We start from the raw sequence: 72,089 nt of genomic DNA, 5'->3' as shown, positions 1-72,089 counted from the left end.
TGGTCCATTTCCTTCGAGAATTTGCGGGTTCTTCCTTGAAGGGATACCTGTCCTTCACACTTGACGGGAGTCGCCGCCAGAGACTGAGGACTCCTGCCTTTTTTCCAATCCCTTTGTCAATGGCCTTATCCTTAGCAAGGGATCCCAGCTGCCGGGCTTCCTTACTCTCTAATTCCTGACTACTGGCCCCAATATCCCAGCATCGAAGCAACCAGCTGAGAATTAGCTCACCTGGTTGACGACTAAAATCTTTTCGCATGCCTCACAGCTCACTTAGGGATAGGGAGCGGGTGGTTTCTGTCTCACTGATTATCTCAGTCTCTTCCTCCTCCTGTTCTTGTGACTGCTCTGCCACAGAACAGGCTGCCTCTTCTGATTCTTTCTTCTGCTCCCTCTTAGGAGAAGCTTCTACATCCCTTACTAAATGAGCTGACTTCTGCTTCCACTGTTTTTTTTTCATTATAGGGGCGACTGATACAGTGCCTGGTTGGTTTCCCCTCTCTTCTTCCTGGGGGTGCTGCATAGTATTGAGCAGTGCTTGGTAGATACCGGCCAGGGCCCAGCACAGCGCGGTAAGTTGTGCCTCTCTGGAGTAGCCATGGCATTTTTTTTTCAAACATTCTACCACTTCATCAGGATCCTATAGTTGTTCAGGAGTGAAGTTCCAGACCATTGGAGGTGAGAAGTTCTCTAGATACCTGCCCATATTATCCCACATGTCATGCCACCCATGACCATACTCTCACAGAGCCTGGGTCATATTCCTAAATTGCTTGTTAAGCTTAGACAAAACTGAAGCAATATTTCTAAGAAATACCAATAGAAGTATTTTAACTACCCAAGGATGTTCAAGATACTGAGAAGTCATTGTAACTAGGGAGACAACATCACAAAAGAAGGTAGCAAGGGTGCTGTTCTGTATTTCCTCCACAAAAAACTCTCAGAGGAAGGAGTATAATTGTTAAATATCTCCATGAGATGGAGATGGTACCCAAAGTACAGTAATGGCTTCAGTGCAGAGACCAAACACCAGATTACCCAGCTCAGGGTCAGTGTTTTAAAAACAAATCTCCCAGGCAAAACATCACTAATCACTGCAGAGCACAGCAAACCAAAAAAGTGCACACCAATCTTTAACAAGTACAGCAAAAAAAAGAGCATGGTGCAGATCAAATAAACTAATGTTGACCTGTAACTTTTAACAGATAGAAATCCAAAGCACAGCCCCATACTAGCTGCTATGAAGAAAGTTAACTTTATCCCAGCCAAAACCAGCACACCCCTAAAGATAACCCTTCATGGTTTTGTTTTTTTACAAGGTCTCTTTTTGTTATAGGAGTGTATGAAATATACTGCTATGATTACAGTGTTTTATATCTAGAGACCCCAATCCAATTTATTTAATTTATTAATAAAGTCTCTTGACATTCTAGTGTGATAGGGAGGCACTGGTTTTGCCTAAAGGAGTCAGAAGCAAAATGAAAGAGAGTAAAAGCATGTTAACTCACTCGGGAACACCAAAAATTTGTCGATACAAGGCAGTGAATCTGTCTGGAAAAGATCTAAAAAATTGGGTAAGATAGAATGGAGAATTGGAAAGAAAGGGAGATGGGCAAATTCAGATATCATATGCAAAGAAATTTATATTGCTTTCAGAAATTCATCTGTCGAATATTAAACACAAAGATTTCTAGTTTCAGGTAGGGTCTTAAGAATTTTCTCTCAATATGTCAATTGAAGTATGATGAGTTCTATGATATTGTTTCTTATTGTAATCTCAATTTTTCAGTTTTAAATGAATCTGATTGCCATCTTTTTGTACGAAGCTCACCCTCATGATATTAAGAGGCCCTGTAAATGGGGAGAAATATAGCAGTGTAGTATTTATTTTTTTGATTTTGGATATGGTACAAATAAACTTATGTCAATAAGGTCTTTCCTTGGACTTCTATGAGCTTTTGTGAACTCCCATACTACTCAAACTCATTAATTGCCTTGTTGTATTTGCTGAAAGATTTTATCTTATAATATGGATTATTGGTAGCAATAGGCAGAGTACTGGAGGAAATGTAGAAGTCATGAAGAATTTCAGACAAAGAACTTTTCAAACTGTTCTTCATCAGAATTTATGTATCTGATTGTCTCTCTGGATGTCTCAGACAGCATCCAGGTTAACAGCGTATTAGGAAATAATCGCACATCTAATGACACCTGTACATGGTATGCTGGCTTATACTAAAAATTGAGGCTTTTCCATATGTATCTTGCTCAGTCTTGTTACTTGGTGTATAGAGCAATATTTCAATTGATTTGAACTAGTTTATAATGGAACATGTTCAGAAGACAACTGCTCTCTCATGTACCTCAGATCTTATTTGCAGGCTAATTTATATTGCAGCCTATTATAATAACTTTCTAAGTGCTGATAGATGTGTTGGGGTTTTTTTGTAAAACAAACTAGCAGACACACAAACAAAACACCCAAAATTTGAGGCATTTGAGTAACTATTTCCTGTTTGGCTTTCCAACTTCGAATAGTGCATCTAAACCCCATATAAGGCTTTTACTTTCATAAACAGAAGTGCCACTTAAAATACTTAGGAGGATTCTAGACATCTGTGTGTTCTCTGTGAAATATGACAGTCCCACATCCTTTGAGACCAGCAGCTGGAAGACAAATGATTCCATAGGATGCCTCAAAAGACCCTAGATTTTCATGCATGTGCAGCTGAATTGCTTCCAGAGTTTTCAAGTGTTGCTGTTAAGTGCTAAAACACATGATCCAGCGACCCAGCCTAAAAACTTATGATTATGGGCTTATGATTCTTAGGACTTTTTTATGATTTTATGATTTTTCTAGGTTTCAAAAGTTTGTTCTTTCTGTATCAAGTTAGGAGATTCTGAATATATATATTTTTCTTTTTGTTCAGAGCTGCAGTGTAGAGTCAGAAATATGTTTCCTCTTCACTCTTTCAAAAACCAATAACGTACTTCTGTGGGAGGTACATAAGTCTCAGTTCTCTTGCTCTTACAGGCCTTCATGTGAATTTTTACAGTCCAACTGGAACATTGACTAGAATATTAGAAGAGGCATGGCATGATGGAAAATTATTTTTCATAGCTTCTTATATTGTTAGACTTTGAAAGACTGAATGACTAAGTGATTTGGAAGGGGTAACTTCTGAAAAATCAACAAAGGCAAATAGGGTAAGCTTCAGCTAGAAGGGTTGTTTTTGTCAATTTCTATTCAGAAAATACAAAAAGAAAAAGGAATAAAAATTATTTCGAATCAGGGCCTGCGTGCACTTGTAGAAGTCAGCCTACTTTTCAGCCTAGTTTGAATATTAGTGTGAAATTAGACCAAAATCAGTACATCCGATTGAAGGTCAGAATTTACTAGCGTAAGACCAATTAGGAACTAAATTTCTAGGAAAAGAGCAGCTTGTTTTTCTCTGTGAACAGAGGCACAGATACAGGCAATGTAATTAATATAATTAATGTACTTGTTGTAAAGTGGCCCCACTGACCATAGAGATGCTCTGCTAGGATTTGTCTCATTTTGCCTTCAGTGCATTTGCTGTAAATTTTACTGTTGATTGCAGTGAGAGTACTACTGGGATAAACTGCATGAGTCTCTAGACATCATTTACAAACAAGAACAATGATGAATGTTAAGAAAAGATAAATGCTTCCTCCATTAAAAAGTTTATATACATTTCGTTATTGCTGTGATACAGCAATACTGCTATCACTATTGCCAGCAACAGATGATTACATTAAAAAAAGTCCCGTAGACTACTTGAAGCAGAAACAGTTACACTAAACTAGTAAGCTTTTAATTCTAATCATGTTTTTTCTTCTTAGGTGGATTGAAACTCCATGAGATGTCACTCCTACAAAACCAGTACAGATCTCAGTATATTTTCAGCACTTGTCATACTTACCTTACTGTTTTGTGATTTTCAAAGTTGTTCTTTATTGGCCTTTCTTCTCAGCAAAATGGCTATCAGTTTAACTTATACAGTTAAATTTGTACTTAAGTTTTTGACTTCAGAATTCAAAACCATGTCCAAGAAACTTTTTAGAAACTTTTGAAATTAGAGTTAACATCTAAAAACCTTCAAAATATTTTGACAAAAATAAAATATTTCCTGAATAATCTTCCATTCAGAAAATAGAAAAATATCCAGAAAGCAGAAAGATGCAGAACAGGAAAGGAGTTGTTAACTTTTTTTCTTTTAGTAAAAATGGAATGGGAAGATATAGAGGACTTTTATGATTCCATAATGGCCAAGATCTGCTACATTTTTGCTCATAAATCAAAGGGTTGAAAGTTGCAAAAGCTTCAATACTGAAGCTGCTGAGGGCCAGGAAAATGTCAAGCTTTCTTTAAAGGTTCAACAATATCCTTCTGCTTCTCATCTCTCATGCAGGCATTATACTAGTCATTCAAATCCCTGGGATGTCTAGGATACTGACTCTTGTACAGAATCAAAAATACTGGGTCAGCTGTGAAGAAATGTAACAAAAAAAGAAGGAAAAAAGGTCTAGGGAAAAAAATGGGTAAAAACTATAGTTGGATGAGTATCATGCAGGTTTCTTTGATGTCACAAGAATACCCCACACACAATATCAACACATGTTCACTTTAAGGATAATGGCCCAGCTTAGCAAAAGTGTGGGGTCAAAGATCAATATAGCATTCACATATAACATCAGCCAAATATTAAAAAAAAAAATTTCTTTCTGTGGAATGAAACCTTGCCATTTTTATTACTGAATGAAGAGAAACTTATACATGAAGAAGAAAACAACAATTCAGCTAAAATATCTCATTAATTAAAATAAACCTTACCTTATCTTAATATTCAGGACTGTATCCAATTTTGCTAGACTCCTATTGTCTTAGGATGGAACTTTTCTTAGCATAGTAACTTTTCTTAAATGTAAAGTTTGGCTGCAAACTGAAAATAGGGTCAGAATACATTTTCTTCAATGGACCCTGAGAATGCTGCTTCTTGTGTTTAAAATGAAATAGTTCTGCCATTTGCTTTAGATCAAATCCAGGACAAATTTTGCAGAGCTAGTTTAAAGGAGACATTGGACAAAAATATATTGTTACATCTAAATTTCTTTTCATTTGAGATTTCCTTCAGAAAAAATCCTTTTGATTTTGCTGTACTGATTTCATAGACTTTTATCCATGTTTCCCTACAATCTGTGTTCTCCACTGACTTCCAGGGCAACATGGGTAGCTTATACTCAAGCTCCAAGGATCCTTTAGGCAACCTTCAGGGATGTTCAGAAGAATAATCTTAAAAACAATTATAAACATTCAAATGGATTTTAAAGGGATGTACAAAGACATATGTCCTCTCACAGTTATGTCCTTTGTGGAAAATTTTTAGGAAACACATTTGTTACTGTTTAATAAGCATGCTTCACTGTTCTTTGCTCAAACTTGACACATAGCAGAAGTCATGCAGGAAAAAGCGGGTTTATTCCAAGTTCTCCATGCTTTGAAGTTACCATATGCAGGAAAAGCAAAATGACAACGTACATTTTAATCCAATTCTTTTTCATATATAACCTATGGATCACTGGAGTAAACTGTTTTGAATTAACAGTGAAAGTGTACATCACTAATAGTTGTCTGTAACTAGGCCCTCAGCAAATGCCTCGTTAAACTCATTTTTCCAATTCTTTCCAGTTAACACACAGAAAACATCCTGATGAAAGTTTATTTTCTTAGGAGTTTCAGTTACCTTCATGATGAAAGAAATATCAATAAACCTGCCACAAAATTATTTAAATGTTTTCCCTGCATTTCTCTTCGAGAATTAAAAATAAGTCTAAGTCTTCTTAAAAAAGTTATCAGGTAGATGTTTTTTGCCTTCTTGATCAATATTTAATCTTCTGAAACTTTCTTTTCCTGAGCTACAGATATATTTTAATGTTTTGCATCTAGTCCTAAGGAAAATGATGATTTTTTTGCAAACCTTTTTGCTTGTGGTCACCTACAGTTTTACTTTATGTCAAAGCAAGTTATATCACAGATAACAAAGGAAGCAAGGCACTTAAAATCGCTTCTGTCTCTGAGGCTTACAGTTTTCTTATGTAGAAAAAATATCCTGAATAGTTCCAGAACAATAATAAAAAAATCTCTGGTTTATATTTCAGTTGAAGGTCACTGAGAATGTTTCTTGGTTTGTAAGCAACAGCCCAGTCTTCCGTTGGCCTTCTGACTGAGAATGTCATCCAGTGTCTGAATTGCCATTGAATACCAACTGAATCTTAGATTTTCTCTTGTTCCCAGAATTTGTCTTGGACAAGTGTTTGTGAATACTTCTGGAAAGAAGAACTGATTAACAGCAGAAAAGGAACCCTAAAGTAAGATCTGCTTGCTTCTTAAAAGCAAGAGAGAATTTAAGTGTACCAAATACTGCTGCCTGATTTTTTTGGTTTTGATTTACAGCCAGTTTAAGTTTGTGTAAACAAGTTGAGTGGCAAAGCTGACTGTGTTGATACAACTGTTATTGCTTAACTACATTTCTTCGCACTTCACTCTTCTTTGGAGGAGTGTACTAGGTCATGACACACTGAGATTGTTGTATAATAACAGATCTCACACATTTCTTGTTCAAACTATTATATAAACTGTCAAATAATAAAGATTATAAAAGAATGGCTAGATTACTATTAGGTGAGATTTCCATCACGGAATATAAAGTATTACTGTTTGTGGATATAGGCATGTATATATCCATATGTGTTTGTGTGTACTGAGATACATATATATAGAATATGTATGTTTATGTATGCATTTACTACGTATATTGATTCTGCATTTGTCAGTGGAATACCAGCTGGAATAATATGTACCTCAGTGTACTGGTTTGCTCTGTTAAACTGGAAATTGAAGATGATTATACAGATATTAAGTGCATATTATGCTACTAGCTAGAGCTGGTGAGCATTTTTCTGAATAGTGCATATAACGCTACATGCATATATTTTCGATATGCCTGTACTCTATGTGGGAACTTGAGATCCGATACTGATGTGAAGGCTGAAAAAATATGTCAAAAGGGATTTCTTATGCTCTCCAACTCTAATTGAATGAGTGTACTATTTCCTAGACAGAGAGCATTTTGGCCAGTCCCTTATAATGCAAATTAACTATTTGTACAGTGAATTATGTAAGTAACATGAGAAATAATAACATAGCATAAATTCTTTTGTGGAATAAAATAAACAGTTTTTTTTCAAGATTGCTTTTATTTTAATGAAAAATAATATTACTTCATTAGGTGGTAACCAAAATTCAGTATGTTTGATTTGTTGTAGCTGGAAGGCTAAAGTCTGAAGTTTATGTCACTATGGGTGCTGAAAGGGATCATGTATCCTTGATGCATGTGTGGCACATTAAAGGCACTGTTTACAACTTATATTGCTGCTAGCAAAATCCTTCAGAAAATAGAACTATCCCTTGAAAAGAATTCATTTTTATTATCTCAGTTAATTGCAGAAGAATAAAAGCTACAAAACTGCAGTTCCTAAACAGACAGTTTATAACAAGATCTAGAAAGCAAGGAGATAATATGTTCCAGTACTTTTTGATTTTCATTCATGGATTCAAAAATAATTTGCACAGTGGCTTAGTAGCTGACGTGTACTCCAAGCAGAGCTCACAGAAGTTCAAAGCTTGCTTAATCCAGAAAAGAAACAGCTTTGCCTGACTTCAAACTAGGTATAGAAATGGCAATAAGGATCTTGTACAACTCAAATGAGGCTTCAATGACAGAATGTAACTCAGCAGAGTACCTGAAAACTTTCTCAGCTTCTTGCACTGAACTCACATGTCAGTATACGTACAGGTTAAATTTTTCTCATTTGGTTCATAAGAATTAGCATGCTGAATCTATTTCCTGCCACTTACACTCTTGTATAGATTCCATGTATTAAATACTCCTTTTACTAGTTAAAAATACACACTATGATGGGTCTGAATAGGGAGCCTGTGATGCTTTGTCTTTGGCTGTGTAGAGATCATAAAATCATAGAAACATTTAGGTTGGAAAAGATGTCTTTTAAAAACCTCCAGGGACGGTGACTCAACAGTCTCCCTGGGCAGCCCGTTCCAATGTCTGACAACCCTTTCAGTGAAGAAATTTTTCCTAATATCCCATCTAAACTGTGCCTAAGCCTGTACATTGCCTGTATCCTGTAGCATAGGGGTTGTGGTGACCCAAGTATAGGCACTTGGCCTTGTTGAACCTCATACAATTGGCCTCAGCCCATCAATCCGGCCTGTCCAGGTCCCTCTGAAGAGCCTTCATACCATCAAGCAGATCAACACACCTGCCCAAATCAAAAGTTGTATCACTGTAATGGCTAACAAGCTACCTGCAGAGCTGCAGAAGACTAGCACATGAGTGGGATGCTCACTCAACTGCTTTTCTTATTCTGGTGGCTGCAAGAGAGGGCAACATGAGATTCCAGCTCCCCCAGCTGGGCAGTGCAGTGGCTCAGGAAGGGAGCTCCTGCCAGAATTCCCATTCTCAATTGCCTTGAAACTCTACCTACATTGTAGCTTAGAGCACTGACTCCTAAAAGAGTGCTTTATGCCAGGGGACCTCCACTCAGCAGCCAGCTATGCATGTTCCAGGGCTGCATCCCTCTGCTCAGGTGACAGACACTGAACTAGTGAATGTGGCGATGATCTTTCATTTGTGCCATTACAGCAGAAGACCTTCTGGTCATGAAATGTCATTGCAGAAGCAGCTCTACAGAGCTCTCCCCTTTACAGGTCATTGCTAAAACTGACCTGAAGGTCCAAATATTTCCCAGTGTCTGAAATGTTGATTTGTGCCATTTCACTGTCAACTATTTTTCCTGAAGGAGGTTTTTCTGCACTTTAGTATTTGGAAAGACAAGTGTGTCAGATCCTCCAGTCCTATACAGGAGCATAATTTGATCTGTCATGCTGTATAAACTTCATTAGTTAAACATTCAGTCTGTACACACTCACAGTGCACACAGTGCTAACAGATGTAGATGGGAGTAAAAAGACTTTCAGGAAACTGTTAGGATGGTTACTGCTTTGTGATCTCTAGTGTGACAATAACATCTTGCACTTTTCATAGTAAAAAATGCATGCTTGCATTTGGAGGAGATATTTGGCAATTATTTTGGACTAGCTGTTGTTACAGAATATGTTAGATCACAATAAACAGAAAGACCTCTGTTGACAAAACAGACTTAATCTAGGTTAAAAAATATTTAGAAAATCAGATTCTCTACAGCATCAGACTTTCTATCCCACTTCATGGGAATTCAATACCCTCATACAAACAGAAGATCGTTCCAGCCCCAGATAATCAGCATCGTTTTTTGGACTGCTACGTTAACCTTTCTGACGAGCACTTTTATCAGTTTTCCATTCATGTGATTTTTGGGGTTTTTTTTGCATGGGATGAAACAAGACTGCTGGTTCCATCCTTTATTAAGTGAACTTAAAAGCATACTTTAATATCTGATCATTAGCTTTGCAAAAAATGCATCGTAAACAGCTTAATCAGAACAGCTTAATAAAGACATCAGATGACTGTAGCTGCATTCCATGTGAGTGTTCAGTGCTTCATCTCTGCTTTCATCCCTCGTCATCTCTGCTTTCTGTTTGGCTCACCTACTGTAAGGTCACATTTTGCTAATGAAAAGAATCTTCCCCAGAGCAGTGTCCTTCTGTGCTGTGGAATGCACACACGTACGAGAGAGCATGCTCACAGTTGGACAAAAGAACAAGGAGAAACTATGCCTTACTTCAGCTGCAATGAAATTGTAGCTGAAATAATTGTCCCTAAAACTGAAAACCTGCTAGGCAGCTTGTCAAAAGAGACTGTGATTGTGAGCTGGAGAAAAACATCTGACCATGAGAATTAAAGATGAAAAAACTTAACAAATATGTAAAGCAATTTGTTTTAGCTGCTGAAATGTGTTTTCATCTGAATATTTTCACTCTGATGTTTTGCAAATCTTGTTGGCAAAGTTATCAGGGACTTGGAATTGAAGTGTTGATTATTTCTTCATTTTCCATTACCAATTGATACTGTTTTATTTTAAGGCTGAGTGAGTAGAAATAAGAAAAGTATACATTAAAGTTCTCTTTCCACATAAAAGGACACACTGAAAGCACATGAAAGAGGGGAATAGTGTATTAGAACAGCAGTTATTTCAAATGTCGTTACTGTCCCATCACAGATAAGGCAAAAATACGCACGTGCTGTACATCAGCTTGCTTACAAATTGAGGATTCTTCACAAAAGGAAAGAAAAAACCAAACCCCAAACCAAAACCAAACCCACACTGTATAAACCTGCCAAAAGCTTTATAATGCTATTAAGTGTTACAGTAAAGACACATTGCATACTATTTTTTCCCTTCACATTTCCATCTTCACCCCCTTGTTGTCCACAGCAACATGAAAACTGTGTTGACAGAATTTTTACATTGCTGTAAAGCATTCAGAAGTTCGGAAATTCCAAAACGAATGTTTCCAGGAACATTTGGGGCTCCTGATGTTTATGTTTTATTCAATATAATTTTAAATTATATGATTACATGCTACTTCCGTAGGGGCCGTCTTTCGTCTGGCTCAGGTTTATTCCTCAAAGGAACAAGTATCTTTTTACTATTCTAACAGGTGTGTATCACCTGGTACTGTCTCCAAAGAGCAATGAGGGTGACAGGTGTCTGCTTTTCTTCTCTCCAAAGGAACCACAGCAGAGGCAAGTCTGTATGGCCCTTGAGTAGGTCTACATGTATAGGTTTAATCATGATTTTTCCTAGGGGATGAAACTGCTCTGATGAGGAAATCTCAGAGTCAGATCATTTGGATGTCCAGGAAAAGCTTGACTAGCTTGAATGAATCCAGCCTAAGCTTCATATCTTTTGAGCTCTTCCTGATACAAATAACAATAACACAGGCAGCTTTGCTCTTAATATAATCCTGCTATGCTGATGAAGCAGAAAACCAGACCCAGACTGTTTGCCCTTCATCCAAAGTACATCAAACACTGTATTTTCAACATATACTGGAAACATTTCTTTCTCCTTCAAGGTGCCAGAGAAAGCATAATTTTTATATATATATATGGTAAGCAATTCATCTTAACAGACAAACTGGATTTTTCAGAGTAGCAAATGCATCTAAGAACAAAAATATTCTTGTTCTTTTCATAGAATCATAGAATTGTTTAGGTTGGAAAAGACCTTTAAGATCATCAAGTCCAACTGTTTCTCATAGTTTAGATGCTAAAATAATCATAAGAGATATACCATAGTTGTTAAAAAGAAAAAAGAAGTACAGAGAAAAAATGCATGTCTGTAACTGGGGTTCATTTACTTGGTTTTTTATGCCATTTTTTTTTTAAGGAACAAATACCAGCTTGACCAGAGGTATATTTACTAAAATGTGGAAGTCTGTAGTTGATATCAGGTTAATTAGATTTAATGTTAAAGTTTTTTTAAGATTATATTTTTGTTGTGAACCATTGAATCGTCAGAAATTTGTAACTGTAAAAGTTGCATTTCTATAGAAAGACACCTTAGAGCTCTACCAGATGTAAATGGTGACCATAGAGGGAATTGTTAGAGCCATTACAGTCTCAGATGAGCACAGAAACTGTTATCATTAATGTAAATCTAAACACTCTAAATTCTATTTTGTCTTGTAGCTGTCTTTAAAAATGAAACCCTAAACTGACAGCAGTTAGACCGCACTGTTAAGCACATTTAGAAACTGAATTTAATATAGAATATGACAGTCTGTTTGCCCAGAGAACAAACATTCACCTCCACACCCTCTGAGTTGATTTTCTTTGAAACTGGTCTACATCATGAAATCCTTTTTTTCCTGGGTTTGTTGGTAGATGGAATGCCATGCAAACTGGAACATCTATAAGACAGCATTTTTATGTTGGCTTTTGTTTTAATTGCTATCTTATTTTTTTGAAAGTGTTAAGAGGTTATTGATTTCAGGTATCCTTCCACAGTTTTTAGAAATCTAGTCTCTCATGTTTTGAATAAATTTACATGTATTCCTATTATGATTGTGAATCAGTCATTAAAATGAGATCCCTTTCTAGGAAATTGGATTAACGCAGGCTTTAATTTTCTGGGTTTCTCTTGATCCTAATTTACGTTTGCTGCATAATTCTATGGTACTCAATGATTTTATCATCACACAATCTACTCACAGGAAATAAAATACGTGAGACTGTGAAGAAAACTGTTTTTTAATTCTCTCTATTCTGAAGGAATGGATCTCCTTGATTGTTATCCAAGCCTCCTCTTCCATGGATAATTATATTTTGAAAAAGTATGTTCTGGATTTAGATCTAGAAGTCATACAGTCTTAGACATACTCTCATCTTTTTCGCAAAGTCATTCAAGCTCTTTACAGCCCCAGAGTTCTGGTGAAGCGTTGCTTGTTCACAGGGTTGTAGGAGGAAACACAGTATCTGAAATAGGTAGGCGCTAGGTCAACAAAAAGCCTGCAACATTTGCAGAGCACAGTGTTTTATTGCATTAATTTTTGCTGTGTGAAGAAGTCTTGGGGTGAATGACTGATTCTGCCCATACAGTCCATGAGGGTCCCAGGGTCATAGAATATACAACACTGATCAGACCATAGCCAATGGGAAGCCCTGAAGAAAACAGAAATATGCTCAGCTCTGTTCCTCTCAAAAACTTAGGTAACCAGCTGTAAGATTCAGAATGGCATTTTCCTTTATATCATATTAATTAATACCTATGGTCCTCCGTACCTACTCTATTCCTTTTTCACAGAAACCAACAGTAAAAAAGGCAACAGTAGAAGTTCACTTTGTAACAAAGAGTTAATTACAAAAGAGAGTGATTATTGTTTATTAGTCTAGTCACTCCCTTGAGGAAGACAAAGTTCTGACTCAGTAAGTATTTAATATATAGTATAAAAATGGTCGCCCTAAAAGGGACTGGAGATATTCAGCATACACAGGATATCCTAGAAATTGTAGAAGTCATTGTTCCAGTGAAAGTGAACTTTTTTTTGGAAAACAGTCAGTGAAAAATTACTAAATTTTAAAATTTCTTTTAAAATACAATTCTAGTACCTAATTCCTTCTAGCACTGACTGGTGACCTGTACTAAGTTATTATACAGCCTAGCAATTCTAATGTGTCTCCTACTGGCTCAGAAGAAACACATGAGTTGATCAACCCCATTTGTAATTACTTTTGGGAAAAGGGATTATGGAGACAAATATACTCAGCTGTTTTGTTCCCATGTGTCTAACATGAAATTAATCACTGAACCAATCTTTCCTATGCTCTTACAGTATTGATCAATTCTAATCCTTTTCTAAGTCTGCAAAACCTAGTTCCGACATCAGGGTCCTTTAGAATACAAAATGAAAGCATTAACTTCATGAAACAATTTGTTCTCATACCCTTGAGGTACAGAGTCAGCATACTACTGGATATATACGAGTGTCATAATTAGGTATGTAAATTGATTTTTCATGTTTCTCATTCATTTTTCTAGCTTACGTTTTATTTAACATGGAGCACTGGAGAATTTCTTTTAAATACTAAAATAAGTCAATTGTCAGTTCTTCTGTCCCAGATACTATATTCTATCCTACTGTTCTTATAACCTTAATATGCTCTTTTCAAGGAGAAAAGAAGTGGATCCTTTTCTTTAAAAGGACATCTTCAACTGTCCCATAACATCAAATAAATTGACATAAAGTTGACAAAAAAGCTAGGTTTATATCCATCTATAATAAATTGTATATACAACAGAACAAAGGCTTCCATTACTGCAGGGTTGACTCATATTACACCTTTACTTCTGTTCTTATTTTTCATCCATTCACACCCCTCTTTCATTCAACTAATGGGACTTTAACACCTACTTTTTTGGCTTGGTAAGAGGCACATGAGCATCACTTCCCAGATCTCATGTTGTTTATAGAAATTGTACCATTTAAACCCTAAAAAAAGAATTAAAGAAATCAGCGTGCAAACAAGTATAAAAAAAGGTCTAGTCCATTCTCCTTCAAGACCTTAGACCACAGGTGAACAGATTAGTGCCTTCCTCATGATAGCAGCCCTGAACATACTTGAAGATTCATATGTGTACTTTAACTATTTTTTTCTTTCCACAGAGTAACGTCAAACTGTTTGAGCTTTCCTTATAGTTCATATTTTCTCACTCCTAAAATTATTTAATTTGATCCTGGAGGAGAGACAACTTCAGCTACACACAGCAGACAAGTTCTAGAAAATAAAATTGCCATATTGTGGCTCATCTTCTCTTATGCAACACTAAGAGTCATGGGGTAAGTTCCAAAGAGGTAGTATATGGAAACTGATGGAAAGACCATACATACAGTGCATTTATCAATGGACTTTTGGAGGGATAGATTTAATAAGATTACAAAGCAATTTGACTTGCATGTGGTGCAATGAAGGATTTTCACTAACCTTTTGATGGGTGGAGGACGGTACATATATAAATAGATTTTCAAGCAAACCATACTCAAATGTATTTTCAGCTTTTTCCAGAACTGGGCAGACTGTCAAAGTAACCATACAGATTAGAGAAATAGTGTAAAACCAGAATTAATTTCAATAGGGATAAATACAATATTCAATGTTTTTAAAATAAAATTAATCAGCTCCACAAATACAGGTTAGAGAACAACTGGCTAAACAGAAATTTTACTAGAAAATCTGAGGTTATTGAGTCACAAACATAAAACAATTTTATAATATTGTGAAAAAATACAGAAATAGTTTGAAGATTTATCAAGAATTAGATTCTAAGACTGATGGGGCAAGCCCAGAATTTCCATACTAGTCCTTTTTTACAGAAACCAACGGTAACAAAGGCAACAGTAAAATTGTTCACAAGAAAAAATTAAAAAAGAGAGTGATTATTGTCTACTAGTCTGATCACTCCCTTGGGGACATGCGAGACAAGGCTCTGACTCGATATGTATTTAATATATAGTATAAAAAAGAACTGGGGTATCTTCCCTAATAGAAGTTAAAGCTTCAGCCAAAATAGGGAGTCCCATTTCAAGCATCATGCTTCAAGAAAAATGTCCATGAAGACTCTAGAGAAGGACAGGGAAGTATTAAAATTTGAGGCTGTTAAAAATATGATTTATGAGAAACTGTTGTAAGAACTATTTAGCTTTAAGAAGGAAAAAAGCTGAAGAAGATGAATACATACACGTACAGGGAAGAAGAAAATATTTTTTGCGATGACCATAGTGAGGATAATGAGCTTACAGGGCATCAAGAGATACATGTTTTTAATTGGAAAAAACTTCTTTATGGTAAGGGTACCGAATGACTGGGACAAACTGGAAAATGAGGTTGTGGAGTGTCAAATTTTTTAAGGTTGGGTTAGACAAACTTTTACTGGAAATGACAGCTACTGCTGGTTGTCGTTTAGAACAGAAATTAGGCAAGATGATTCCATAAGGTTCCTTCAGGCCTTGTCCCTTCAGCCTTCTAGAAATCTCTAAGAAAGATGCACCATATTCAGCATTATTTCACCAGGTGGCCAGAAGCCAACCAGGAGTATCACACATGAATAATATTAAAATAATTGACAAAGGTTTTAATGAATAAGTCACGAATAACTCATGAAACACTGAAATAATTCATGAACTGAAGTAATACTTGTGAGAAAAGCTGCAGGCACAGTTTGAACAGATCAGACTTGTTATTTATTATTCCACAGGGCTTGCAAGGCTCAGCTGAACACTAAGTGTGTCCTGTCAATAAATGGTAGATTTCTAATACTGCTCGTAAGTGCAAGATAATTTGCGTACTTCCTGCAAACTCTTGTACACACTTTTAAGTACGGCTTTCATGATTTTATGAATGTTACTTCATTATTTAGGAAAAAAGCCAGAGGAAAATTTCAGACAAACGTCTTAAAGTCTAAGTTTCAGTATGATTCTTGCAAGAAGAGAAAAAAATTTCAAATTACCTTTCTTCCCCTGCTTCTTTGTTCATAGATTTAGATATAATTGTCCTATTAATCATGTTTGTAGTCTTCCATATTGTGCTGGTTTTGGCTGGGATAGAGTTAATTTTCTTGATAGTAGCTAGTATGGGGCCATGTTTTGGATTTGTGTTGAAAACAGTGTTGATACACAGGGATGCTTTAGTTACTGCTGAGCAGTGCTTACACAAAGTCAAGGCCTTTTCTGCTTCTCACACCACCCCACCAGCGAGTGGGCTGGGGGTGCACAAGAAGTTGGGAGGGGACACAGCCGGGACAGCTGACCCCAACTGACCAAAGGGATATTCCATACCATATGATGTCATGCTCAGTATATAAACTAGGGGGAAAGCTGGCCGGGGGACTGCTGCTTGGGGACAGGCTAGGCATCGGTCGGAGGGTGGTGAGCAATTGTTTTCATTTGCATCACTTGCCTTTCTTGTTTGTTGTTGTTGTTGCTATTTTCCTTTTCATTACAATTTTTATTATTATTACCATTATTATTATTATTTAATTTCATTTCACTTACTAAACTGTTCTTATCTCAACCCACGAGCTTTCTTGCTTTTACTTTTCCGATTCTCTCCCCCATTCCACTGGGGCAGGGGGGTAGTGAGAGAGTGGCTGTGTGGTGCTTAGTTGCCAGCTGGGCTTAAACCACAACACATTTCTTGAAATACAAAAATTTATATCATCTTCATCTGTGAAAAATTTACAACAGGGAAAAGTTACCTTTTCGTATTTGTTTGTTATTTTGTAAAATTTCTGAACATGAAGAGCCCTTGAAAGGTTTAGAATGGGAAAACAAAGCAGAGAAAAATGAAATAAGAGTCCTTGCACACTGCTGTAGTTATTAGAGGAAGTGAGGAAAAAAGTAAAATACTTAAAAATGAAAGTTGAAAAAAACATTAATTGTTTTTTGAAAACTGAGAAAAATTATTAAATATATTCTAAGCTAAATAAATCTTCTGAATTTATTTTGAAATGCAGTGTTTTACTGAAAGACATTTTCTTATTGGAAAGGTAGTTAATGAAAGGCTGGGTAAGTCCTGCTGAAAATTTTGCAGATTTTCCTCTTTGCCTACTTAACAATATATATTCTGTAAATATATGTTAGTCTCCTCTTCTTTAAGCTGAACAAACTTACTATCCTCAGCTGCTGACTTCATAAGTCACACCCTCTAGTTCATTCACCATCTTTGCTGCCCTCCTTTGGACACATTTTAATATTTTTTATCCTTCTTACATCGTGGAACACAGAACTGCACACAGTATTCAAGGCGAGGCCACACTAATGCTGAGTGTAGTGGGACAATCACTTCTTTCCACCAGTTAGCTATATTGTGCTTAATGCAGTCCAGGGTACCGTTGGCCCTTTTTGCTGTGAGGGCACATTGTTTATTCATATTGAGCTTACCATCAACCAGGAATACGTACATCTAGGAATACACCATACCAGGTACAGATTCTGACATTTGCCCTTGTTCATTTCATATGGTTGGTGACTGCCTAGTGCAGTCTATCAAGGTCTCTCTGATCTACCAAGGTCTCTCTGTAAGGCCTCTTTACCCTCAAGGGAATCAACAGCTTCTCCTAATTTAGTATCATTGGCAAACTTAGTGTGCACTCAACTCTGATGTCCAGGTCATTGATGAAAATATTGAAGAGAATTGGGCCTAAAGTTGAACGCTGGGGAACACCACTGGTGACTGGCCACCAACCAGATGTTATCCCGTTTATATGACTCTTTAAGCCCGACTCTTCGAGCCCAACTCTTCAGCCAATTGTTCACCCATTTTATAGTGTACATGCCTAGCTGTATGCTGGACATTTTATGCAGAAAGATACCGTGAGAGACAGTATCAAAAGTTTTGCTAAAATAAAAAAATTTCCACATGCACTGCCTTCACTTTGTCCATTAGGTAGGTAACCACCTTGTGATAATAGGATATGAAATTAGCAACACCTATTGGCTGCTCAAGGTGGTGGTGTTCTACACCCACCTATGTCCCTGCCATATAAAAATCACTTGCTTTCTACCCAAAACGAAGCCTCTCTTTTCGAGAGATGTCATAGACAGATGGACCCCTGCCAGGAATGCCTGGCTGACTCCAAACTCTGTGGCACAATCATCTTCAAAGTGAGACTTTGTTCATCTTTGATTGGCCCCACTTCTGGGTGCAGTTTGATGAACATTATACGGATAATACTTTATGTAATATATATATGTAGGCAAACATACAAGTCATTAATTATGTTTGATACTTTACTAATGGTTATTTTGTAGTAACCTTTAATATTGAAATATATGCTTGCTGCTACTATTGAAATATATATACACTTGCTTTTCTGCTAGTAATTTTGTAGTAACTTGGTATATACCCACTTTATTTATCATAAGTGTACTTGATTTTTTAATAGTAATTTGTATTAATACGTAATAAAGAAATTTAGGAAAGAAAACCTCTGTGTCCTTGTGCATTACAGAATCATACAAACCCACCTTTGTGATCTTTACGTACCCACAGGCTCAGTAAGCCCTTAGGTCATGACATCTTCAATACTTTAATATTACTGAATAGGGTTTAATATTTTTTTTCCAAATCAGTAGGTTATGTTTTTTTATTTCTCCAATAAAACTTATTGGAGAAATTTTATTGGTGAAATTTTATTTTCACCAGTACATGCACCCACTCTTTGAATTTACCAATTTTTAGCACACCTCCACCCCTGAACTAATTTTGTTGGATGGAAGGTTCTAAGAGACTAAAATGAAATCAGTAAGTAATTCCAAGGGATAAGACAAAAACGTCAGAAGGAAAAACAAAAACTTCACTTCAATATTTCAAATTTAAATATTTATTAGTTCAAGTTTCATAAGGTATTTCATGTTGGAATTTGCCAAAAATAAGAACAGTAAGTATAATATATTGAAAAAAATAGTTACAGTGTCAGCCACTACAGTGACATTTCAGGCTGTATATGACAAACTTAGAAGCAAATCTTTAACAGAGCTAAAGAAAATATTTTTGTTGACCTAAAAATAATTTTTCAGGAGTTGAAGACCTTTGAATCATACGAGAACAACCTACATTAATCCATATTCGTTCTTTCCCATTGTTTGTCTAGCCCAGGTCCTAAAGGATGTTCCTCAGATGATTTTTCCTCAATGCCTATGCATGTGCTCTAGTTTATCCCCACAGTATTTGCATAATGGTGTGTAATTAGTGATAAGTATAGAATATGAAAGCTGTAGAAGAAAACCCTCTCACTTATCTTAGGGAAAAGAAAATATATCTTTAGTTTGTTTATTTTAGATTCAGTGTACAGAGAAATATCAAAAAAATTCAAGAATACTGTGCTCATGAAAAAACATCCTCACAAATCTGAAAGAATAATTAATACTTTTTCCAAATATCCCTGTGGGAGAAGAGGCATTTATATAAAAGACAGTAAACTCATCTTCTCTTTAAAAGTAGTTTAAAATTTTTTATTTTAGTGTGGATAATGTAAGACACTGTGTTGGATTATATCAACATGGTCTTTATTAGGACTGGAAATGCATAATCCTACTTTTACAGAGAAAGTTTCAGTTTCATTAAAAACCAAAGATTTATACATTCTGTACATCAAAGGTGTTTGACGTTTGATTAGATATCCAGTGTTTTTCTGTAAACTGCATACCACAATTTCTGTTGTAACAAAATGCACATCATTGATTTTTCAAGTGATAGTGAGTTACTTCCAAGTGCAGAAGAAAAGTAACTTTTTTGTTCTGTTACTTAAGAGAAAATAGCCTAAGCACTGATTTCCGTTTGAAGTCTCCATTCTCTTCTGTCCATAAAAGGTTGATATTATTCCCTTTCCTTCTGAATGGTGGTTTAGAGAATTTGGAATTGTGAGGACAGTTTTACTACATTTCTTCTAGTTGACTGAGTGGCTTCAGAAGCTGTATGCATGTTGTTACAAATAGAAATATTTTTTTCTAAAGCAAGCCCTTTATGGATTTACACTACCTAGAAAGATCTACCCTCTTTTTCAGAATTACTTTCACCAGCAGGCTCAGTGGCTTAAACTGCTGTCCTATAATTTTACCCATGAGTGGTGGAAACCACTGGTTGTGTTTGCTTTTCATATTGACAGGCTGCTTTCCAAAGAAGAAACATTATTTTTGAAAGAAAGGCTGAAAACACTGAGTCTATTTATGCTCTCCTGTTAGAAGCTTGTTTCTTCCCTTCCTCATGCACTATTTTTACTTGCACATAATAAATTTTCTTCCTTTCTAATTTTGGCCTTTCTGAAGACTACAACTATGCCACCTTCACCAAGAAAGAAAGAGGTACCTTTCCTGTATAAAGCCAAAAGCCACCTTTTCTTCCTAGAAAGGAAAAAAACCCTTTGAGAAATATCTGGAATTAGTAATTCTTACACCTGGGAGATTCACTGAAGTTCAAAAGTAATTTATGCTCAGGAAGAACAAGTTATATTATTTCATAGGAAAATATTCTGTGGAGTCAGTAAAACCAACCACCAATTACTAACTGAAGTACTTAAGTAGGACTTGGCCTTGTGCTTGTCTAAGGGTCTGTGCCTAAACATTTATTCATTGTATGTGATTAAAAGAGATGATGCATAGAAATATCACACGCTAAACATTTTGCCTGAGTTATTTGGGGGTTGTATTATGCAGAAACACCTAAATCTTGAGAGGAGTAAGTATGCTGATGCTCTCACGTAATGGCTTCTCTTAGTTCTCAGAAGATGCCTAATAAACTTTGACAGGGGTTAGTACCAAAAATGTAGCATCAGTTACATACCTTTGAAAGATAACATCAAGATTCTCTCCACACAATATCCTTGTGTTTAGAGAATTTTCTGAAATAGCAAGGAAGTTAATTTTTCTCTCTCCTGCAGCTTGAAATTCTGACTGTGTACGGAAGGGTTAAAAGACGGAATGTCCATGGAGGGACACTGGGTGAGAAGTAGATAGCTGAGAAAACCACAGTCAGCACAGGAAAACAGATGGTTTATTGTCTATTGTTTGAAATGCTGACCACAGAGGTAAGGAGGTTGAGCAATACAGGGGGCGGACGGGGAGGACATGCAGTGGTGGACGAATACAAAGCACAGTTCATAATTTCGCTTGCCTTATAACATCCTGCTATCGGCTTGAGCATGGTTGATACGTGACTGCTGGATTATGGTAATATGCTGCATGTACAAAACCTACGAACCAATAGACAGGATGGCTATGGCGCGTGCAGCGTGCCTGACCAGTGGGCACATGCGCCATAGGCTCTCTATGTTGAGAGTCAGCAACTGAGGCGTGTTTCGGCACCCACTGGTCACGTGTGTCGAAATCTGTTCCTCTGCAAATGTATAAATACCGGGATTCCCCGAAGAGTAGGGGGCCGGTGTACGGTGAGGTCACCATTGCCTCCGTGGGGATGCCCACGTAAAGCTGGCACCTACCGACTGCTGGGCTGAGCGCATGGCGCAAGATGGCACAAGAATGTACAGACAGTCCATTTTCCTCATGGTCCTCGGGTCAGTAAAACAATTGCTTTGCAAGATACCCTTAGTGTAGTGCATGTCTGTAGTTAATAAACCCTTGGGTTTTTGTGGTTTTTTTTCCCTTGTAGTCTGTGTATATGTGTTTACCTTTCTCGGGAATCCTCGAAACTCTGAAACAGTGTCCTAACCCACACGCTGTGGTCTCTATTGCCAAGATGAGATACATGAATTCCTGCCCTGTGAGAAGTCCAAGCTGGCAAACAGATAGCGGGGTCCATAGTACAAAAATCTGACACTTAATGTCAGGATGTTTTCATTAGTGCGTTTCTGCTCCATCATATCCAGTTACAATATTCAAAGGTCTTTCAGCAATAATGTTTAATACCTATTGTAAACAAAAAGAACTGACTTTTGGCCTGTACTGGGGAGAAGGGAAGAGAAGACTGGGGTCTGTGGCATGAATGAATAATCTTCTGTCCTCCCCTCATTTGCCATTCTTCCCGCCTTACTCTCTCCATCCGCCCACCATACCAGCACACAAGCAATGCACTTGTTATGTCCCTTTGGTTTTTGTGATTAAGCATGTAGATTAGATAAGTCTTAGGAGATCTCTGGTTTTTTTTTCCTTTTAGCAAAGTTGTTCTGAAAGGTACTGTTTGGCTTTTGAACAGTAGTTCTATTCCTTCAGATTCACAAAATGTTTGTCACATGAAATGGCTATTCCATTATATTATGTATTAAAACAATGTTCTTTCAGCTTTTGAAAAAACAGCAAAAACAAGCAAAGTGAATTATTGTGAGGCTATAAAATAAAAACAATAATTATACACACATCTCAAATGAGAGCAACACAAATGAGTTTAATTACAGGGTAACAGATTAGAAACATCGGTTCTTTGAAAAGTTAGTTCTTACGATGCTCATTTTTCAATTTCTGTGTTTTGCAGTATGCCAATGTGCAATCAAAGATAGTAGCAAAGAGGTATTATGATATTCTGAACCACAGTCACAGGCATTCTTGAAACCTAATAGTAGTTGAAGGACACATTTTATCTAAATCCTTAACGAACAGCTGTGGAATGGAGTCCCACAAGACACCATTCATGGTCAAATGTGTTTTCTCTCCCTGTAGTAAATATTACAGAGACAAAGCTGATGTGGGTTGGCATAAGTTCTTGGCAGACATTTACTGATGCTTCAAAATCCATTTTCATTTTGGATTGTATTTTAATTGAGTGTGTAGAGATACATTAATGTTTGGCATCCTTTCCTTCTCTAGACTCTGTCAAATGACAATGGCTACCATTTGATGGCATGCTTACTCAGGATTCACTCTGATTGGAAGAAGCTTAAGAAAAATATGATCAATACAGTGGCATCTGAGAACTGCTCTGTGAAAGCTATCCTTTACAAAGTCATTTTGTCTCGTATAAGTTCTTGCAGAAAACTTTGATGTCACCCCACACACGCTGCTGCAATGTGTTTTACTTACCTGTTACTTGCTTTGTATGTCATGTACCAGTGTTTACATTACCACCATTGCAAAGATATATGCAAAATAAATACTTAAAAACTACTAGGGAATTAGTAAATGCTTGATCATGTACAGGATAGCCTTTCCTTTACTCCTGTGACAGTACTAATAGACACTGTAACAAAATATATGCATGTACTTTACCACATAATATGTATTTTATAGTTCAAATCAAAGCTTGCATATGTCAATTTATAACAACATTTATATTAACAGACTTTATGAGATCAAATCCATGGGACATGTCAATTAGCTGCTCTTTATAAACTAGTTCTTCTATTTCTTGCATTTTGTATAGGGAATCTTCATTCCTTTGAAGAAATAATCATAATGGGTGAAATTCATTTCAGTGCAGAGTGGAAAGATGTACTTACCTCTCTGCAGGGAGCTGAAAAGGGCATGATTATTTTGTTGGTTTCCTTTTTATCTTCTGTACAGGGCTACAGTCTAATTCTTCTGAGCAAAAAAATGCCTTAAAAATGGCTACATATGTAGTGCTTCTTTAGACAAATGAAATATTTGCCTACTGAAGTAATTAGTAGTTTTGCCGACACATTGCTGAGCCAGGTCTCATATCATATTCCTTCCTTTCCTTGGTGAAGAAAGTTGATCCAGGTCCTTACTTTCACCTTACTCAACCAAGAATTCTATTGGTTTGTTGTGAGCACTTCTACACGTATAAACCTGACACACGAATAAAACTGGCTGTAGTTGAGGAATATCATCTAATGAAAAAGGCACCCATTTCCTAACATGGCTATTACCTTAGACGCTTACTGAGATATCCAAGAAAACCTACACAGATAGCGAAAGCATTCCTTCCTTGCAAGTGTGCATAAATTACCTAATACCAGGGTATGATAGATAGATGAAGACAGTTATAAAAAGAAAGGAATCTTAATGGCGTGAATATTATTTGGAGACAGAAGCAACTGGATGACCTGTGATAGTACACTACCGGGGCTATTAATTGTCAAGGAAGTGTTTGGAAGGTGAAGGAGAAAAAGGTACGATGTGTTATGAATTGTGCCTGGGAGTTACACTTTTAGGTATGAAGAGGATGGAGAAAGATTTGCATGTGATATATTTTCACAGAAGAACATTAGCAATGCCATCATTAAGATTCTAGAAGATTTCATTTTGACAGGAATATGAAGGATTTTTTATAGGTAATGCAAACATGAGAAAAAACAACCATCAGCTATACCCATTAAACTTGACCTAGTATTACACATCTTCTTCTTGTATTGGCATACATTTGATTGCCACAAACAAGTCTTCAAACTGATCACATATTTGGAACTGCTAAGTTTCTCCCGATCTTTTCAACAGTCTGTGGGGAAGCTATGTCTGTGTTACTGTGTTATGCATTACTTTACATATTCCAAGATATTATCCATTAGGAATATTTTCCTCTTCCCCTTCTCATGTAAAGCTCCCATTTCTAAATATGCCAATGTGAAGATGATGTATTTATCAGTGTTGACACTACTCACTCACACAGAAGTTAAGATGGCATTCCTGTGTGCTTAGGCTTTCTGACAACTTATCAAAATCATTGAGATAGCTTATGGAATGGGATGCTCTCCAACACAAGCGAAAGGTAGCTGATTCTAGTCAGAAATATGCAAAACCTGAAATGATGATATTATTCTGTCTGCAATAATTTCAGGAACATACTGTTCTAAAAATATATATGCACTTGGATTTTTCTTGTGTTCTTCTGTTTGCTCATATGTAGCATACAAGAAATCACTTGGAAAATAATCACCACAATGTCTTTCTAATTTGCCACAATGTTCCTGGATAACTGTTATAAAGACATCAGTTGGATTTTTTTTTTCTTTATTGTGTGAAGTCTGCAGACAAAGAAGATATTTCTTTTTGCAATTATTAACAGTATTTTTGTGTCAGGGTCTGAGAGACTGACAGGAAAATCCCAGATGTCATGAACTACATTATGCTCAAATTATGTGTAGAGAAGCAGCTATGTTTTTCTGGGTCTTTCCATTTGCTTTAGTCTGTCTGGAGTCTATAAAACCGGTCAGCCACATAACACTGCACCAAAAAATAATTACAGGTCTTCTCTTTATGGAATTTTTATAAAATGGTTGTGTAGGAAGACATTTTTAGCAGTCTCTAGCCACAAGAACAAGGCAAGCTATTAATATTTCTCCTTCCCTCAAAAACACCAATTTAAAAATCAGCAGCACAGACATATATTTCAAGTCAAGATTTCATCAAGCGGCTGACACAAAGACTGCTGCAGTCACTGGAACAATTCCCACTGACCCCAGTGGTTTTCAGATTAGGGCCCAGATGTCTTCAATCCTATTTTCCTTAGCGAAACCCATTCACTCAAACAGCAAATTATTCATCTGGATTGTGTGTTCCCTGTGGAAGACTGAAGCCTTACCAGGAAAACTCACAGTTTGAAGAGCACAGCAGTAAATCATGCCACCAAGAGTAAGACATTAGATGGTTATTGAACACTGTGATTTTTTTACACTGTCTGAACAGAAAAAAAGTGCTTTCAATGGCTTTTGAACTCCACTGTAACACAACTTAGCATGACGCACCATCCTTCTTGCAAGCATCACTAAACATTTTACCACCAGAGTTAATCATAAATTCACACTTGTATAGCATTGTGTGCTTGTGTTAATACGTGAGGGTGTCTGAGGAAGCACCTAGGCTACCGACTTGTAAAAGTCAGCTCATCTGCCTACTGGAGTCCATATAAGACTGCTGCAGTGGTAGATGAGGATTTGTATTTTACTTGGAAACATACTTTCAAAAGGGGCAAAAGATTGCCGGAAGTGTATATCATCAGCCTGCCATTTGGCAGACTCGTTCTTCTCCCCTAGCATCAGTAAGTAAAAGGCAGCTTCCTGCTGCATTTCTAAAGTGGCTTGAAAAAAAAATGTTGGGCAAAGATCCCTTCCCTTCTCTCCCCAGAAGAGTTTAAAGCCAAAGTCATTCGCTGCATCCACACAGTGATTTGTGTTACCAAAGAGTGACTGATGACCTTGGGTTTGTGGTGAAATGCAAATATTTTCTGGCTTTTAGCACAGCTGAACGTTCACTGAAGAATGCTTCAGTCAGGACTTCTCCACCACTAATCACCTGATTATACAGTCAGGGAACAGAAACTCTGGCACAGGACTTCAGCAGAGGAAAACATGTTCTAAATTTCAAATAAGAAGGTACTGAAGTCAGGGGCTCGTCAGGAATTCCTTAGCTCAGTACTGTTACCATTGGGTGTTTGCTGTTGGTTTAACAATTTGACAGATATTGATGACTAATTAACAAGCCTGTTTATAGCACCCATGGGGAGAGAAGGCTGTATTGCAGTGGTTAACAGAGATAAACTTTTGATGCAAGAATTAGAGTGAGGGTTTAGCCATATCCCCTTCCCAGCTGTGGCAGCACCAGAGTCTGACCGTGGCTGCCTAAGAAGCCCCCTACGCTAAGGACTTAAACTGGAGTTACATGCTAAGAGGCAAATGGGAATATGTGGAAATTCAGTTTGCAGAAATGAGTAAAACTTGAATCTTTCTACCACTTTTCACCTCTGCTTTTATTTAAAGCTAGGAAAATCCAGGGAACTGTATGATGTGGTTGGAAACCAGAAAGAATTCACACAATTAACTCTATTAAGCAATGGGAATTACCAAAATACTGCTTCTTCTTTTCTAGAGAAAATTCTATGTTCCTTTCTACCCGCGCATGAACCAAAACAGTTCAGCTGCACAGAAAGAGGCAGAAGTCCAAAGATTTAGAGAAGCTGCTTTCTCTCACCAGGACTTTTCATTTGTTTGTTTGCTATGACACATCTGCTCATTTTTTGCTTTCCGATTCTTTTAGGATGTGCAAGGTGAAGATTGAATAAGCTTGAGATTATACTAGGAAAAAGGAAATTATTTTAGGATCTTCCTTGCTTGGTAGATCCTAAGCATCAAAAAGTTCAGGTTATTATCTTTGAGATAGAAAAGTAAACTCTGGATATCAATGTTCCTGCAGTGATAAAATATCTATCAGTTAGATTAGGGCAGAACTGCTTTTGGCAGACTTTGCTGGCCTCAAATTATGTGTAAATATGAATTTTTTTAAGTTAACATAAAGAAGCTAACCAGTCAATGAGATCAAGGCAAAAAACCTATTTTGCAAATTTTGAACAGCTTTATTTCCTATTTCAGGAATTTATCACTGAAAACACATTTCATTCCTTTCTTCATGTAAATAGTTACTACTATTATAAAGTAATTTTTTTCTCATTTCACACATTTGAAGCCGTATTTTTAAACAATTTAAATACAGAGTTCTTTTTTTTTCCTAGAATAAATAAGATATTCTTTAAACTACCTGTTTCTATAAACAATTTTAATAAAAATTTAAACAAACAAGAGTTTTAGGATATTCTTATCTAACACTAGTAGTTTCATTTTCTATCCTTTATCCTCATTGGCTGCTGCAGCAAGAAAAAGAAGTTTAAGCTCTTACTAGCATATACAGACAACACTTTTAGTAGCTGTCCACATTTTCTTTAGCAAAAATTAAGTAAATTTTGGTCTTTAGTGGTGTATCTATAGCACCTGTCCAAATACAGCACAAACTGCATTCAATGAGACAGACTATCTTCCAATTTTGGTAGATGGCAAAATGTAAAATTGCAGGCTATATTACTTGGAATGTGAAAATAATGTTACAATTTTAGTTCAGCTACCATCTTAAAATGAAAATCTTGAGATCATACCAGTGAAAGGACCAAATTTAAATGTGTGTAATGTGGCATTTTCAGATGAGTGTACTGAATAACTTTATTGCACTATGTCAGCGTAATTACTGTAGACTGAAGACAAAAATTAACCCATGCATTGTGATAAAGGTTGCTTTGAATGGAATTGACACTATGTGTGCAACTGAGTAAGCTCATAATAGTATTAAACATAGTAAAGGTGATAGCATGCCATTAAATCAACCTCAAAATCCCCTGGGCAATATCCTGTTTTATTTAATTTTGTTCTTCTCTTTTAGCTTTCACATCTGAGACACTATAATCTTATCTTTAGCAAGCTAGTTTGCTCTTTCTCACTTTAACAGTCAGGGATCCTTGATGGTTTACTTTAGACCTCATCTCAGGGGAGCACAGCAATGCCTGTGCAAAACCTTATCTGGAAATGGCAGAGCATTTAGTTTGCCTCTATCCCATCTGATCTCAGAATTTTGCTTTTAAAGACTGTCACTGAACAGTGGAGAACTAGCTGAAACTGAGCTTTGTTTCATCAGTGCAACAAGAAAAAATAATAATGAGAAAGTGTTTTACTAGAAATCAGGCTAGCAAATATCAAACTATTCATTGTTCTAAAGTAAACACTGGCTATATCCCTTTCTTCCACGGCTCCAAAATAAAATATAACCTGTTGTTTGCCATTTTTCCAAGAGAACCATCCTAAGAACCCTGAAGCATGGAGGCTGGCAGGGGACAGTGCTTATTTATCCTGCCACAAGGGAGTAAGTACACAATGACCTAATAACATGACATAGTATGGCTCCAAATAGATGAAATAAAACCATCAGCAAGGCAAGCTCACACACCAGGCTAGCAGGAAGTTTGTCACTGCCTTCTGCTACCTCTACCTGCAACAGCCTGAAGAGATAGCATTGATAGTGCAGAAATTAACAATAGAAAAAAAAAATGCCCCCTATTTCCCATGAAAATATATTTACAGTATGCTAGTGGGCAACACTAGATAAAACAAAAAAGTCAGAATTAAACTAGTGGTGGAGCATATGCAGAAAAAGTTAGTAAATATAATTTGTAATCTTTAAAAATTGTGGTGGATGGTGATATGTTCAGAGGAAAGGAAAAAAAGTTAACAAAGATGTAGTAAAAGGCTTCTAAACTACTTATGGAAGTATTAGTATGAGTAGCATATCTAGCAAATGAGTAGAATATTACTGGAAAAAAAGAGAAGATGGAAAGAAAAAATACCCATACTCCTTTGTTGGTAACCATTAAAATTTTAGCATCAGAAAACAGGTTGTTATGGAAAGCAGAGAGATATGAGGTAGTATTTGACTGAAAATAATCCTTACTTCTTACTTTCCTTGGATTCCTTTTTTCATTTATCTACACTGAGCCACAGATGTCACATGGGGCTTATAAAATCAGTGATGTTTTGGTATATTGAAATCTTTGAAAAATTAAATAGGATGTTTAAATGCTGACATCAGGCTAGTCTATTCCACAGGCTCAGTTCAGTATTGGCTTTTATATCTTGCATGACTTTGAAACTGAACAAAGTTCCACAGTGGTCAATGAGAACACTGAATGCCTAATTTGCACATTTGTTTTGCTGTTTTCCTGCTCAGAATCTGCATACAAATGCACAGAAATGGAATCACAAGAGGAACTCAGATGGAATAGTCCAGTATTTAGGAATTAAGTACCAAAGGAAAATAAAATATTCTGAGAGGATTTTAGCCCCATTCTTCAGCCCTGAATGAGAGACAGAAAAATAGTTTTTTTAAGTCTACATATTAGCACATTCACCTGGATGAGAGATACCTATACTTCAGTCTCCGATCCAGTTAATATTTAAGCATTTTAAGTTAAATTATTAAAAATATTAGGAAAATTTGTTGTTTAAGATCAGCTTCTTACCCACTAGCAATTATCCCACAAATTTAAGCTTTTAGTTTCTGTCTCTTGCCCAGCTAGTATTAAATGTACCAAAAATATTGCAAGACTTTAAGTAGACATGAGTTCAAAAGTCTCAGGGCAGAATGTGCTATATTATGGTGTTCACCTGGTCTGTGGATAAAAGGAAAAAGTAACTCACTTCTCCTCACACAGAATGAGGGGTTGAATCTAGACTCTAGGCAAATCCTATAGTTACTGGCCATCAGAATGAAAGAAGCTTCCATGTCCTAATCAACAATTTTTTTTTTAAAAGATTGCCCTCCTTGTCTTCTTTTTTTTTTTTAAATACAAGTCTGAATTTTTTTTTAACTTCAAACTACTGAAAAGAACTCCACTGTAGCTCAGTTTTATATGTTTAATTCCCAAACATGCATCAAGGATAAGACACCACCTTGCACTGCTTTCCTGATGCTGTCTCTTGCTCAGCATGTTGACTTTTGTTGTTCCTGATTACAGGTGAACTTATGCATGGCAATAATGCCCAAATTAGAGTCCATATATTAAATTCTTTAGCTATTACCTAAAAATTTGTTATGCTGACTAGCTGCTAACTATTTTTATGACTATAACCCACAGAATAACTTGTGCAATGAAAAGGTTCATTTAAGAATGTCCAGGACAATCTGCAAACTGCATCATCGCCCCTTAATGAGTCTCAAACCTGATTCAGATGTACCATTCTTTCTTCCTGAAAGCTTTCAAATATTGTTATTTTTTAGGTAGAAATTTTGTGCTGGAGCATCAGCATTCCCCAAATAGTAATTGGAAAAAAATTTTAGATTTTAGGAATCATGTAAACTAACAAAGTTAATTTGATAATAACCTTACAGATATTTATGTGTTGTTTTATTGTGCTGATATGAATAACATAGTAGAAATCCTGACTGTGACGCCAAAACCACGGGAAATGATCTGATATACAAGTTAAAATAAATGGAATTTATTCCTCTCACAGAAGTTATGATTGTTAATGAAATATAGATTAATGTTACTAAAAGAGGTTTATATCCTGGGCACTAGTTGGACTTCAATGATAATTTATGATGCAATTGCTGGAGCAATGAAAAGAAATAGAACTTGATGTCATAAAATGTTGCAGATAATAAACCCATATGAATGAATAGGATAAAATTAAATATAAGCAGTCAAGATGTTGACAAATTAAAAATTCATTGCACACACTTTCAATAAAATTAAACTTTTAAACTCAGTCACATAGAACTTGTCAAAACAGAAACGTAGCAGTGGCTTTGAAAAGTAAAAATCCATTCAGCACCCCATTGAAGGAAACGATCAATAATGCAGGCTATGCAAAGAATATTCTCTCATTCTCTCTCACATTATGCATAGCAATATTGATAGAAAAAATGTGTTCAAGTTGCAGCTGCATTATTTTTCTTCCAATCCTTTTTTTTTCTTTTAAATCCAGCCACAATGAAATGTATAATTCAGAAGTATCTCTATTTCTACTTTTTTTAGATTTCTTCAAACAGACAAACAAATCTATTTCCCCCACTGACCCCTGCAAAAGTCAATCACCAACGAGTCATCCAAAAATGACAGAGATTAAGGAACATCAATGGCTCAGTACCTGTAGAGTATTTGTTCTCTAAGACACTAATTAAGCCAAATTTCTCTTTTTAAAATGATTTCAATAAGGCGATGCTCCCAGCCCACTTAATTCCACTTGAAAATGTCAATCACATGGGCCGTGGGGGTAGTACATGTCAAAGGGACAAAGCAGCTCAAGAAAGAAAGAAGTTGACAATTTGTGGAACCCAGAGCCAGACAGAATCTTTGCAAGAGCATGTGGAAACCAGTCGTTGTCAGTGCCATCTTTGCTCAAACAAAATGGTCTATTATGTGCACTTCACAAAATATAATTTTCTATTTATTTCACATATCCTTTTTGCTCTATTGCAATTTTCCATTTTTCATTCAGATACTTCTTGACTGTCTTTTTGAATGAATAAAGAAAGTATTTAAAATTATTTGGAACTCCTTTTATGTATGCAAATATATGAAAATAAAATTATCACAGCAAGTTTGGATTTTGTGCTTGGGTGAAAAATATAGCCAGCAAACAAAATACAAACTAATAATAAACCAACAATAGCAGGCCACCATTTTTTTCTTACTAGTTCATGGTAGCTAGTAAGTAGTGATAAATCAGGAATATGCAATATCTATGTCCAGTCCCACAGTGGCACACTTTCTTCAGCCCCTTTACTTTTTATACTAGCTGTTTGTCAGTCTGCCATTCCTTGCCCTCTTTCTTGTCATCTCCATGAATACCCCTGCATCTTTTCCTCTTCCCTAAGTTTAGCCTTCATTTTTGCATTGTCCTGTCACTACTTCTCCTATATGCTGAGAGCTGGATGGAAAAATGAGAATAGATGGAATTTAGACTTTTTATTCTTTCAGCTGCCAACACAGCAATGTCTGTGGGAATAATTCTTGCAGGAAAGAGTAAGTGTGCCATGCTATAGTCATAATCCTGTATCATATTAGTTACTCTCCATCTACAAAGTGTGTAGGTGGTGGGCATGACAGAATGAAGCAGGCTTAGGAGATGCAATCTTGAGAGAGTTTGGTCTCTAAAAAGGAATCAGCTTCTATGCCGGCATATATTTATGGGTTAAATTTGCTTAGTATCTCAAGGAAAGGGGTAGAAGTTTATCTATCATATCTCAGTGGCACTTCCTGCCCACCACATTAATTCGTGGATGATGACTCCATCAGAATAAACCTTTTCAGTGCAAAGACAGCAGCTTCTCTTGATGAAATAAGCATAGAATATTTCAATGATGTGAGCAAAACCGTGTACCTTTTAACTTCCTTATTGGATATGGATGAAACATTTTATTTAAACTGCTATGAAAACCCAAGAACAGAAGCAACTGCTGTGAAAAAAATCCAGCTAAATAGTTTAAAACTAAGAAAGTAAATAAAGCCTTCTAAAAGAAAACATTGGGGAACCCTAAATTATAACGTACACCATCTGAAGACATGAGGGTATAGTATGCACAAATGTTCTCTGTGTAGAATGTGAATCTCCTCTTTTTCTCACTATCATAAGCAGTGTCTGGTTTTGTTTCAGAGTAAAAGCTCCTTTTTGAGACTCCCTACAGTGTACAATCAAATGACTGGCTAAAACAAGTATAGAGTGCAAGTATACAGTTTTCTGGCTCTATGGGGCATTTTTTCAAACCGCCACTAAAGCTGCTTTCATATCCTCAGCTGCTTCTTATCATTACAGAGGTGATAATGTTGTCAGCTTTTCTGACTCTTTGCAGCAAGCTGAAGCCTCTGTACTCTAACATGAATATGTTCTGCCTTGATAAACTTCTAAGTGGTCTTCAGTTCTTTGCTGACCCAGAAAACCAGCTGTATGCAAGCTCTCACACTCCTTCACTGTTCTGATGAAACAGATATATAAAGTAGTGCTGTTACGTAAACCATTTCAAATGAAATCTGAAGAAGTTTTTTGGTTTTTTTTCCCCTAGACCAAGCCTTTCTGTTATAAAACACTGAGACACTCACACACACACATGCACACACACTTGCATGGAAAAGAAGAAAGGACTTAAAAGTTATCAGCATTGAAAGGTTTTGCTTTACAATCCTTGATGTTCCAGTCCTTTCAGCAAAATATATAATTTACTTCTCATTCCCCACCTCTCTTTTCCCTCCCTTCACTGCCAGTGACAGCAATTAAAGCTCTGGATTTGTCTTCAGAAAGCTCCTCAGAGTCCAGCAGCAAACAAAAACATGGTTTTTTTGCAAATAAAAAAGTTCCCTCATTTCCGTTCAAGCTTGGATCTAGGTCAGGGCCAGATCCACATGCTGAGCTCTAATAGCTAAACTCTGACCATTATAGAATCATAGAACCATTTAGGTCGGAAAAGACTTTTAAGATCATCAAGTCCAACCATAAACCTAACACTGCTAAGTCCACCACTAAACCATATCCCTAAGCACCTCATCCACATGTCTTATAAATACCTCCAGGGGTAGTGACTCAACAGTCTCCCTGGGCAGCCCATTTCAATGCCTGACAACCCTTTCGGTGAGAAAGTTTTTCCTAATACCCAATCTAAACCTCCCCTGAAGCAACGTGAGGCCATTTCCTCTTGTCCTATCTCTTGTCACTTGGGAGAAGAGACCAACACCCACCTCTCTGCAACCCCCTTTCAGGTAGTTGTAGAGAGCAGAAAGGTCTCCCCTCAGCCTCCTCTTCTCCAGGCTGAACAAGCCCAGTTCCCTCAGCCGCTCCTCATGAGACTTTTGCTCCAGACCCCTCATCAGCTTCGTCGCCCTTCTCTGGACACGCTCCAGCACCTCAATGTCCTTCTTGTAGTGAGGGGCCCAAAACTGAACACAGTATTTGAGGTGCGGCCTCACCAGCGCCGAGTACAGGGGCACGATCACCTCCCTGCTCCTGCTGGCCACACCATTTCTGATACAGGCCAGGATGCCGTTGGCCTTCTTGGCCACCTGGGCACACTGCTGGCTCATCTTCAGCCAGCTGTCGATCAACACCCCAGGTCCTTTTCTACCAGCCAGCTTTCCAGCCATTCGTCCCCAACTATAGCTTAGATGACAGCTAATACCCTTAAAGTTATGATCGACAGGATGTGGAAGGTATGGCTTGCCATGCATGCATGGATTTGCCAAAATAAAAAGCAAAGCATAATAAGTGCAAGAGTAGAAAATAAAGCAAGAAATCTGTTTATGTTGGAGCAATGAATTACAGAAGAACTAGGAAGCATCTCTTGCTAATTCTCTAGGCAGTTCTTCAACAATTAATTCATTATGTTTGCTTGTATAGGCAAAAAAAAAAGATAAAGTTCTCATCCCTAGGTGACCATAACTTAATACATTTAACTAATTAAAAAAATCAAAAAGGTACAAGGCAAAACAAGAAAAGCTCTTTCAAAGGAACTGCTTTTAGGTCTTCCCAGAAAGCATGACTTCAACATCAATTTCAAACACTTAATTTCCTTCTGAGTATTGTTATTTCTCTGTGTGCTTAAACAGAAACAATTCAACCTTGATTCTCTGAAAATTAAGCAAAGTGCTAGCTGAGGTCAGTAGGAGGTCAAAGTGGTTGTGGCCATTGTGGTAATAATCAGACAAATCTGAATAGAATTAATAGTCAAGTAAGAAGTAATAAGAAGAACTTAGGGTCTCTTCAGCTGCCGATGCATACGTAACATACAGGGAAAAAGCTATAAATTTCCTGTACTGATAATAGACCCCATAGAACCTGTCTTCCACAAGTCAAGCTCTACAGAAGCCTGATCATCTCTTTCGTTCACCAAGTTAATCTTGCATGCTCATAGAGAAACAATCTTGATATTCAGTAGCATTTTTATTACTGTTTCTCTGCAAGTCTCATTCTCTGTGAGGCATAGATCTTGAGAAATTCAAGGCGTAAAGGACAAGGTGAGAGCCAGTGGTTGGTCTTCATATGCATAAAAAATTTCTGATGCAGAAACTGTCGATCTTGAGAAAAACTCCTTGTTTCTATTTTTATTTTCTTATTGTCACACAGGATTTTGATCTGGGAACCACTTGCTTCAATGCCAGTATATCTGGAAGAAATTAGACAGTCCTAATGAGACATTTTATATATGCTCAAGGACAGCATTTATTTTATATTCTTTGCAACCAGTTGCCTATCTTGAAGAGTTTTTCCAAATGATGTAAGATTAAGCATAATAACTGACATATTTACATGTGTAAAACTATTCATATGACACAACTCAGAATGATAAAGAATTATGAGCAAGCTTTTTGTTTTTGTTATTATTCCAACATTTTTGCTTTCCAGGTTACTGGACAATGTCAGAATCTCTGGAATGGGAAGCTTAAGCTAATGCCAGTCTGAACTGGTATATCTACAATTTACAGGGCATTTACTTTTGTATACAAATGCACACACATCTGGAAAGAAATGGAGAGCATCTAACTCTGATTCAGATCTCTGCAGTCATGGCTACACTACTTCTCCGGAACTTTGCAATGTGCTCACCCAGCCTCTGACAGCCATGTTATAAACACAGACAGTAGGAAATCTATGTCCACATTGCATTGCACTTAACCTTCAGAGATAAAAAGGGTTTTCATAATAGATTTTATTGTAGTTTACAATTCTTTTGTTATTGCTAACTGCTGCTAGCTTATTATTTACATTTTGATTGCAGAAATATCATGACTGAGACAGGCTTTGGAACAATGCTCTGAAATACTTTTGTGATGCAATATATTTCTTATTTGATTTTTCAAGGCTTGCAAGGGAAGAGTGAACATGCTTTGTGCTTGCTAGAAAGACAAAAAAACCCCACCTCCTTTCTGCATCAGTTCTTAGCTCCTGAATTATAAGCTCTGCCAGCTGTTTACATATCGACTACCATTGACTTATTCACATTTGCTATTTTGAGATTTAATGTGCTGAATGCACATTCATAAATCCACATTCTCCAAACTACTTAATAGATATGTTTTGAAAGACAACAAACGAGAGAAAATTACTAATGTAGTCATCTTACACTAGGAATATTGATAGAAAATTGATTCAAAAAAAATTAACTTGAATCTAAGTGGTTTATAATTCCCATGCATTAGCAACTGTCATCATAGGTAATGGAACATAAGATGTTTAAAAATACATGATATTAACAAAGCACATGATCAAAAATACCAGCAAAGTCAAAGAAAAGAAAAAAACCCCTTCATTACACTGCTTTATATAAAAATAATTTGGTTGACGGCTGTACCAGAAACATATTGTCTTACAGGAAAAAGTTCTTTTCTCCAATGTCTGAAAAAAGTTGTATTATGAAAGGCATTCCAGCTACTGTAAATGGTTGAAAGGAGATGGAACTGCTGGCAAAATAACCTTTAAGTGAGTGGAGGGATGGAAATCAGTTTATAACCTCTTTAAAGACTCTGCTTCTGGGTATCAGACCTAGAGAGGGGGAAACCTCTGTCAGGAGCTCAGTAGAACAGCAGAGGAGGAAGCTCTCCCTTAAGAATATAGGAGTTATTGCATGCTCCCTCCTCTGTTTGAGATCTTTCTGCCCTGGTTGAAGGAAACACTGCTGAGCAAGTACTTTAAGGAAACTAGGAAGAAGAATACAGAGCTCTTTAAGACAACTGTTTTTCATTGACAATCTCAATATGGGAAGCCAGGACTTCTTTTGCTCTTCAGTGAGCAGAAAGGCTAAGGGATCTTAGCTGTAGGCTGGAAAGAAATTTCAAGAAGCACACACTTAAGCTGTGGGTCGTTGTAGAGGTTGACTGCAAATGCAGAATTGATGACCTGCCCAGCCAGATTTATCATTTTCCTTGAACTTCTCTGTCCTCCCACTGATGATGAAAAAAGTAGCTATCCATAAAATACAGATCAGATCATTCCTACCCTTTGACTTCACTGCATGCTTTCTGCTGGAAGTTAACTGACAATGCCAAAGGCATCTTCTAAATGTAAGTTGGAAGAATGTGCTTAAAGGCTGAATTTAGCTTGTTGTTCCAAAGAACACAATAATAGGTATTTCTTTTGTTTTATCTTACAGTGAAAATTAGATCTCTTGCCTAGATATAGAAGGGAAACATAATGGGAGGTACTTCTTAAATATAACTTACAAACTCATATTTGTTCTTTCAGCATTCTTTAACACCCAAACTCTTACATGGCATCCATGAAAAATTGACTACAGCTACTGTCTAGACAGTTGGCATGCTGTTGACTTAGTAGCACTATTGATAATAACCTTGGCATTCTCTCTATTTCAGTCTGCAGTATTCTGAAACACCCTCTGGAGACACCTCTCTCTTTTCCGTTAACAGGAAAGAGAACCTAAAGCAAGCCTGTTCATGGCTCATTGTTTAGCTGGCTAAAACTTGGTTGCTAAAATGAGGGTTTTAGTTTTAAAATCTTCAAAAGTTATTAGTGAATTGAACTATTTCTATTTTTCTGTACATACCTTGTGACACCTGATAAGAAATTTGATTTTCGTAAGTGAAATGTCAGCGTGGTTTTTTTTAAAAGCATTACTCTATTAATATGTCTGAAGTAAAACATTCAAGAACACAGGTACTGCCAAATGACTAGTGGCTTTAAAAGAAAAACCCAGATATATAACATCCTATTCGGGACAGTATCACTTTTGTTTTCTTGTTCTTTTTTTCTTTTATTGAGATTTACAGCTGCCTTTGAAGTTCCCTTTCTGTTAGAATTTCGAGTTGGGGTCAGAGAAGTGTACATACATACACTGTAAATTTTGAAGAAAGCACAGCCCAGCCCTAATCTTTTTAGGATTCATAGATGTCACCAAGCATTGCAACCATAGTTCTTTTTCAACATCTAAATGTTGAAAATGAGCAGCCATCTACTTTCCTTGGTACCATCTGTCTTTGCAAACTGCTGGTTTTGATGGGACATCTTCCAGTTAGTTCACTTGCTGGTATTGTTCTCTGTTCCTCTTAAGTTTTGGAGACATAGGGCAGTCTTTTCTCTCCAGGCTGAATTTGGACAAGTCAGCCAGTACTTCCTTATGCTTTTGGCTTGAAGATACTCAGGGTTGTCTCAGTGCAGGCCAGCATTTAATCAGCCAAATGATGACTTCTGGGTATAAAAATCCTGGACCGTAGTATAATTTCTAATGCCAACCAGTCAGATACTCACTTGTTCTTTTTCTACCTGCCAGCCTTGTGTAAGTCAGCTGGCAGAACTTCAGTGTACTTAGGGTTTGAGAAATCTGGAATTTCAGTTAAAAAAACAATGCAGCCTCAGGGATATGACCAAACTCTATTTAAACAAGACTTTCACTCACTGTAAATTAGCTAGTCTGGCATGAAGCATCACTTAATAATATTTACATCCTGTTGTTCTTCGTGATTAGGAATGCAGTTCTCAAATCCAAGTTCAACTTTTTGGGACCAGACGAAGGACAGAGCTTCATGAGCACTACACTTGCATCAAGTTGTCAGTTCATACAGGCATGTATATTTATGTGTGTCTGTGGATATATGTTTACATTTTTGAAATCATAACAGGGACTGTTCCCAGGCCAAGAGGCCTTCCCATATCTTTTCAGAGTCTTTTTGATGCATCTAAACCTCTATTGCTTTCTGATTGCTCCTCAAATCATCTCCACTTCCATTTGCTTGCAAAGAATCCCTTTAAATGCTTTAAATGATGTTTTATTATAGAAGACATGGTGAATAACTATGACTATGCATCCTGCTGATGATGGCTTAGCAGCTGTCCTGTTTTGGCACTGGAGTCATTGTAATATCTACATTTAAAGCTACAGTGTGAGATTTCTCTATTTCTCAGTTGTTTAAGAAGAAGCAGTATATCTTTAATGAATTAAAATCAAATTTCAAAATATATGAATATTTATATGGCATTAAATGTGTAGGTGGTCAGAGCTGGAGTCTTGTCATTGCTTAAGTTGCTAAGTAACACAAAGATTGCATGTTGGGCTGACCCTATGCATAGGGTTGTTTTCATTCTTTCAGCATAGTTACTATTTTATCTCCCATAAAATATTCTACAGATTTTATAGATTGCAAAGATAAATATTTTATACCTTCTTTCAACCTTCTTTTGGATGATTTTCCTGGCCTTCTGCAAAAGTATGAAGGGTGAGTGAAGAAAGAAGAAATCTTTCCTAAGAATGTTGACTGAGATTCAGCAGCTTATTTTTCCATGACAGGCAGCCTAACCCATATGGAAAAGTAATTTCATAGTTCTTTGCTTAAGAAAGGAATCAAGTGATAATATACCTCTGCTTCATACAGGTTCTTAAGTGATGCATTTCTTCATATTTGTATGATGCCCAGACATCAGACAAATGTGTGAAATACATATACATTTGTGTGATGGGGTAGGGTAAATATTCACTCCTGCAAGTAGACTCTACAGTTTGAAGTCTATAGTGCAACATGAGTTCTGTATTGAGGACTGTATTTGACATTTTTCTTTATTTGAGTTTTTCTTTGTTTACATACAATGCTGGTCTGTGGAACAGCTAAATTTGTTCTTAGATTACTGATGTAAAGGAAATGCTATACTAATTTCCAAATAAGGTTTGATTTCATTGATGTCATGCTCTTCCATCAGTTAGAAATGTAAAACTGTTTAATTGTATCTCTCTTGTTAAATAGTGCTTTAGATTAAAATGAAGATTGGTTTCCAAAACATGTTTATCACATGAATCTCAATACCTAACAGTAAAAGAATAGCAATTTAATGGAAATCAAGATTCTCATGGGATCTATAGTTCCTTGTTAGAGATTCCTTTACTGGAAAAAGGACATATAAAAGTGCCTATGTGCATGCTCTGTCATTATCGAAGTAATCAGTAAAAAATTGTTTTTAATCTTTAGGAACATACTGATAATATAGCTGTGACATATTTTGTTTTCCCTTGCTCTCCAGAATATCAATGAGATCATGAGATTTCATGATAATGAGATCATGCTGAAGGCTACATACAGACAAGTGGGAATTTTTACTTTCCTTTGACAAACATTTTAAAAATTCAAATGGTAGGATCCTCCATACACACATCAGTTTAATTATAAACAAAACTGAGCAATTCTGGTGAGTAATAGTCCATATTTTGTCACACTCCTGCACATTTAAGAATTTGCTGAAGAGAAAAAATAATTCAAAAATAATAAGGCAGAATTCTCAACTAATTAATCATTACTTTGTGTCATAAATACACTTCCTCCTCATGCACACACGAAATCTCTTTTTTTTTTTTTTTTTTTTTATTTTAATACAGGTTATGTATGTATACATCTGTGTTCCAAAGAATAATCACAAAATGTAGGCAATTGCATAAGCATTTAGAGTCTGTTGGGAGGGTTGAAGCTGTATGAAGTTATAGAAATAACTGGAGCAGACAATACACATTTTGCACATATATCCAAAAACATATTTGCAGTTTGCTGTTAGACTGGTAATTGGAAATCAACTTAACATTTAGTGCATGGAAGATATTAGAGATTATGCATATGTGTTAACAATAAATAGCCAGTATGTTAACTGTTATCTTTATTTTGGGACACAAAATTAAAGCACAGTCTGATGTGAATAACTTACAGAGAAAATGCCAAAAGTTGTTCTGTTGATGAGTTTTGTGTAAAAGATATAGTGCAGCATCAATGCTGAGAAATATGTACTAGCCGTTCAGAGATTTAATTTAGACGTATTATAAATTGTCTGAAAAGTTAAATTTTTTTACTGTCTGATCGTCATGAGCTATCGCTCTGGTAGTATCATGGAGAAAATGGAGTTACCAAAGTAAACCAAAATAAAATCTGAACAGGTCTCAAACCAAATATTCCATACATTTGTATGCTATATATACTTAGTTAAGTCATTCCATGTGATTTTATACTTACCTTATATAACTATTGTGTATCTAGCTTTAAAGGCTTCTGCCATGTATCTTCACTTTTAAGGACTACGGACACTACAAGAAGTCTTGACTCATAATGTCTGTTGCTTTATCTCCACCATTCGTGTGCAAGTGGGGGTAGCAGTTCAGAAACAGATGACCTTTATCAGGGATCACTATGAATAAAAGTGTCTTTAAAAAAATTTAAGCTGCACCCTTTATTGAATACAAAATACTCTCCTGAGAAAGGCTGTTTGTGGCTGAAATGTTGGGTCTACCCTCTGGTACAAACTTTCTCTGGAGGTGAGAAATAAAGTTATACCCAGAGCATTACTTTTTAAAGAGTTTTCTTCCTCACCTGTTATGTTCTGGGATTCCCTCTCCATTAGCTATCTAGCTTTTCTTACTAGAACAGATGATCAAGTGTTATACGTACAAAGACTAGATGTCAGAATGCTGTTAAGTTTTTCAGTGGGCTAATTTCTTTGATGTAGACCTTGTTTCCCTCACAGAGAATCCATAACCTGAAACCAGTGGCAAATTACAAGTCCATATATATATATGGATTCCTTTCTCCATGTATATTGGGCAGACTCTTTGAAGTGCATGTAACACCAGTGAATAATACACTATTCACAGCTTATTAAAAAAAAAAAAAGCAAACAAAACCCACAACCAAAACCCCAAACCACTGTAAATATTATTAAGGAAAATGGCACTGCTTAACAGTAGTATACAAATAATCATTTAATTAATCTATAATTGCATTTTAGCCATGGGCCATGTAAGTGAAAATCATGGCAAAAGCCTTGAAATTGTAGACTAACTACCTGTTTACTTCTTTCTTCTTCTTTTAAGCCTCAAACTAGGTTTTTCTATGTTTGAAATTCTATGGTAATTACCTTGAAGCATTTGACAATGCTAAACACAACTGCTTAGTAAGCAGACTGAACAATTTCAATGTTCTCCATCCAGGGGCTTAGTCAAATCCCTAAATCCCAATGGCTTTCATGGATTTTTGAAATATGTGCTTGTGGCATATGAACTATTGAATAGGTGGTGTTGGTATACAGGCTGACATAGTTCAGGTGAGTGAATGGCACTTGTGCAGTCTGGATGTGTGTCACAGTCAAAATGTTATTTGGAGTACATAGAGTACTGTATTCCACTTGAAAACACAGTCTAACTTCTTTGCATTTGAAAACATGCTACAAAGTACAAGTGAAAAAAGTGTCATTGTACTAAAAAGAGCAAAAGATTAAATCTTTTCCTTTTCTGTCCAGGGGAAGCAAAATACCTCCTTCTATCTTTCCTTACACTCTGGTTACAAAAATATGATCTGTTAAGTTCTTTTTGGCTTATAGAGCCTTAGTCGTGACGAAATTACTAAAGATCTACATTTCTGTAATTTACATAATACAAAGCCAGAGGAATATAGAGGTGAATTAGATTATATAACTAAGTGGAGTATTTTTTTTTAACACAAAAAGAGAATAGAAAATTTTAATAATGGTCAAAAATAAAATAACTTGTCATTACTCATTTCAAAGTTTATTTTAGATGGTGCCAGTTTACTAATAAGTCCTTCATTTCTAAGATGCCCTGTGATATTAAGAATGATGAAAAAAGTACTGTAATAGAAAACAGAAAATCAGCTGTACAAAATGTTATCAGCCACTTGTATTTTCATCCATGGTGATCTCAAATTGAACAGGAAAAAAGAATTGCCATACTTAGGCAAAAATATTCTATGCATTACTATGTCTATATCTGATTATATGACATCAGGCAGTCTGTTTTAACTCTCTGCAGTACTGTACCATAAACTGATTGAAGAGGTATCCTTCAATTATTTTATACCTAAAGTACTGGGATAAATGGTGGTTACAAATAGTTTATTCAGTACCATAAGACCCAGAGAAAAGTGCTTTTCTGAATTAGATAGAGCTTACAACATGTATCAAATATCAAAATACAATTTAATTTGACTCTAAATTATGAAAATAACTGCCTCTACAAATAGGACATTGAGAGCTTAGTATGTTTTTTGTTTAAAGTGTCATATTGGATATATCATGTTAGAAAAGTAAAGAAATAATTAGAATCCCATTTTCAATGTTCTTTTGGGTGTGCTTTTCAAGTATGAAAAAGTTCAGTTTAGAAGAATTCTTTAAAAATTTAAAATAAGTAAATGTGAAAAAATATGCAGGACAAAAAAATCTTGTGAAATATTCTGTGTCGTAATGATGGTTATATTTATTCACTTCTAAAGCAGTAACTTGATTGTGATTGCTTGGTTTGAGGAAACTTCTGTTAGCATAGTGAGAAATTGCAAGATCTTTGCCACTGCACTACTATAGTTCAACTCAATCGTAATGTCTGTAAATTATGTCATCTAAGAAACTAGTTTAACAATATTTTGTATCAGCAATGGAGAAAATGAATGGTTTTCCTTAGTGTTCCTGTATTTGTTCATGTTACGAACATGTCACCTGGAAGAAATGGACAGACACAACCAGGCAGACATGTTTCCACTGGAATCCTACATGTTTATTCTGGCCTTTCACCGCTTAACATTTTTATCACAGATATACAAGAGAATGGTAAACCACCATTGGTAATGTTTATGAATGACTCAAGGATTGTCAGGAAAAAAAGGGAAAGTTAAGAAGTCAAGTCAATCTACAAACATGTCAAGTAAAGCTAAATGCAAGATCTACATACAGGACTGAAGAATATAGGCCATTCTTTTAGAGCAGGGAATTCCAGCTTGGGAAGCAGTAACTTTTAAAGATTAGGAGGTAAGTGACCACAAATGCCCTCTGTGCCCAAAAAACTGTTGTAACCCTTGCTTGTATAAGTAACAGTCTTGGTAGACATAGGTTGATTCTCTTAAGTCTCTGTTTTGAAATGGTGGGACTGTTCTTGGATATGTCATTTCCACATGTGATGGCCACAATTAGTGGAGAAAATTCGTAAAGACTCAAGAAAAATTAAAGGATTAGAAAACAGATATGACTTGAATCACTGAATGTGTAAGAAGCACATAAAGTGACAATATGGAGGTAAGTAAATCCTATAACTACTTACATGAACAGAAATATGATATTAGAGAATTAGTCAACTAACAAAATGAATTTAAGTTAAATTTACACAAATTTTTCCACCAGTAAAACACATTTTAATTAGCGTTTTTAACCAACAGAACAACTTGCATGATTTGCAATGAATTCTCCACATGAATAATTTTAAACCAAGACAGAATACTTACCTAAAAGTGAAAGTCCAGTTCAAATAAGAATTGATGTGAAGAGCACCTAAAGCATGTGTTACACAAAAGATCAAACTAGATGAAACCAATGTTCTGACCTTATAACCTATACAATCGGTGAATTACTTCAGAGAACTTCTTGTATCTGATAATATATTTTCTATCTGTGCATCAAAGGAAGAAAAGTATGCTGCAAAACATTAGCCATGGAACCTTGACAGGTTTGAGATGGACCTTGACAAGATTGAGAAGTGGTCGATGTGGACCTCATGAAGTTCAACAAGGCCGAGTGCAAGGTCCTGCATCTGTATCAGGGAAATCACAGAATAATAGAATGATTTGGGTTGGAAGGGACCTTTAAAGATCATCTAGCCCAATCCGCCCTGCCATGGGCAAGGACATTTTCCACTAGATTAGATTGCTCAAAGCTCCATCCAACCTGATCTTAAACAGTTTGAGGGCTGGGGCCATCCGTATCTTCGCTGGGCAACCTATTGGGCATTCCCCAAAATCAGTAGAGAGTTGGTAATGAATTGGTTGACAGCAGCCCTGCAGAGAAGGAATTGGGGATACTGGTGGATGAAAAATTGGATATGAGCTGGCAATGTGTGCTTGCAGCCCAGAAAGCCAATCGTATCCTGGGCTGCATCAAAGGAAGCATGGCCAGAACGTTGAGGGAAATGATTCTCCCCCTGTACTCCACTCTTGTGAGACCCCGCCTGGAGTACTGTGTCCAGTTCTGGGGTCCCCAATACAAGAAAGACATGGACCTCTCAGAATGGGTCCAGAGAAGGGCAACAAAAATGATAAGAGGGCTGGAACACCTCTCATATGAAAAAAGGCTGAGCGAGTTGGAGTTGCTCAGCCTGGAGAAGAGAAGGCTCTGGGGAGACCTAATTGTGGCCTTTCAATATATAAAGGGGGCTTATAAGAAAGATGGAGGGAGGGTTTTTACCAAGGCCTTTAGTGACAGAACAAGGAACAATGGTTTTTAGCTGAAAGAGGGTAGATTTAGGTTGGATATAAAGAAGGCATTTTTTATTATGAGAGTGGTGAGACAGCGGAACAGATTGCCCAGAGTTTTTGTGGATGCCCAACCACTGAAAATGTTCAAGGTCAGGTTGGATGGGGCTTTGAGCAACCTGGTCTAGTGAAAGATGTCCCTGCCCATGGCAGGGGGGCTGGACTAGATGATATTTGAATATCCCTTCCAATCCGAACCATTTTATGATTCTATGATTCTAATAGCTCAATGGGACATGATTGCTGTTCACATCAGTAGAAGAACTGATTTGTACAGACAAGTAATTTTCTTGAACTAATTAGTAATTATTACTGAAAGTATAACAGCATCTAGAACATAAAAAAGTATTTGACTAGGTGACTATTTAAGATGTCTAAAACAAATATGACTTTTCTGCTGAAAAATTCCCCTACTTCATGGACAGGTCGTCTTCAGAGTGCTGGAAAGGACATTATACTCGAAAGAAAAAAAGAGATGATATTATTATCTCTGTATGCTTATGTCTTGCTACTAGATTATTGGTAGATCTTTACAAAACGAAATAATGAGAGTAAATACAGCCTTAACTTGAAATCGATACTATTGATTTGAAGTCTTATAGAGCGCTTAATCTTTGCAGTCATTGTAAACTGTGCCTTGTTTTTCCAGCAGTACTATGCTTAAAGGCTTTAGAAACACTTGCTGAGTTTGGTAATATGAATCGTACAGTGGTCTAAGCTGATTATTGAAAACCAAAATTAAAACAAATAAATTAAGATACTGACAAGACACTTCTACTATATAATAAATTACTTGTTAAGGAAAACAAACGAACAAGAACTATAGAATAATTTAGGACTGTTACACATCAGGAGAAATACATTGAACTGTTTGACCCATATGTAGTCAAAACTATAATAAAATTACAAATACTGTCTGGATAGTAATAAACAGCTAATGAAACAGTCACTGGAATCCTAAATCCTTGTATCATCCTGCACATGTTTTATGTATGTTTTGTTCAGTCATTATTTAGAGGATTGTGTGAGATTGTCCCTAGAATTGCTTACATTTTATGTTAAATTAATTGGAAGATAAAAATTATCTAGGCTTATGCTGCAATCACTTGAAAGTTAAGAAAGAATTACTGAAATATGGGTATGGTATTTTATTTTCTAGTGGTTAATCTCACTAGCCTTATTTTTTCTCTCTGAAATTACTGGAAACTATTTGCCAGAATCCTGGATCTGTGAAACCACTTTTAAATAAGTGAATTTTCTTTCCTTGATTTCTGAGTGAAGTGTTAGATAGCAGAAAGGGGAGGGAGGTATTTGTTAGATTGCCTGAGGCAGGATATCCGAGACGAGATATGGTCCAAAACACTATTTTTGCCCTACCAGTTTGCATGGTACTGTCAAGCCATGGTACAAAAAGAAACAGATAGCAAATCAAACTTAATCTGGGCAAACATTTCTTTACGCTTATAAACCAGGATAACTTGGGAAATATGTGGAGTCCTAGAATAGGACTAGGAAAGAAATAGGAGAGTAGTCCCTTTAAAAAAGGAGTCATAGGATGGTGAACTATACCCAACATACTTAATTTCACCAATAGTCCTATCTTTTAGTCAGGCCCAGACTTCAGATTCTCTCCACAAGTACAATTCTTCTCAAGGAACTTGCCCATTTGCAAAACTGTTTTTAATCTGATACCCTTTCATTGCCTTAGCCTTCCCGGGTATTACTGTTGTCCTCTTCTGCCCTCCTCACAGAACTTTTCTGCTCCCAACAACCTCTAGGACACTAGAGGTCACTACATTGGCTAGAAGCAGCCCATTTCAGTTTCTCCCTTTTCTTCCTACCACAGAAACTTCATCCAGATCCAGTAGTGCTTGATAAGTTGAAGTAAAAAACATGTAGCATTATTATCCTCTCTAGGTAATAATGCTGTGATATTTCTCTAGCCATTCCTTTCCCAGCATATTGAATGGTCTTCTTTTCCCACTTTTCCACCTTACCTGACTATAGTCCTTCAGATCTTTTAATAATGCTATTTCTGCAAGATAAGAGGTACAAACAGGGAGGTTGGCAAAACAGGAACTGCCCTGTTCATTCCTATATTCATGTATTTCCCAATTACCACAGATCTGCAATTGTATTGGGAGCTGTCAGAATTATTTTAAAAAGGCATTAGTGAAGTATTTTGGAAAGAAGAGCTTTCTGTGGTTGATAAAAAACCCCTAATGTCTCAGAACCAGAACAGCTGGGGCTGGAAGGCACCACTGGAGTTTTCTAGTCTAGTTCCCGAACAAGGCAGGGCCGACTAGATCGGGTTATTCATGACTGTGGCCAGTTGGGTTCTGCAGATCTTCACTGTCTGCCCTCAGCAGAAAAGCTGTTTCCTATGTTATCATGGACCAAAACCCCGCATCGGTTTTGAATTTCCCTCTGCTTGGGCATCTCTTTGCTCTAGCCCTGCTTGGCTGTCTCTTTGCTTTGCCCCTGCTTTGGTGTCTCTTTGCTCCAGTCCCTGCCTAGCTGTCTCTGTGCTCCAGCCCCTGCCAGCTATCTCTTTGCTCTAGTCCCTGCTGAGGTGTATCTTTGGTCTAGTCCTTCTCAGGCATCTCTGCTCTAGTCTTTGCTTGAGCCTCTCCTTGCTCTTGCCTTGAAGGTCTAATTGGTTTGGGGATCAGAAGTCTAAGAGTTGTTTAGAGAAGAAAGTAGTCAGACTACTAGTAAAGCAGATGGACATATGAACACATTCTTTCAAACAGGTGATTCATGGTTTACCAGGAGGTTCTTATGGAATATATGGATAATCAGCTATTCATTATCATGTATAGCTCATGAAACTTCTGTCAAGACATATGAAGACATGGATGCATGAGCTCTCAGAAAGTTAAAGGCCCTAACCTATCTTGTTAACTGAAACAGGTTTGTGTCTGAGATGATCCAAGCCCAATGGTTCTTACTCAATTTCAACTCTTGAAGTTTTCACTTATAGTCTTTGTTTCAGCCTAATCATATAACTTTGGTGTCCTTTAAGAATTTCTTCCTTAAACATTATTTTATATACAATTAAAGTGTCACAAAATAAATTTTTGAAAATTGGATAAATACACATTGCTCCTTGAGCTGAATTTATTATAGCTATAGGACTGCTTTCCCTCTTTTTTCACCTAGTCATGTGGTGTGCTTAACTGTGCATTGTTAGCAAAGTACTTTTCTTGAGGTGCAGAAACTTTTGAATTAATTTCCAATCTTGGAGGGATTTTTTTATACGTAGTAGTCTTAAAGACTCTTTCCCTCTCTCCTTTCAGGAACATGGGGTACTCTTAGATTAGATCAAATGAATGAATCAAAAAATCACAAAAATGGTCAATTTTGTAGCTTTTGAAGATTTAAGTTAGAATTATGTACTTTTGTGTTAATGAGCACTTAATGTGTTATAACTACTATACAATAGCAACAAAAATCTAACTACTATTATTATTTAACATCCATGTCTCATTCTTCCAGCATTTGGTCTCCATGGAAACATAGCTATGAACCCAGAAACTTTGACTCAGTGTTCCATTGTACCCTCACAGAATTTTCTTGAACAGAGACCTTATCTACTTTTTGCAGACTCTAAATATCTTAAAGTGAAAACATCTGTGGTCTTTGTCATGTGATATTACCGGTAAATCCCATATAAATACAGGCATAATTTCAGACCTGCTGGCTTTACAGATTTCTCTGTCTATTGTTTTCAGACTTCTGCATGTGTCTCCAGGGAAAAGGCAGCAGTCCTGAAAATTAAACTACTCCTTTCCCTTCAGATTGGTTGCCCTTTCCTTTTATTCTTCCTCACAGTTACTGAGGGCTGCCGATCATTATTACTATAAGTAACAAGGGACTTGTTCTCCGCCTGAATGTAAGGACAGCATGTTTCCTCTTCAGCTTCTCAGCAAAAGGTTAAGAACCCTTGTGAAGTGAGGGCAAAGGGTTTCACATGGCTTGCAAGGGTAAAGCAGCTAAAACCTGATGCCTTTGCACCTGGTTCCCTCTTCCTCCATTCATCTTCAATCTGAGTGCATATAAAGTTCTCTTATACATGATCTTCACAGGCTTGTCAGAAATAAAAAAAAAAAGTTCACCTCCAGCATATGCTGTAAGTTAGGAAGGTAGTCTAAAGAGGATTAAAAGATAGGGATACAAGTGGACCTCTGGACAAGTTTTATGGACTGTGAGGAGGAGCTGAAAGCCAGCATTCCTGCATTGTGATGACAACAAAATATACCATGATTAGGGAAGGAAAAGAGGAAAATTTGCGGATTAAAAGTGTGGGTAATTCGTGGAGACATCACATATGTGAAGCAGGGAGATTCAGAATCATATATTAAATTCATGCAGGGCTAGAACAGGTATTTAATGACTTGAGAGAGCATAGAATTAGAGGGTGTTTCTTTATTGAAACAAACTCAAAGCCCTACTACCAATCACCAATTAGCATGTCCTATATATCACACACTTTTTTTTTTTAGTGAAATTTTAACTCATAAAAATTTGCCTAGATTGGTGTTGATATCACCTAATAGAGCCCATAATAAGCCCTTGTGGCAATTCTTTCTGAGCTCATGAATCTACGAGCACATTCTTTGTCTACAGAGAGCGGTTCCTTCTCTAATTCCAAGGAGTCTTCATGTGCAAAGAGCCACTTGGTTCCCAAAAGACCTGAATGGGGCTTTGATTCATCTAGGAGTAGGTGCAGAATAGGCATACATATGCCTAATAGATACATATATTTTTTTTTTAGCACTTTGCAGCTGATGCTTATTGCCAGTGAGCTTAGGCATTTCTTTTCACCAAAGGAATATCATTGTTTGTAACTGGCACTGAGTAAGCCTGGAGTTACTTACAGAAGATAAATGGTACCATTAATGCTCAATCTAACAAATTATGTTCAAGCTATGAAAGATTCAGTGGTGTTGAGAAAAACAATTCTTCATTCACAGGGACTTTTTTTTCCATTTAGAATTGTAACTGTGTGACTCTGCATGTATGTGACTTCATTACTTCTTTAACTTTGAATATATTAGAGACTTAAATATGGCCAAAGTATAAGATGTAAAAATATCTCCTTGAATGACAAAATCAATAAAACTACCATTGTATGTCATTCATCTCTTTCCTTTTTGCGTTCCACTTGAAACCTCCTCCAATCTGGCAGCTCTTACCAAAGTTGTTCACATTCAAAGTAATAAAATCTAATTTGTTACCATGTGTATTGGGTCTGGCTGAGATGGAGTTTATTTTCCCTATAGCAGCCTTCATAGTGCTGTTCTTTGTATTGGTAGCTAGAAAGGTGTTAATAACACACCAGTGGTCTGTCTACTGCTGAGCAGTGCTCACACAGCATCAAGGCTGTCTCTCTAACATTCCCCCCTCACCAGTAGGCTAGGGGTGGGCAAGATTTTGGGAGGGGACATAGCTGGGACAGCTGACCCAAACTGACCAAAGGGATATTCTATACCATACGATGTCTGCTCAGCAATAAAAGCTAAGAGGAAAGAAGGAGGAAGGTGGGGGAGCATACATTATTTACAATATTTGTCTTCAGGAGCAACCGCTATGTGTACCAAAGCCCTGCTTCTTGGGAAGTGGCTGGACATTGCCTGCTGATGGGAAGTAGAGAATTAATCTTTTGTTTTCCTTCGCTTCCATGCACAACCTTTGCTTTTGCTGTATTAAACTGCCTTTATCTTGACCCACGAGTTGTTTTTTTTTTTTTTTCATCTTATTTTCTCCCCCTGTGTCCTGCTGAGGAAAAGAGTGATAGAGCGACTTGGTGGCACCTGGTGTCCAGCCAAGGTCAACTCACAACACCAAGCAGGCTTACCATGAGGGATTTATTTTTGTGCCACTTAACAACGTTGTCTATTTTGATTTCTAGAAGCCAAGCAAAAAAGGAGGACAGAACAGTTGTGAAGGAAGATATTTGAAATTCTCTTGTGAGGACTCACACAATAAGGAATAAAAGCTCCCGTATTATTCCTAATACAGGGTGGAGCATATCTGCTGCTGACCTTAAACTTAGGTCTAAGCAACATTTTATTAACAGTCAAGCCTCGAACTGATACATCACTCCTCTAACTTGGCAGAAACAAGGCCATGAAAGTGCTACTGATGTCTCTGACTTGCCTGTGCAAGCCAAATAACACAAGGTCATTCAATCACCCTTCCTCCCTCATTTTTTCCCAGAGGCTGCTATTCTTTACATTACTATTTGCTGTTTCAGTCAGAAGTACATTTTGATGATTTATTTAGATAGCATATCAAGCTTTAAATAAAACATGCATCCAAATTTAAAGTTCTGTCTGTAACGTGCCATTTATGTGACTAATTCATTAGGTTTGTCACTCTCTTATGAATTATACAAATGGCTTTTAAACCATGAAGCTGATTCGAATCCATATTTCATACTTTGGAATGTAAATATCTGTTTTATTAATAGCAGTTTGTTTCTAAAGAATAAGCTTAAAAGTTAACGTACAGACTTACCATTGAAAGTACTGTTTGCCCGCAGCAAACTATTGAAATACGGAGTTACCTGTAAAGATTTATATCTATACTCCCATTTTAAACACTAGGTGTTCTTTCACCTTACTAAGATCCATTCTGCCCTTTTCCTTTTGGTAATATGTGGGAGGATAGTAATGGGGACATACTAATGCTTGAGGTTCACCCTGTCATCAGGAGATGTCTTTTTCTGTTACTTGTCCTGAGTCTGTCTGCGCAGTAAGGAAAGCATATCAGTGAGCATTTTGGATCTCTAGAGTCGGGATGTCGTATCTCAATTGACTCTTCACTTCAACCATGTGGGAACAACTACATGAAGTCAGGAATAAACTAGTCAAGGATGATAAAAGCCAAGTGCTTAACGCACACAGGAGACAAAATGATACTTAAATGCAAATTTTTCTACGAACATTAGAACTAACGAAGTCTGCTTTTCAATGGGTTTGCATTTTTTGCCCTCTAATCCCCTCAGATAGGATAAACCAGATGACTTTTCCCCCTCTGCCACTAGCCAGGGACAGCACTTGGTGCGGATAGTAGATCAGGAAGTGGCTGCTGGCTGGCCAGTTCATTGCTGCCACTGTTGTAATTGGAACTTACCTGTCTTCTGATAAGCACACTCCCACTCTCTCTTGAAGAGATATACCCCCAACTTTTCCTAAATTGTCACTGGTGTAAATTATTTCTAAGAGAAATAAGAGAAATTTCTTCCAGATTTGATTGAAGTTGCTAAACGGGATTCAAGCTGTATTAGGCGAGAGAGAGATGCAAACCAGAGTGTGTAAGTCACATTTCCACAACAAAACAGTCTGAAAATGAAATGGTCATTAAAGAGAATTAATATTTGTTTTCAGGTTAGTAGGGTTTCTCTTTTATGGGAAGGAACATTCATAACTGAACACCTTCACTAATTCTAAGAAGTTTTGTCTGAGCAAACGGTGATCAAAAACCTTCTCTGGAAATGTTACTTAAGATTAATGCACATCTGAATGCATCACCTGCTATATGCAGCATATTGTGCTTGATGATGGTTAATAGATAGATTTGTGTGTCCATAAAAATCTCCCCAAAGTTTGCTTTTAAGAACTCCAGCAATAGTTTCCCATAAATCTGGAAGCACCTATACTGTGTGAGTTAATGAGAACTTATGGATTTGTCAAGCCAAGGAATGGTTAAACCAAGTGTAAATCCCTGCAAAAACATGGTAAAATACAGTGTAGAAGCATATAGATCTTGTAGTTTATCTGACTGAGGTAGGTTGCCTCAAGGTGTATTATTAAAAGTACCTTCTTACATCAGGGTAATGCATCTAACCTGGAAATTTTCACTGTAACCATTACATTATAGACAAGATCTAACCATTTGGTAACAGGGCATGAGTAAAATAGGATGCCTTGAGGGCCATCAACGAATCTTTAAAGGAGATAAGGAACAAGAAAAAGCTTTGTAGACCAGTGATGTTTTGAGGAAATATGACTTTGCAAGGTAAAGTTCTCTACAATTTGGTGGGTGAGAATTCCCATTTAAATTCTAATGTTATCTGCGTATGCTGGGGACGAGTAGAGATATTTATTAAGTACAGTTCACTTCACACCAAGTGTGAGAAAAAAGCGAAATAGATCTAACTTGCAAACTCTAGAAATCTTTTCTTTCTTTTGTCCATTAATATAAAGAAAAGAGATTGACATATACTGTTATTCTGTACTAGCTCTAGATTTCTTAACCATACATAAAAAAAAGAAAAAAGTAAAAGTAAAAATCCCTCTGAAATTACAAAAGCTTCACCTTTTCCACTTCTTCTGAATTGAGTTTCTGGATTCCTAGTTATTTTTCCCAACCACTATCTTCTGTTTTATTCCTGAATGTGATCCAGATGTATGAAACTAGTTTTTTTTAATAATTTTTTTCCAAAAATAAGACTGATTTTTTTTTTTTAAAAGAGATTAAAAACTCCTGCAGCAAGATACTGATATTATGATATTTGTTCAGGAGCTTTGCGATTGCCTGTCTGAAAAAGCCATCCTTCTGTCAAATGCCATGTCTGGTGCTTTTAAGTTAAGTAGTGCTTTATTTTGTAAATTACTCAGAGATATAATAGACTGTTACGTGAGAATAAAGTTTGAAGTCCTGTCTGACCAATCTGATAGCCTTCTACGATGGCATAACTGGATGGATAGATGAGGGGAGGGCAGTGGATGTTATCTACCCTTACGTCAGCAAGGCTTTTGACATCATCCTCATAGGCAAGCTTAGGAAGTGTGGGTTAGATGAATGGACAGTGGGATGGATTGAAAACTGGCTGATAGATAGAGCTCAGAGGGTTGTGATTAGTGGCACAGAGTCTAGCTGGAGGTCTGTAACAAGCAGTGTTCCCCAGGGGACAGTACTGGGTCCAGTCCTGTTCAATATATTCATCAATGACCTGGATGAAGGGATAGAGTGTGTCCTCAGCAAGTCTGCTGATGACACAAAACTGGGAGGAGTGGTGGACACACCGGAAGGCTGTGCTGCCATTCAGTGTGACCTGGACAGACTGGAGAGTTGGGTAGAGAGGAACCTTATGAAATTCAACAAAGACAAGTATAGGGTACTGCACCTGCAGTGGAATAACCCCATGCATCAGTACAGGTTAGGGGCTGACCTGCTGGAGAGCAGCTCTGTGGAAAGGGACCTGGGAGTCCTGGGGGACAACAGGGTGACCATGAGCCAGCAATGTGCCCTTGTGGCCAAGAAGGCCAATGGCATCCTGGAGTGCATGAAAAAGAGTGTGGCTAGCAGGTCAAGGGAGGCTATCCTCCCCCTCTACTCTGCCCTGGTGATGCCGCATCTGGAGTGCTGTGTCCAGTTCCGGGATCCCTGGTTCAAGAAGGACAGGGAGCTCCTGCAGAGGGTACAGCAGAGGGCTACGAAGATGATTAGGGGACTGGAACATCTTTCTTATGAGGAAAGGCTGAGGGACTTGGGTCTTTTTAGTCTGGAGAAGAGAAGACTGAGGGGGGATCTTATCAATGATTCTAAATACTTAAGGGGTGGGTGCCAGGAGGATGGGGCCAGTCTTTTTTCAGTGGTGCCCAGTGACAGGACAAGAGGTAACGGGAACAAACTTGGTCATAGGAAGTTCCATCTAAACATGAGGAGGAACTTCTTTCCTTTGAGGGTGGCAGAGCACTGGAACAGGCTGCTCAGAGAGGTTGTGGAGTCTCCTTCTCCGGAGATATTCAAAACTCACCTGGACACATTCCTGTGCAACCTGCTCTAGGTGAACCTGCCCTGGCTGGGGGATTGGACTAGATGATCTAGTGACTAGTGACAGGACTAGAGGAAATGGCCTCAAGTTGCGACAGGGGAGGTTCAGGCTAGACATTAGGAAAAAGTTCTTCACTGAGAGAGTGGTGAAACACTGGAATAGGCTGCCCAGGGAGGTGGTAGAGTCACCCTCCCTGGAGGTATTCAAGGAGCGTGTGGATGTGGCATTGTGGGATGTAGCTTGATGGACATGGTGCTGTGTGGTGTTGGGTGGGTTGTGGCTTGTTATTGTTGTTGTGTGGCGTGGTTTTGTGGTTTTTTTTTTTTTTTTTTTTTTTTTTTCCCCAGGTTGGACTCGATGATCTTACAGGTCTTTTCCAACCGTACTGATTCTGTGATTCTGTGATTCTGTGATCTCCAGAGGTCCCTTCCAACCCCTATCATTCTGTGATTCTATGAATACAGGTAACAAAATTAAATTTGAAGACATTTGATATTAATACATGCATATACATCACCCAGGTGAGCTATAGTATTGTATATAATACTGATCCAGCCAGGACAAGGTTGCCCCTCAGTCTCTTTTCCTTTATGTAATCCAGATTTTAAATGCCACAAGCAATGAGGGGAAAAAGGAACACCGGACAATCTGACTGCGCTAAACTCAGTTTATTAAGTGGACCAAGTGAGTGACAGGCTTTCTGAGGGAAAGCTTTACACAGACACAGACACAGACACACAAAATTACTCTTAACTGACTGCCAGTGAGTTGGCACAGTTGAGCCTGGAGGAAACGTGGCACTTTCTCCAGCTGCTCCATGGTGGGCTCTGGACAGGGGCTTGGCACCAATCTGTTAATGGTTGCACCTTGGCTCTTCTTCTTCTAAATAGTGTCAGACATCTATGTACTAGTGTTTCCCCGATATCTGTTACTGGAGGGGTTTATAGCCAGATGTTGTCTCAAGCCACCAGCCAGATGATATCACAGTACGGGTTTCCATCAGTTTCAGGTGTTGTTCTCCTGGCACTTATTGATCCTTCGTCTGTACCACCCATGCTCAGTTCTTGTTTGCAATGTCCTGTTTGCCATGGCTTATTATGCTCAGTTACTCCCTTTTGAGCAGGGCAAAGTTGTGGTGCTCCTATGACACATTAAATGTCAGAGAGTCTTTTAAATCAAAGGAATAGGTCATAAATTCACGGTTCTTTACTATTTTGAAAATGTCGCATTCTCAGTGGGTCAGATTATGTTCTTGGTTATTAATCTCTATGTGCCATTTGGCCTCTTATTCAGGGGCAATTTTTCCTGATTTACACTCATGTGGAAGGCTCTACGAATTCAGCTGGATTTACACATTTTAACAAATTTTGTCCCAGTGACCGAGACCCACTTTCAATGCCTAGGCAGCAGCTTAGGTAATTCAGTATAAATTAAAGGACTTCTGAGTCACATTCTATCAATGATTTAGAGAGATATAAAAGTTGTGTAGCCTTTTCCTGCAAGTGCTTTTCCAAAAGAGCTACCAGTTCCTTTATTAAACATATAAGAGATTCAATAAAATCTATTTGCTTGAATTTTAGATTCTAGCCCTTTAAAGGCTTTAAATCATTCAGCCAGAATTGATTCCCTTCTGCATGCAAGAAGCTTTTCTCCCTAGAATTATTTTTCTGGAGATACAAAATTCTGTGACTGACTTGACCTTGAATTGCTTATCTACAGCAAAATTCCTGCTGAAAGAAATTTATTACGCCAAGAAGGCACAGAAGTTGATGCCCTTTTACCCTGTTCCTGCCTCTCTTCCTGCCATTGTTACTGACCTCAAATCCCAAAGAAAAGCTGATCTTGAACAATTGTATGAATTGATTGGCACATACTACAGCTTGCAGCCACATGGTCTCAAGTTCTGATCTCATTAGTTCTTCTAATAAAAACTATTAGGTGTTGTGGTATTCTAATGGGAGAACAGAAAGGAAAACAAAAGCATTTTGGGAAATGATACAGATAAGTTATTAGGGATTTCTTATTTTGAATGAAACTCCTGAGTCAATGTCATAGTATGATGCCACTGAGCTTGATGAGCAGCATAGACACAGCAATTTTTTTACTATCAGCCCCTTAATTACTTAAGCATACTGAAATTCTTTGAATATGGTAAGGGAGCTATTAATGTGCATACATTCACAGTGATGGCTGTAATACAACTGCCCCTAAGAGCAGATGAAGTCATTGACAGTGCAAAGAAACAGAACAGTTTAGAAGAGATTATAAAGCATAATTTAAATTACTTAGACTGCAAAAGGAATTTAATTTCTGGAATTAATCTATAGAATTTGTCCAGATTACTGGGTGTAGGAGTCTCAATTGTCATAAAATGCTGTCAGATCTTTAGACAAGAGTGGAAATTTCTTCAAATCTCATTTGAAATATTTTTGTCCAGGCCGAAGTTAGGCAACTCTAAAGGAACAGAGTGTTTATTAATGAGGTTTAAAATGCAGAACCAGAAAAGAAGCTTTCTCCTTCGGTAGAAAACTGTCCTTGGACAATTTCTGATTTTCATTTAAATCTACTAACATAACTGTATAAGCATTCTTAATGGAAGCAGAAGTAACCTTGAAAATTTTATCTTAAACGTCAAGCTTGAACTTGAGTTGTGCATGTGTTTTGTGCTTGCCTGTGTGAGAATATGCATGTACAAAAAGAGATGATGGAGCACAGGCGAATGAGTATTCAAGAAACATATTGAAAAGAAATTTCTTTAAGGAATACTTGAACATTCTCTGGCCATTTCTGAAAATTTGTAGGAGGCAAGTAGGATGGAATCAGTCCCTTTGAAGTTCAGCTGCTTGTGGTCAATTGCATTTTGCATGTGGCTAAGGTTCAAAGGGAAATATTGTGTTTCTGCTTTAACGCAGGTGCTGCAGAACTTGTGAAGCATCAGGACTGCTTTCAATTCTGTATACATGCAAGAATCTAAAGTAATTTAAAATTAAACTACTGTTTTTCAAATATTTGTTTTTACGTTTGCCTACAATGTGTATTCTTTCATTTACTATGAGGGTTTAAGCATAATGTAAAGTTTCTAGTGTTCCATATGTGGGGCAATGCTCTTAAAACTATTCTTCTATTTTATGAAACAAAAACTTTAAAATAATTTACAACAGCAAGGGCTAGTTTAATAATAAAGTTTACAAGATAAATTAAGCGCAGGGTGCAAACCTTAGAAGTTTGCCAAAGATTTTTAATAAAATTTCTTGACACCTAAGGTCCTACTTTTCTAAATGACACTCTTTAGACTTCTCTAGTGCAGGATATGTCAGTAGCTGTCACCAGTGAGCAGCGCCTATCACCTTCTTTCTCTTAATCCACATTAAGCCATTTCTGGATATCTTGTCATCACTTGTAGAAAAAAAAGACTAGGCAGATTTTATTCAAGTTTTTCAACTAGACCGGCAAGACTACTTTTTTTTCTTTTCTTTTTCCTGCAATGAGGCTACTACACCTTTGGAAATCCAGATCTGTTCACATTATGTGCACAGGCTAGGTGTACAACTTAAACAGAAAGAGTATCCTGTTTGGAGCAGGCAGAGGTGCACAGTTTATGTGATAATGATCAGTAAAGAATTGGACAAGCCTCAAAAGTACTGGATTGAGTGTAGAGGTGAAAATTCAACAGTACAACACTTGACAAGTAGATCTGATGATGCTGAGTTGTAAATACCCTGGATAGATGTGAGGTAGCCCATTCTTTATAGAAGTTACGGACTTTGATTCAGGAGAATCTCTTACAGGCACTTAAAAGTTAGTTGTTGCTATATGACTGATCACACAGTAGCAAATGAAATGTTTACTTTTCTTAGAGGCCTGTAAGTACACAGACAAGATTGTTTGAACTCTACTGTTGCCCCAGATTTCTACCTGATTGGGATACTGTTGTAGATATACACAGAAGTATATTTTTTTAGGAATGTCTTGAAAATACATTCATCATAAAAACTTTTGATTTCTTTTTCTCTACAGGTGAAAAATACTTCTTTTCTTCATACTAGTAAGGCTGCAGTAATAGAAGTCTTATCAACTTGAATGGGAACAGAATCTGATTTCTCATTTAATGGCACCTGTTGGACTCGTTTGTTGCTGAAGGAGAAAGCCCTACCTTTCAACTCATGATTTGTCATATTTTCCTACATCATTTACTTTGCATATATTTTAGAGCACGACACACTAAAATAATTGACTAGTGTCTGAAGAAAGGTGTGAATTTATTAGTTGCTATTTCTGTGCTATTTATTAATCTTAAATTGACCAAAAAAGGAAAAATTTGTTTTCACTACATTGCAATTTACAGGATAGTCTGGGAAAAAAAAAATACCTGGAAACATTTAATAGTCTTTACACTGAACATTTCTTCTTCTTTCTCTTCTCAGCCAAGGTGGTACTAGCATTAAGAATGAGAAAGAGGTGTAGTGGAAGTGTACAGATGAATGTAATAATTTTAATCATTCTCAGCACCATGTTGTAAGGTATCCAATATTTATGACAAACTATTCCACAAATCTCTGATGAGACATTTGAGTAACAGGCCTTATTTATATATAGGCTGTTTCATTAATCAGAGGAGGATCTGGACAGCTATTGAAATAACAGCTCACAAAAAGATAATGTGCGACAATGCAGTATCCTTCCTGTGGTGGGAGTGGTGGTGGGGACCCAGCATTTACAGGACTGAAAATTTAGCACAGTAAATTACTATACCTGACTGTGAAACACTGCAGGTAGAATGTCATTCCTCAGTAGCAGCTTTCTCATGGTAAATAAATGGTTTGCATCATAAAAAATAATCTCTTTACAATATAATATATTGCTCCTTTTTTTGTGGTCTCTGCTGGCTTGTTTGTTCGAATGAGTTCTGAGTTCTGATTCTTTCCTTCTTTGTATTCATTAGAGTTTTTCAGTCTCACAGTGATGACTTTACAATCATTTGGTGTAACCTGGAGAAACCAGAAGAAACACATTCCAAAGTTTTTCTAAACACTGAAAAAGTTTCAGCCAATATACTGTATTTATTGTGTCAACATGTTATGGTATTATTTGGGGGCAGGGAGCAGGGAGGACAGAGAACCCAAGAGCATCTGTAGGATGAATAATTTAGTACAGTAGATTAGTATGCCTGGCTCTGAAACACTGCAGATAGAATGTCATTTCTCAGTAGTAGCGTTCACACAATACACAAGCAGTTTCCACCACCAAATTCCAATAAAGTTAAACTGATGAGTGTTGCAACACCAGTGAGAGGCCAAGCATGCATTTTTCTGTTTGATGGAAGACTGGGTCTTATAAGGTGACTTGCAACAAATTTTAGAGTAGATCAAGAAACAGATCCTTGAATATCCTGGTGCCAGGTGGGATAACTTATCCTAAAAAACCTGGGTCCACCACATCTCCATGCCATTAATCAAAGGAGTAATATGTGCCTGTGAATAACTTGATCCTTTTTTCCTAGGATTCTGTAGGTGCTGTTTCTGCTAATGCTTTTTGAGATTTAGAAGGCCAGGGACTACTAATAATGTCATTCTGTTACTACCAAAACACTAATTAACAAACCTGTAGCCTTCAGGAAGTGTTTTTCTCCATGCCTTAACAATTGCCTCTCTCTTAATTTCCTCCATCACCTAGAAACAAATGGGTGGCCTCAGGAGAAATTGAAAAGGCTAATATGTCTCCAGACCACAGCCATCATTTGCTGGGGAACTCATCTACACTCACTGAGTGCAAGAAGGAATCTCTATTCAGTCAGCCTTGTACACTATACCACCTCACCTTCACCCAAAAAAACCTGTAAAATAAATTGTTGTAAGGCCTGCAATTATTTCGAAAAAGTGTGTGTAGTGCTTTAAGGAGTTATTAGGGATTTGAAGGAGAGAGAAGATTGGCTGAATAAAAAAATCAATGAGTAAGATGATTGATGGATTTTTTGCTGTACCAAATGACTTATTTTTTCTGTGCTAATATTTTCCTATAATAACCTATCATTAGGTGGGAAGAAATCAAATAGTCTTTCTAGAAGTGATGAAACAGCTTGAGATCTTGGATTGTATTGCCTTAATCTTACTCTAACCTGATGATGAGGATCACGATCATCCAATGTTACTACTTTTCTCAAAGAGAAGAGTAAGAAAGATGATATATAAATTTACATTAAATGCTTGCTCAGGCAGTTGAACCAAACATGGATGCACTTTTTCCTCAACTTCATGACACCATGGATTGTATCCTTCCTATGGCCTCAGAACTCCTTTGAAAAATATTATAATTTGGGAAGGATATTGTTAAAAATAGAATTTGTACAGCCTTATTTATGACAGTCCAATTCTGTAAGTCTTCTGCATCTTAAAAGCTTTAAAGTAATTTCCTGAATTGTGAGGAAGATAAAATTATTGGTTCAAATTTGACTTAAAATACATGGTTAGTACATAACTGACGGTATACAATGAAAAAATAAATACTAAAGTGCTAAAAAAGATAAATTTAAAGTGTTGAAATATATACAAAACTACCTAAGAAGTTAAATTCACTTTATAAACAAAATTAGGAATAAAGGTAAGGTATAAAGGTATTGTGGATTTATTCCACAAGTTTGTTGCCTAACACTATAAAAGTACAGCAAATGCCACAATTCTTCTTATGTGAAGAAAGTTGAAGGAAACATTTTTCTATTTAGAACCAAACCTAACTCTTTCTAAAATCATTTGAAAATTCCCAGTTGGCCATGAAACTATGACAGTTAATAGACACAGGAAAAGAGTGATATAGATTTAAGTTTAGCCAGATACAAACTGTACCCAGCTGGCTTTTTCACAAAGGGTAACAGATGTTCAGGGTGTCTGCATTACACCTGGCTTCATGAAAAGAGGAACATGTGGCATGAACTCTCAAGTGGATACTTAATGTCAGGTTAAGTCTTTTTTTCTCTAAAAGGCATGTCGAAGAAGCACAAACCATCCTAAGTATACTGACTTGCTCATGCACCTCTAGAAGACTGAAGGCACAGGGCATTATTATAGCTAAAACTACCACTAATATTGCTTCAGTTGTACTATTGGGCTTTTAGGTTTATGGAGTCATATAATCTGGTAGATACTCCTCTTTTTAGCTGGACTTTGCGACAAAAATATCACTGGTGGGACAAAGCAGGTAAGACTGGTGATCCAGAGCACAAAGCAATAAAAATATACTAAAACCAGAATTTATTAAGAAAAGAAGTGTAGCTTGCAGTTTTCACAAATTCAAGGTACATCATTACTCCATTACTAAAGCTGTTCTGAAGGTTTGATTTTTCTTTGTTTGTTGTTGTTATTATTATTACTGTTATTATTAACAGATACATAGGTATTCAAAGCTTTTGCCTGCACACAAAAATGTGCTACAGTTCTTTTTCATAACTGACTGCTGTGTAGCATGTTCTTGATTGTTTAATGCTGCACCTATACCATCTAAAATTAGCGACAGTTGAACTAGTTGGAAACTACAATCAGAAAGTAGTTGACATTCAGTCTTAGTCTCTGGGGTACAGCTAGAGAGGAAGTGATTTCAGTGTTGACAACCCTTGGAATATTTGGCATTTTCATAAAAAAACCCCAACAAAACCCGCCACCCTCCTCCCCACCCTCCCCCCCCCCCCGCCCCGCCCTTGAGCATTGAGATTATTTAAGACTCTTGCTTTCATTTAAAATGAAACAAAATGTGACAAGGTGTTACTTATACAGAGAAAATATCACTCACAATTTCAAAAACTAGTGGGCTTTACCATCCCCTCAATGCTTTCTTTTTAGAATCATAATGGTTTATAGACTTTACCTTACCATTTCTGAACCCTTGAACTAAACCATAATTTATCCAGTATTTTGCTCCCCACCCCAGTTTATACAATAATCTGAAGGCTGAATTAAACTAAAATGAAGACATCCAGTTCCTAGAAGTCTTCTAAATTAATCTAAATCCTAGGATTCTTCTAAAAAGCAAGTTCTCCTCCCCCTCCCTCTCCTAACCATAACTGACTTCAGGAACTGCTGAACTGTTCCCAGGAACAGTGAAAGGATAGGTCATTCCTCATGGTAAAAATTCCAAGGCAGGGGAGGGTGGGGGGGAATACATGAGAGTAATTTAGCTTCAGATTATTTGGTTTAGTAGTAGCCCGTGTGTGGTGTCTCTTTGATATGCTAAGAATAAGCTCTAATATTGCATATAGATTTTAGAGCCTGTTTTATTTTCTAGTTTATAGTTTCTATTTATAGTGAATCACGTAATTATTTAGGGTAAGCACCCTGAATAGGATGTAGAAAAAAATTATTTCTCTTCTGAGGAGGGGAAGGCATGGGAATACTGAACCCTGTGGTGAAAGGTAGGTGAAATGTTCAAAGGGAGAGCTAAACAACTTTCAAGTGTCATCAGTATCACATTAGCCTGTGAGTACTGTGGGAGTGTAAATTCAAGGGTACCGGCAGGACTACAGTGTAATGTCGTGAGGTAATTAGCAATATCCAGGTTCTGTTTCAGGTAACAGTTCGAAGTTAACCCAAGTTAAATTAAAAACGATGTTCTGCTAAGATGCAAAGATTGCTATTCTCAGGTAGGAAAATGTGCACTAATTCTCCATTGTCTTTTGAGGAAGCTATGTAAGGAAGAAAGAAGTTATTGGAAGAGTTATTTAGGCATTATAATGGCATTGTTAAGACAATGTAATGCTGTGATTTGAGGATATGAAACTCAGCAGGAACAAGAAAGTAAAGGATGGATAGGGCAGTAATACATGGGAGCAAGTGGGAGGAAACACTGTAGTATATTGAGAACATCTGAGAGGTGTATGTTCTTTTAAGTTATTTCTCTGCTTGCCTTGCTTTTTCAAATATTGCTTGCTCTGGAATATCACACACACACAACACACACACATGGTTTTATGTGTTTCGCTTATTTAGTATTTCCTTTTCTCACTCCATGAATCTGAGAATCTGAGGTGGGTGGAAAGGAGGAGGACTGAAAGAGTGATGGTGCCATATAAGACACTGCTGAATCGTGGGAGACATGGGTTTTTCTATATTATATTTTGGTGACAACTCTCAAGGGCAAATTCACTGCCCATGCCTGCAATCATAGCCAGTGTTTACTTCTAGAAACCACCTGTGTGTTGAATACACCTAGTGGCTTTGTGTACTGCAAGTCAGTCCAATGGCTGAAGGGCAGGTGGCCTGCAGAGTGTTTTGTACTATAGACTCCTCTTGAACATGTCAGCTGCATGTAAACATGGTCTGTTTTCTAAAGAGGGAAAAGAATGTCCCCTCTAGAGCAACAGTGGCGCTAGTTTTAACAAAACACATGCATAGGTAGCAATTAGTGTAGAACATGAACTGATTTTTATGAGTTTAAGATATTAATTTTCAATGAGTTGGGCCAGTATGAATATCTTGGGTGGACATACAGATCTCAAACAGTAGCTAAAATCTGTATACATTCTATCAAAGATACTCTTTGAGTCTTTTAATTATTCTCTGTGTGAAAGAAAGAAAAACAAGTAGAAAATTCTAGGAATGATTTGACATGTATTAACAAGACAGTATGGTCTTCTAGAGTATTTTAACCACAGCATTCCAGAACCTGAATTGTAATATTTTATATTTGTAGGTAGATTTTGGTCAGGCCTGAGAAACACCTGAATTTCAGTGAATTTATCCCAGGCAAACCTGTCAAATAGTTAAAAATCACACCTTTCTGGGTGTGATTACTGAAGTAATGAAAGCTTCGTATGTAAAACAAAGGACTTTGAGATGTAGTGGCATTGAAGTGTAAATAATGGGAAAAGAAAGCCATTTCTCTGTTTCCTTGAGGTTAGGTACCAGTTTTGGTAATGAATCGTCTTCAAGACTGGCATGGCAGGCACAAAGTCTCAAAAGGAAAATGAAAGGAAAGGCAACCAATGGCAAGTTGCTGTTTTTTAAATTAAATAGTCACTTGTGTCAGCATAAACTCTCCCAACACTTAGAAGAGTTATAAGCCGTAATGTAAGCAGTAGTTGCTGGAGTCTGCAGACTGAAGTTCTGGTGTCAGACAAACCTTGCAGAGTAGAACTATGGGGTTCAGCTCTCTCTGCTCAGCAAATAATGAGGCTTTGGGGGGATTTATCTGAAAACCCCTTTTGGCAAGCTCAGATGGTTACTACGTTGGAAAGAACAACAAGGTTATCTGAAGGAGCATGGTCTCCAACGAGGATCCAGGCTTGACTCCAACAGAGTGATAATGGCTCTAAGGAGTCCAGAGAACTGATGCAAAATTAGAAGACAACAAGCAATGAAGATAGGTGATTGGGTACAGATGCTTTAGAAAATAATTATGAAGTTGATCACAGAGCTTCAACTAATGTTAAGTAGATGTTCTATTTTGTGCTATGACTGTTGTTATTTTTTGCCAGCAATTTCACTGGTAAAGCATTTCTTCAGGGTTTTATTTTTTGTGCTTGTTTGTTTGCTTGTTTTTAAGTTGACATGATCAGATAAGCACTGTCAGTTCTAAGAACAGAACATCGGTTCCATAATTTTGCTGATTGTCATGATGATTCTACAAAATCTCTGAGCTTGTGGCTATGATATTTTTAAGTAGGCCTTGCTGATGATATTTCAGGCAGTCAAGAGCATAGATTTCTTGTTTAATTGCAGCAGCTTAACGTGAATCCTGGGAACAGATATACATTATTTTACTTGGTGTGTATTAAGCCACTTGGAAATGGGACGGATATAAATTTTGGCCTTAAAAATCCATAAATCTATATTACAAATAGGGCATAGAACTGAGGTAGCACAAGTCGTTGTCTTAATTCTATGTTTTCTTTGAAAACACAACATACTTTATAAAAATTAAAACCTGTATCTTCTATAAATAATTCATTAAGGTGCAGACCTATATAAAGAAGGATGTAATAATACTAATTTTAAATGGTTTTATGGCTTACATTAGTTTTATTTTTTTCTTTTAGACTTGTGCACTCTTCGCTGGGTAAAAAACTGGCTGGATGGCCGAGCCCAGGGAGTTGTGGTGAATGGAGCGAAATCCAGTTGGCGGCCGGTCACAAGCGGAGTCCCCCAGGGCTCAGTTTTGGGACCGGTCTTGTTTAATGTCTTTATTGATGATCTGGATGAGGGGATCGAGTGCTCCCTCAGCAAGTTTGCAGACGACACCAAGTTGGGCGGGAGTGTTGATCTACTTGAGGGTCGGAAGGCTCTGCAGAGGGATCTGGACAGGCTGGATCGATGGGCCGAGGCCAATTGGATGCGGTTCAACAGGGCCAAGTGCCGGGTCCTGCACTTTGGTTACAACAACCCCAGGCAACGCTACAGACTTGGGGACGAGTGGCCGGAAAACTCCTCCGCAGAAAAGGACCAGGGGGTGTTGACTGACAGCTGGCTGAATATGAGCCAGCAGTGTGCCCAGGTGGCCAAGAAGGCCAACGGCATCCTGGCCTGTATCAGAAATAGTGTGGCCAGCAGGAGCAGGGAGGTGATCGTGCCCCTGTACTCGGCGCTGGTGAGGCCGCACCTCGAATACTGTGTTCAGTTTTGGGCCCCTCACTACAAGAAGGACATTGAGGTGCTGGAGCGCGTCCAGAGAAGGGCGACGAAGCTGGTGAGGGGTCTGGAACACAAGTCTTATGAGGAGCGGCTGAGGGAGCTGGGGTTGTTTAGTCTGGAGAACAAGAGGCTGAGGGGAGACCTTATCGCTCTCTACAACTACCTGAAAGGGGGTTGCAGAGAGGTGGGTGTTGGTCTCTTCTCCCAAGTGACTAGTGACAGGACTAGAGGATATGGCCTCAAGTTGCACCAGGGGAGATTCAGACTCGATATTAGGAAAAATTTCTTTACTGAGAGAGTGGTGTCACAATGGAATAGGCTGCCCAGGGAGGTGGTGGAGTCACCCTCCCTGGAGGTATTCAAGGAGCGTGTGGACATGGCATTGTGGGATGTGGCTTGATGGGCATGGTGGTGTGTGGTGTGTTTTGTGGGGTTTTTTTTGTTTGTGTGGTGTTGTGTGATGTGGTGGGTTTTTTTGGTGTTTTTTTGTTTTTTTTTTTATGGTTGGACTTGATGATCTTACAGGTCTTTTCCAACCTTAGTGATTCTGTGATTCTGTGATTCTTTTAGCAGCAAATAAGCTTGTGTCAGACTAAAAATAACATATTTACTGGCTAAATATTCTGCATGAATGTTAGAATTTTGAGATTTAAGATTCACTCAGATCCACATTCTGACTGAAAATGTTCTTAAATTCTCTTTCTACCATAGCACCAATCTTCAACAATAGGTTATAAATAGTTCAAGGAATTATTTTCATCTAGAAAGCAGAATAATTTAATTATGGGGGTTTAGGGGGGGAGGAAAGAAATTAACCTTATTTAAAAACTTTTTTGTCTGAATTTTAGTTGGGAAAGCAACAAAGTTTCTTTATCTTCACCTCTCCAATGGGTTTCATCATGTATAAAGGGCTAGCAGTAGCAGCTACTTGTCATTATGTTAGGCTATATGAAAGCATACCAAAAGTGGGGCAAGAAAAATGACTAGATATTTCTGGACTGGCTGGGCAGGGAGGTGCGAACCTATGATGAAGTCACACTACAGGGGATGGTTATGCCTTGTGGCTGTGCCTAAGGCTATGGTGCTTGGAACAGAGATTAAAGGGTCAGTGTGCAAATTAAACTGCAAAAAAATAGGACGTTCAAATCCAGATTTACCTTGTCTCAGTTTTATTTTTAAACTCTGTCAAAACCCACAGTGCAGGATTTTTTACTGAGCCAAGGGTTTATTTCTCCCTCTCTCTCCTTTTGTAATGCATTTTTAGAATGAGCCAGTCTGCAGCTAAGTTGCTGGAACAGTAAATGATATTAGCTTAGACCAGACAATTGTTATTGTAAATGACATTTCTCTCTCCCCCTTGTCTTTCCTGAATTTTTGCAAATACAGCAGTTTAGGATTTTATTGGTGGAAGTGAATTTTATTTATTTTACAAAACTGTTGGCTTTTTTTTTTTAAACCACACACACAAACCAAAAGGAAACAATATGAAAAAGATATGATGAGCACTAAAGCTTTAAGTTAATATTTTAACTACCCTCAGTTCTCACAGCAGGATCTTGCAACTGTTCTGCTTAGGATACATGTGGACATACAAAGCACCAGGAAAAGGTAAAGGAGAGAGTTTTCAAGTTAAGGATGTTCACTGCATGGCACCCTATAAAAGTAAAGGTGAGTTCCTGTTTTCAACCCCTTATGCAGAATGGTGTGGACAGGACTTAAAGCTACATAAATGTTCCTTCTACCTGCACACATCTTGAAGGATTTTGGGTGCTTGAAAGGAACTTGCACAGGCCAAAAAAGAAGCTGTATTTCAGTCGCTGGTTTTCCTCAATTATTTACCCAGCACACAGAGTGTAGGTCAGCGTAGTTTGTATATTTACCTTCAAGAACGAATACTGTTCAGTCAAGACCCATATGATCACTAGTTTCACAAAGCTGGGAATTATCACCCACGTTTACTCCTAACAAACAAAGCAGCAGAACAAAGGAAAAAACTACAACTAAAATGTTGGTAATGAAAGCAGTCTGATGAATAAAATGCAAGAACTAGAATGCCTTCTGCAGCATATAAAACCGAATATAAAACAAATACTGCAAAAATGATGGAACTCTTTCCATGATGGGTATCAAGACATCAGGTGGATAAAGAGCAGTGACATAAATGAAAATGAAACTTCAATGATAATTCCGCTAGGGAAAGATGCAATAAATGGTACCATGGAGATAATGCTATAACCATTACAGCTCACAATTTCAGTAGCTGCTTTTTATTTTTGTAAATGACAAAGAAATAAATAGCATTGGGTACTGTGTGATTATGGGACACTCCACTTTCTTAAAGACTGGCAGAAAAATGAATGCTGATAGAATTTGGGTCCTGCTTTCCTATTTTGTCTACTCTCCAATTTCTCTGCTAACCAGTCACAAGAAGTGTAGTCCTGGAGACATTTGTTCCCCAGTGTTAAAAGTGTTATTTTTATAACAGAGAGCTGTGGCCTCAGTAAGTAAAGTGTCTATGTGGACCCTTCTGTACATCTGTTCCCTAGTTATCAGAAGCTGTTGAAGTCTGTTGAAGTCAGTGACCTAACTGGCTCTTTCCAATCTTATGTAGAAATTAAAACTATATAGAAATTTCCCATTCATTCAGATCTATGGGGAATTTCCATACTTGGGAAGGTAGACATAATCTGGGGACACAAGAAAAACTAGACTGTCTTGAAGAAAATGATACAAACTTGTCCGTAGCTCACAGAGATACAGGACACAATTGCTTGAAAGGGCTCAGGATGCAGAAAAATTTGTTGAGTATTTTATATTTGTAAAATATACTTTTTCTTCAAGTACTCGGATACCTTCAGAGGTGGTCCTGGGATTCTTGAAAGTTGAAGATTGACATTAAGGTCTGAGACTTGTGAAAGTTCTGGAAAGAATCTATTTTCTCAGTAAGTCCAATTCTGAAAAACAGCAAAGTAATTTAAAAAAATGAGTTCCCACTGGGCTAAATATAGTAAGAGGTTGTTAGGAATTCTGTAATTATATCCATCTTCTCTTTTTCTCTCCTTCTCACAGAGCTCCATAGTAGTACTATTTGTACATTCACTGCCAATCTAAGCAATATGAAGAGAAAACAACCTATTTGCTTCCAAAATAACAAGACATATTATTAGCTAATCCATATGGGAGAAGGCTGCAGTGCTGCTTACTGTACTAAATCTCTTTCAGCTTTTACAATGATCTATTCTATTTTGTAGACCGTATTTTCTTTTTTTTTTAAAAAGAATAAAATTTGTTGTGCTTCTGTATGCTTTGCCTAGGCTTGTTTTGTTGGTTCACAGTAGATTCTGTTTGTCTAAGGAATTTGCAGAGGAGGGGACTGAGAAAAAAAAGTTCATTTCTCAGTATATACTGCTTTCCAATAGACTTGAACGTACACCATGTTCTCATGGAAGTACTCATATAGCATTGCTAATCTCTGAATTAACAATTAAATTAAGTAATACCAGCTGTATATGAAAAAAAGGAATAAAATAAGACCTATTTTGTGTTTGAGAGGCTTTCACTGAACTGGGATTGAATCATCATCTGCTTTTGTATATGCCCTGTGAAACTTCCCTGACTACTGACCAGTAAGAGGCAACATTATGTTAAGTAATGGGCAAACTAAATGCACTTTGGCCATGCTTCAGCAATAAGCAGTGGGAATGCTCAGGGCTCATTGTAAGAAATAACAACATCATTTTTAGAGCAAAAATACAGATATAAGGACTGATATAGTTATTCAAATAATAATAAAAAAGCCATTATTTCAATTATTTATTACTATTTCACATTTTCAGATAACTTCTTGTACCTTACTTGAAAAAATATACTATAAACACGCAATGTGTTCCTACAGTGCATTCACTGCAACACGTTAGTACAGTGCATTCATTGCAGAAATAACTATTCTGTTAATCAACATAAAGAGTGTTTGAATAGCTGTACCAGCAAGTAGTTTGGCTTCCACTGAGGAAAGTCCTTTTGGACAGCTATGTTCAGGTTGCCACAGAACACTAAGCATCTGAAAGCCACTGGGTTGACAACTCTTGAAGGGAGAACTGTTGTGTATGTTGCATGGACATAGAGGACCTAATAAGAAACCGCAAACCAGGCCTAGAAAAATGACACAGAAGCTCAGCAGAGGATTTGAAAAGCTGACTGAAACGGATAATAGATTATCACAAAAGCTAAATCAGATTCAGCAGAGTAAGCAGCATCCTTTACTTCTCCCATATGGATTATCAAATATTATGTCTGGTTATTTTCAAAGCAAACAGGTTGTTTTCTCTGCATATTGGTCAGATTAGCTGTGAATGTATAAATGCTGCTATTATGAAGTAGACTGGTAAAGAGAAGAAAAGATAGACAAGCCAGGCTTGGAAACTGGATAGACAGTGCCACTTTTTTAACAAAGGGCATTTAATGGTTGATGAACTTCACTGGAATTTTTTCAGTAGACATGCAGTTTCCACCTCTCTTCTGTGCTATAATTTGCTACTGGTACCTTATGAGAAAGATAGTCCAGATGGAAAGCTAAATTCAAACTGGAAAAAGAGAAGGAATGTGATGCTAAAATTAAAACTTCCAGGATGTGCCATAAGCAGAGCTTATTTGGAATGAAAATCTTGTGGTTTCTCAGTTTGATTCAGCCCAACAGCCTAAATGCCACATTATCAGTAACCCTGATAAAGCCCTGAAACATTCTGACAATTTTTCAAATTCAAATCAAGCTGAATCCATATGAAACATTACACTGAATCCATGTGAAACATTTCAATTTTCCTTTCAAAATTTCCCAGAAATTTCAATCTATGGAGAATACTATTAACCTGATTTGTATGTTTATATATTTATTTTGGTCTCGCTGCAGAATAAAATCGAATTTTGAGTTACTCAAATAACACACACTGATAAGATCAAGCTATTAGGAATCAGTTAATAGTGTATGTAGGAACCATGTCTTGGAGAGTTATCTCATGTGAGCAAGGGTACAGTCTATTTTTAGAAGCTTAGCATATTACAGTAGAATCAGTACTTCTGCCATAGTCTCTCTCACTCTGATTTATTACCTAGGTTGTAAGTTACTGACTAGAGGTCATAGTTGTATGGGCAAAC

Source organism: Gavia stellata, chromosome Z (assembly GCF_030936135.1).
Source record: "Gavia stellata isolate bGavSte3 chromosome Z, bGavSte3.hap2, whole genome shotgun sequence".
Taxonomy (NCBI): Eukaryota; Metazoa; Chordata; class Aves; order Gaviiformes; family Gaviidae; genus Gavia; species Gavia stellata.
This window is presented reverse-complemented; position numbering follows the sequence as displayed.